The sequence below is a fragment of the Empidonax traillii genome, unplaced genomic scaffold, assembly GCF_003031625.1.
Source record: "Empidonax traillii isolate 1590-97213 ecotype Southwest subspecies unplaced genomic scaffold, ASM303162v1 scaffold218:size1087226, whole genome shotgun sequence".
Taxonomy (NCBI): Eukaryota; Metazoa; Chordata; class Aves; order Passeriformes; family Tyrannidae; genus Empidonax; species Empidonax traillii.
In genome coordinates, this window is record NW_020955411.1 from 881,759 (window position 1) to 953,655 (window position 71,897).

Here is a 71,897-nt window from a genome sequence, read left to right on the forward strand (position 1 = left end):
TTTCTTTCTGAGTGCAGCAGAGGCTGTGGCTGTGCAAAGCAGGAGAATAACCTTGTTACCTTCTCCTCTCAGAGTGTCTGGCTGATGAATGTAAAGAAGTTAAATATCAGCACCATTTTCTCTATTCTGTCCTTCATCTGATGTTTCTGCTTGTGTCTCAGACCTGAGGAAAGCTTTAAGTGTCCAAAAGCTCATCTGTCTTTTCCAGTTAGAGTAGTTGGAAAAATGATTCTCCTGCCTTACATATTAGGGATAAAGCAGCTGTCCTGGTTGGGCTCATTCCTCTCCCAGGAAAAATATTACGCCTCCATGCTCTTCTGATGATACAACTGTCTACGCTGCTCCAGGTTGTGTCTCACAGCTATTGCCTTGGCTGTGAACGCTGTGTTGGCAGGCAGCAGGGAGACCAGGGCATGGAAGGAAGCAGTGGGGAAAAGAGGCTGCGGCACAAGGCACACATTTTCTTTTCTAATTTGGGATTTGAGCTGTGTGTGGCACATGCAGGTGGGATTTGAATGCTTTTTGATAACTTTACAAAAGAACTCCACTGTTTCCAGATTTCACAACCTGGAAAGAGAAAGAAATTAGCCAAACTACTTGGCTCCAACCTCCAATGGCCAGTCCTTGTAATGATATCAAGCATGTTGCTTTAGAGGTGGGTTTGGAAGAGGATGGAGAAGTGCCATGAAACAGGGAAAGAAATCTATAGGGGAAAAGAGACAAATAGAGCAATTTTGTATACCAGCTGCTGCTAAGACTGACAAACATGGCTTAGCCATATTTTGCTCTCAGGTGGAGAGTACTCGGGTATTTTCCACACATGTTCATCTCTGCAGTTTAACTCAGAGGAGAGTGCTTTGTCTTGGCTAACATGTAGCCAGCAAACATCGAGCCTTACTGACCTCACTTGCACTGGCAGATGCTCTTTTGAAGGCTTCATGGATAAACTGACATGTATCTTACTAGAACATGTTGATACCTCTGCCCAGAGCACCACTCTCTAATGTATTAAGGTTGCCGTAAAATCTTTTAAAGAAGGACCCAGGCTTGGACTGGAGACGTTGAAAGTGTGAGGTCCCAGAGCACTCCTGCCCCTTTGCTCCTGTGAGATGCGTTGCTTCCCATGTGGGGAATTTTGAAAATGGAGGTCATATGGTTTCTTTCCTGATAAAACATGCTGGTCCCATGCGTCACTTTTTGGACTCTGGAGGTCTTTGCCAGCAGCAGAGCTTTTAGCGGATTAGAGACAAGGAGCCTGGGAAGGGATCTCGGTTCTCCTGGGATTTTCCACATACATTTTCCATACTTCCCATGGGAGTGCACTGAAGGCAGCACTTTCCTGTGCAGGCTGTCCTGACTTTGGGCAGCCCTGGCAGCTGACAGCTTTGTGCAAGTCCTTTGCACCCAATGGTAATCCACTGTGAAAGAGACGGTGTGATGGAGAATCCAGCTTTTGGCAGCCCTAACTCTGTGTTGAGCCTGCCTGCTTTTTTTTTTTTTTTTTTTTTTTTTTTTTTTTTTTTTTTTTTTTTTTTTTTTTTTTTTGGCAGCCCTGAAGGACTATTGGGAGTAGTGGAGCCTGCGGGGGAACTGATGAAAAAGAGGGGGACAGGGAGAGCAGTGGCTGTGAAGCCCTTGGCTCTGTCCTTCCCCACCACGGGGGCAGAGGGTCCCTGTGGAAAAGAGGTTCTGAAGAGTGTAGCTGCAGGAGTCCCCAATAGCCAGCCCCAGGTGCCTTGCCCTGGAGGAGCCTGGGGCATGGCTTGGACCTACTGTGTCCTTGTCTCTGCTGAGGGAAACACTTTGTCGCCAGCTGGCATATGTTTGGCATAAGAAGGCAGCAAGAGGTATGCCAGCTGAGGGAAGACCCACTCCATGAACGGCACTGAGGCAACTTTCCTTCCAACTTCAAACATGCTCAGCGGGAGACCTGACTCTTAAATTAGCAAGAATGTTTTTTTTTAATGACTTCTCTCTCAGTCCCTGAGTGGCTGCCAGCCCTGCAAGCAGCAGGGACCCAAGGCTGTCATTTGAAAGCCCTGACAATGGGAGACTGGCAACAGAAACACTCTGGATGAGCTGCTTGGAGAAGCCCTCAGAGCAATCCAATTCAGAGAGTGATATTAGCTAATTTCTGTCTCCCCTTGCCATTTATTATTAGGAACCTAGAAGCAGTCACCTCACCCCTTTGAATTATCTCCTGACTCTCCCTCTCTAGTCTCCATCTCCTGTCACCAGCATCCCAGGGAACCTCCAGGGCAGTGAAAGGAAAAGCTGTGCATGGCAGATCCACAGGCCTTGGCAAGAGAGCAGACACCAGGAGCTGGTAGAAGTTTGGTTCAGAGGATAATATTCCAAATGGTAGAGCTCCAGGAACACAGATGTGGGCAATACCTGCTATGAAAGCAAAATTCGCTCAGCAGGATGGTAGTTGCAGTTCACAAGGAGCCAACACCTCATTAATTTTCTGCTGTGTGTAAAATAAAGCTGTTAATGATATTTAGTCCTTCTTTTGCACCTTCCCTTTGAGGAGCTTGAAAGCATTTTGCAGACACTAATTAGTAACGGGTTGAGATTCCTTGGGAAAACACAGCAAAAACTTAATCTATACCTAGGGAAACTGAGGAAGAAGGACAGGGCACTGAGCATGGCTTCTGCAGGACCTGTTCTCCAGGTGCTCTGCTTGGGTAGCCACTCTGAAACCTAGCATAAGGTCTGCTGTGAAGGACAGTGGGATTTTGAACATAAGGAGAGAGATGGGAAGTAATTTATTTTACCTTTTTTCAGTCTTATCTAAGCTCAGTGAAGGAGACCTTTCATGCAAGTAAAAGGCTAGCTGTCCTCTATTCAGGTGAGAAGAGATTCTCTGGGAAGAATCTATTTTCTATTTAGAAAAGTATTTTTCAGTTAATGTTATTAAGGCCTGGTGAATGCATGGCAGGTTCTGTGTGAAATGAGTTTGGCAAGCTCATTTCACATCCTAGACTGTAGGTATAGGTGTCAGAAACCAGGAGCTGTCTCTTGACTGGCTGTGGTCACTGAAGAGTCCAACAGCCTTTGGGATCTTGGACCTTAAGGACTGGGGACCAGATCAACTGCAAGACAAGGCAGAGGAAGAGAAGTAGACAGTATTCTTTCTCAGCTTCTCTGGGGACAAATCACAGACTTTCTGGAGGTTTCAGCTGGACGCTTTTGTCTGGGGCTGCATGAAAAAGCCAAGAAGAGGCATTTCAAGGTTCGACAGGCTCAATCTGTAGGCAGTGCAGCCATACCATCCTTAGCTACCCATTTTTAGAAAGGTTGACTGACTAAGGGTTAATTGCTGCTGATAAGCCTCCCCCAGGCAGCTCTTACCCTAATGTAGCAACAGCATGGCTGCAGTATCCTCTGATCCATTAGAGCCTTATCTGGAGTTCTTTATTCATCTTTCTAAAATCCCTTTAATTCATGTCTTCCCAGAAGACGATCAACCATATTCTGACTTCATCCTACTTAGCTGTGTATATAATCACTTATAGTAATCCACAAAAACTGTCCTGATACCTTGCTGCATGGGTTATTAAAAAATACACTTTATTCTCTGTAGGAAGAACATTTTTATCTCTTTCTTCCTTTTTCTTTAGGCAGATTAATAATTTCCTGGTTTTATCACATCCCCCTTTGGATGCTGGAGTATTCCCCGTGCCTGGTATATACTGTACTGCTAAATTCAGCATCGCTTCCAATATTTTAATAGCACTTCATCACAAACGGTTGGGTTTTATTTGCTATGCATTCTGCTGTTAGTTCCTTCCTATTTTTTCCTTCTGGTATCACGCGGGTTTGATTTATTCCCTGTGGGTGGTCCTGTGATGTGACTTGGTGTATGCCTTGACAATACCTGGGAGCAGGAGCTGCTGAGTACAGTTGTGCTTGGTGCACGAGAGTGAGCAATCATCTGCCACTCACCTCGACCTACAAGGACACAGTGACTGGTATTTTACCTAGAAGCATCTGGACCCACAGAGCCCTGGATTAGGGCACCTTGGCTTTCTGATAGGGAGAGAGAAGGTCACAGCTAAACTAACCTTCCTCTGGGACTCATACATCCACTTCAGCCTCTGCAATCCTCCCTTGAAAGCAAGCAACGCTGCCCAAAAAACAGCCTCTCCTCACAACATCTGTCTACTTCTCACTTGTCCCATGCAAGGCTCAGGAGTTCGTCAAGCTGTGCTGACAGCTAGGAGGTTCAAAAGAGGAACCACCTGTTTTTCACACATCACGTAGCTAAGCAGTAGAAGTCCTTGCCACAGGGTGTTGTGTGGGCTTTAACTTTACTTACGTTCAAGAGGAAATTGGATAGGTTCATGGAGAAAGAGCTCTTTGAATGGGCCTAGTAGAGGGAAGAAGGCAGGTGGAGGGTTGCCAGGTTGATGTATTGCAGTGCCCTTAGCCGCTTACGGAGCATTAATTGTGGCTTATAGGCCCTGCAGGGACATTTTAAGTATCTGTTTTGTGGTCACACATGTTGCTTAGTTCACATGTTAATATTTCAGGTCTAAATGGAGATGGTTTTTACCCACTGCTTCCTTGGTGTGTTGCGCTGCCTAGGTAATATTAATGATATCTTTTGCATTCCTGGAATGGAATATGGTACACCGAGGCAAGACCTGACATATGATCATCCCTGGGAAGGGAAAGTTGCCCTTAGCATGAATGCCTAGGAGATCTGTTACAGATTTTCTCTTTGGGACAGATGGTGAACCACATTCCTCTGCCACACTCGCTCCTTCTGGAAAGAAATGATAATGCAACATGTCTCATGTAGAACCGTCAATGCTGATCTCAGTAGTAAACAAGGCTGAGCTTTTCTGGTGAGAATAAATACTGAATGCAAAATAGCACAGAAACAAGGCCAGTCTCCTCTGTCAATCCCTTAAAGAACAATTAGCACCCAAGTATTTACTCTCTGACTTAAGATAAATGTAGTTGTTTTATAACTTAGGCCTTTTTATGAAAATGCTGAAGTTATGGGCGATGTCAGGATGACTAGCTGAAAACCAGCCAACATTTTTTTTTTTTTTTGCCAAGGAGGGATACTTTGGTGATATTTGCAAGAGATGAAGTGACAGCCTCATCTGGCAGAAAGCATGCTGAATTCTCCTTTCCTCCAGAGGCATTAAGGTTCTTCTTTGGCCTCGGGAACTGACAGATGTCTGAACAATGCAGAGATGGAAATTAAAAGCAATTAAAATCCCTTCTACCAGACCACTGGAATTTTCATTTGAGAGCATCCCATCCCTCAGCCTAGTATCTGTCATTTTCTTCTTCCCAGCACTGAGAGTTGCAGAGAAGGTGGCAGCCACCGTGGTGGACATCCACAGTCTAGAAAAGAGCATGTGCCCAAGAGACATCTCCTCTTTCCCCTCCTAGTAAAGCAGCAGAGGTCCTACACTGGACTTGGAGGAGTTAAAATCCCTTCCAGAGAGATTTTATTCCTTCAAGTGTGACGGTGGGTATTTTCATTATTCATATCAATGGCTTTTTCTCTTCTGAATGCTTCTGAGCCTCAGTTCTTGGTAAAATCACATGGCAGTGAACTTTACAGGTTAAGTATTCATTGTCTAAAAATAGTCTTTCCTTTTATCAGTTCGAAATTCATCGCCTTTCACTCTAATTGCATGTCCTCTGTTCTGGTATTATTGAGCAGTCTCTGCGAGGGAATGATTTACTTCTGCCTGTCCAGAGGTTATTTTGTACCTATTTTTCCCATCCCTTGTATTCATCTTCTTTGTGTATTACCCTACTTCAGTCTCCCTATCTCTCCCCATTCAGAAGGCTCTACTGGCTTTTAATTGTTTTTGCTACGCTCTCTGTTTCTGCTGTGTCATTTTGCAGAGCTGCCGTAGGAAAAGCCAGAAGATGGGACTCACTTCTCTGTGTCCCAGGCTTCAATCCCCCAGAGTCAAATAGGGCTGCACTTGGGGGACACAGTGATAGAGCAGGAACAGGCCATTATCAGGCTTTTGTTCTTTATATCTCATTCTTTATGCACACAAATGCTATGTTGCTGGCAACACATAGCCCAGACAGAATTTGCCTTACGGACACCCTTTGGGTTGCCACATCTGGCAAGAAAAGGCACTTTCTGTGCCCCACTTGTGTCTGTCATTAGAATCCTGCATCATCATGGCTGTGGTCCCCCAACACATGGCAAGGCAACAGGCAACTCTCAAATTAAGTTGGCTTCAAAGTCATGTTGCTGTAAAGACTTTTTTTTTTTTTTCCCCTAATTGAGTTTCTCTTTATCTGGGCTTTTAAAATGCTTAGCTAATGCAACATTCAGCTTCCTTTACCGTAATCATGTGGTTTGAAAACCTACAGGGACAAGAAAAACTGAGATTCTCAGGAAACTTCATTCCACCAGGAAGTAAGGATTTCGGACTCCCTCTTTTCCTATCTGTTGAAGATTTATCGAAGAAAGGTGAAGACTGATAACACAGGCTCCACTGGCTTTCTAAGGTTTCCTCCAGGACTGGTGAACACAGACAGTCTTGTGTGATCTGAAGAGGTGGCAGAGGTGCTCTTGTAATAGAGCTGCATAAAGGAGGAGGAGAATGCTAAAGACTCCTTGCCTCTGTGATCACTTGTTAATTCTATTGCCCATACAGGTGCTGCTACACGTGAAATCACTCACCGGATTGACCACTTTTGTGTTTTAGCAGTTCTTTGAACCTGTTTTTGATCTTCAATAGCTACTTACATCTTCGTTTTGACTGCTTTGCTTTCAAATGGTGCCAGTCACCATAAGGAGCATAGATGGAGGCTTTTTGAAGGTCCAAATAAACCACCTCACTTTTCCTTTATCTGCTGTTTTGCTGACATGCACAAAGCATCCTAGAAGCTGTGTGAGACACAAATACTTTTGCTGGAGCAGTGTTGGTTTGTTCCTGTTATGTCACCGCTGTCGTCTAGATGTTTTATTCTTTAAGCTTTAATTGTCTTTTCAGTTAATTTGCCTAGTTCAGAGTAAGGCTCATTGGTCTGTAATTCCCAGGATTGGTCTGTAATTCCCAGGATCACCACTAATGCCAAGTTTAAAGATAGGTATGCTTTACTGCCCTCTAATCCACCTTCAATACAGTGGCTTATTTTAATGAAATATCATAAGCACTGGAAGACCTGGATTGAGGCTATGTGATCTCCGGATTCATTAGGTTGTTCTGGCACCTACTCTCTGAGCCTCTCAGTCCTTCGCAATCTCTTTTCCATTTTACTCAAAAAGGGTGATCTTGGTCTGGCCTCATCCTCTTATTCTTCTGTCTCCCAAATATATGCCGAGAGGGATGCTGAGGAGAGATCACCTTCTTTCCCTGCAGTGTCTTTTTGCTCACTCTAGCAGTCCCTTTCAGTCCCTTGTAGTTGACTCCTGGCAATGCTTCTGGCTGCTGACAGTGCCTTGAACAGAGATTTCCCAGACATTTTGATCCATGGACTGACAGCTGTGGTGCCCCGGCTGTGGTACAGACCAGTACCCACCAGATGTGAGGCCTCAGGTGGCCAGCGTGAACTCCTTGCTCCTCTTTACATCCTTAAGGAAAGCACAAAGGCTGTGGGGGGAAACTGCCTTCTTGCAGATCTCATTTCTTCAAGAAATGAGTCTCCTCTGCTATCACTTTTGTGGTTCTCTGCGAGGCTTTTGGGGCCAGTATTTCCCTTTGTCAGATCTCCCGGGGCAGCAGAACGGCTGCAGGCTGGTGCCAAGGCAGGACCTGCATTTCAGTGGAAGCAAAGAAGATAAACTGCTGTAAATCACTTTCTGGGTCTTCAGGATGCTGCAGTCTTGTTTCCTGCTTCCTTCAGTAGTGCTGAGTTCTCATGAAGTGAGGTGATGGGCCCCAGAGAAGAAAAGGCCTTCAGGATTTGAAGATTGCAAGGTTTGGTGCTGACTTGTGAAGGGCTGAAGGGCTTGCTGGGGGTCTAAGCCAGGGGAAAGGCTGGGCTGTGAATGCTCATGGGATAAGACAGAAGCCTTTCCTCCCCAAGGCTTCAGGTGGTCCATGGTACCTCCAAGCCCAGGTGCAGGAGACTGAAGAAGCTTTGCATGGGCCACGTCAGGATCTCGCAGTCTGTTGTTGTCCAGCTTCCGTCAGCACCACAAAGAGATGAGACACTTGCTGAGGGCCTTACAAATGACTTTAGAGGGGAATAAAGGCTGGAGCAGATCTCTTAGTAAAACCGGGTCTTTCATGAGGCATAAGGGGAGGCAGGTACATTGCTTTTTCTTTTACCTCCTCCCATGCTGAACTGTTCTTTTCAACTAGGATTGATTTATCTACATAAGAATGACATTTAAGGGCAATCTGTTCACATTTGGTACATAGCAATTTATAATCCATATCTGCACCTTGTTTAATGCTGCTGCTCTAAAGCAAGTCTCTTTATCATCAGCTGGAAGGCTCAGTAAGTGAAATGATACATCTTTGCTCATTAAAAACACAACTCCCTTTCTCTATGATGAGTATGTAGCATAAAACATTTTAGCATCCCATTTGTCTTTCATTTTCTCATGCTCGCTATCTGTCAAATGGGTCTTTTGCCTCTTAATATACTGATTTTGTGTGTATGCATCTGCCTTTCAACAGCCTTCTACATTCCTGTAGGCTGCTGTATCAGAAATCACAGATCCGATGGTGGTTTATAAACAGTGACTCAGATGATCCCTGGCTGAATTTTCTCCTAGCTTTTCCTGGTAATGTCACACCTAGGGACTTTAAGGTATGTGTCTGGGACCTGAGTGTCAGTGTGTGTCTGAGTATGACATCTAAACATAAACTCAGTCTTGCTGCCACAATGTAAGCTGTGGTGGCTAACGGCACCTATCACACCATGATCATCAGTAGTGTCAAACCTCTGTGTCCAGAACTGTCTGGAGATGGGGCAAATGTGGTTTAATACTATCATCTGATGTGTTCCACAGGAGGCAACCTTCTGATCCAGCTTGGATTGTCTAATGATCAGGGGTGGGATGGAGAAGGCACCAAATTTTCAGTGCTGAGCAGGGGTTTTCTGCCTCCATTTCCCGTAGGAGAGATGGAGTAAAGGCAGCCAGCACAGTCTGGAGGGAAATGCCACACCATGAGCCATGCATCTCTGCAGGCTGCATTGACAAAGGTAGGATTTAGTTGCTGAAATATGGATGCCTTGTGCTGTTTGAGACACCGTGGGACATCCAGGATGTTCCCACTGGACCCAGAGCCCCTGAGGAGCAGCCCAGGGAGGCTGTGAGTCCACAGAATCATCATACTAGAGTAGTGAATGGCTTAAATATGTGGGAAGCATCTTACCTTGAACTCTTATGCTGTGTTCAGGCTGATTTTGAGATGGCAAAATGATTATTAATATCAAATAGTAAGTGGTCACAGGCATTGATATAATGAAAGAAGGCATTCATAGAATCTCAGGGTATGAACGCAGACAGTGGTATCTGAATATCTTCACCCTGCTGCATCGTGTCAAACTGGTTTGGATGTGAGGAGGAAAAGATTCAAAAAAATACATATTAGAGAGTTCTCAAACTTAAAAAAGAGAGTACTTGTGAATGTGAATAGAAATGTCCATTTTTTGTAGGCACTGAACAAGCATCAGAATCTGCTTCTTTGCTCAACAGGATTCTAGTACAGATGGGGAGGAATAAAAGCCATAAAATAAAGTCGTGTGCTGATATCCTCAACAAAGTGCCAGATACCTCTTTTATACCCATCTACCTAATGCCTGCACACAGTCAGTATCCTGAGGACATGTACTGATGACACAGCTTCTGGAGAGACGAGTTATTGCACAGATACTTTATGGACTTTCTTTCTATGTGTGCATAGAAAATAATCTGGCAGCAACATGTAAGAAACCTGCCTGGGTAGCTAAGGGACAAATGAGGACAGTGTGTTTAATTTTAACAGTTGATGCTACATGCTGTCCTCATTTGTTCCTCAGCCAAGCTGCTAGCATGTTTTTCTCTTAATTTGATCTACTACTCCTAACCTACTTTATTTCTAGCACAACCTTTCACCACAACAGTTACCCATCTGCCAGCTGCACAGCCTTTCTTAATGCAGGGAATAAAATAAAACATCTCCTTCTGTGCTGGAGTTCCTGAAAGCCCTGGACCAAATCTGTGGATGATGCCTGAAGGGAAAGCAGCCCTAGTGCCACCTGGAAGAGGCTCTGAGCATCTTGCACCCTCTGGGAACAAGCCACTGAGGGCTGCTGCCATCTCATTCCCACTGTAGCCCTTCTCAATTTGGTTTTCAGCTAGAGGCAGCTGTATTGTAGCATCAGCATGTTCTCCCTTTTTAGATGGCCAGCTGACAGAGAGCATCAGGTACCAGACAGTCAGAGCAATCACATCAGGGTGGAAGCTGGCTTCAAATGCTGGATGTGGTCAGTTTGGGTAATTTGCATTTCCAAACTCTGAAAGACTTGCTTGCAAATGACATGCATCTGGCATGGAGCTTTGATACATCCTTCAAACTGTGAATAACACCTGATTAGAGATTAGCAAAGGTAGTATCTCTGGTTAATAAGGGTGATAAATGTGCTCTGGGCATGTACATGGCCATGTCTGACCTCAGCAATATTTAAAGCTTTTGAACAACTTGTGAAGGATGGACAAATTAGCAGAGGTAAATGGAAAAGGTCAAAAACGTGAAACGTGAGTTTTGCCCGCAGCAGATCATGACAGAGCAGTCTGATATCTTTCTTTGAGAAGGCAGCTGTTTTTCTAGACAAAAGATATGTGGGAGATCTATTTATGCTTCAAATAAAATTTTGATAGGATGCCACTGAGAAACCAGTGGAACTGAAGTATATGGGGATCAGTAGAGCTGACAATTAGAGCAAAAAACTGACTCAAGAGAAGATGACAACAAAGCATGTTTAAGAGTGTAATGACCAGGTTTAATGGTCTAGAAGTGTTTCTTAGGGATGAATCTTAGGCCTGATCTAATGTTTTTATGAAAAGAAGAATAGGGGTCCTCTGGTAGAATTTTATACTGACAGAAAGATAGCAGACATCAGCAGGACAGAAGAGGATCAGAATATCATGCAGCAGAAATTGGGTTACTCTCAAGACTAGAGCAGAGTAAGGTCTGCTACTACTAATTGCAGTGCCAGAAAGTCTGAGAAACTGCTTGTGAAAACCTCAGCTGTGAGCTGGGGGTCTACGTCTTTGAAAGAGTCACGAAGACAGAGATCCCGGGGGTGCTGCTGCATCACTTTGGCTGGCAAAAATGATGGTGGGTTTTTCATCAGTGTGTACATGTACCTGAAGGGCAGGTGCAAAGAAAGCAGAGCCAGGCTCATTTCAGTGGTGTTAAGTGGCAGGACAAGACGCAGTGGACACAAACTGAAACACAGGAGGTTTCTGAATGTCTGGAAACAATTTTTCACTGTGAGGGTGACCAAGAAGTGGCATAGGATGCCAGAGATATGGTGGAGTCTCCATTCTTGCAGATATTCAGAAGCTGTCTGGACACAGTCCAGGGACACTCTTCCAACCTCAACCTTTCTGTGACCCTGTCTGAAAATGATACAGCTAGAAGAAAGGCAAACATCAGTCCTCTCAAACAAGGTATTTCCTGCAAAGTGTGGGAATTACTACTGCTATCAGAAGGGCTGCTTACAAATAAAAATAGGCTGGAAAAAGGCTTTGTGAGCATCAGAAAGCAGTTCTGCAGTGGTTTCTCAGCAGATGCAATGGGGAGGAAAAGCTCCAGTGGGATTTAGAAGGATTTTGTCAACCTGTAAGAGGAATATGGGCATTTGCTTGCCAGAGGGCAAAGAGGATTGGGCTCAGACACTGCAATTGCAAACCTGTATTTTTAAACTGTCAAGGATGAATCCACCATTTAGGGTATTTCTCCAAATCTGAAGCTTCAGAGAGGGTCCCTTGGTAACAGCAGGCCAGTTTTATATATTCTTTCATTTTCTAGATCATAATTTTTAAGCCCTTGCTGAAAGTTCACCTATTCTTGTTGGCTTCCTAAATTAGGAAAAACTACAAGCAGACTTAAAATACAATCTTCTGTGCTTTTCTAGGTTGTTGTAAGTGTAGGTTTTGGGAAATCAGATGTGTCACTATAATTGGCCTGGGCTGCCTCCCTGATGCTCTCTGCTCCCCACTGGAGATTTGTGCAGTATTTCCTGTTATTGAGGGATTATCTTTAACAATAATATTCCAAATATATTTAATAGTGCTCTCTGGGAAAATTACTCCATTCAACAGTTTCCCATTTCTGGAATACCTGCGAAGAAATGTAGCACTTTGAGGGCATGAGCAGTGAGCGCAAGCCCCTCATTCTACACATTGCAGCATTCCCACTTTGAATTTTCCTTCTCAGTCATGGTGGCTCACAGCCTTTGTGGGTTGCTCTGCATCTACCTTGGCTCTCCTGGAGCTGTCACTAGTCTGCCGGGGGTGGAGGCTGGCGGGGAGAGAGGTGGACATGTGCAGGTCCTGTGTCACTTGGAGGTGACAAGAGCTGGGGGAGAGGAGGGTCAGATCTCTGTGAGCTGACTCCCAGATACAGGCTCTGTTGCCCTCTCTGTTTGCAGTGCTTCTGAAAATGCTTGGTGTTTGCCTTGCCGTGCAGAGCCTCCTGAGCACCAGCCAGCCTGCTGCAGTACTCAGAATATTAGGGAGACAAGGTTTTGAAGAGACAAGCTGATTCCAGGAAGGTTTGCACATATCCACCCCAACCTCTGCAATGAATCCTAGGCCAGCCGCTGCAGATTGCTAGAAGTTTACAAACACAGGAAGAAAAGAGATGAAATTCAGGTACCTTCATCCAGGCAAGGATGTGATAAGTGTGCCCTAGCACCCAGCCCCACAGTTGGGTGCTGGTCAGTGATACATCTTATTTTGGGCTAATGGAGGAGCTGTGGCACAGACTTAACTGCAAGCCAAACACTGACGTATCTGTCAGTGCAGAAGGATAATTCCTTTTTCCTTTTTTTCCTTTGGTACAGAGATGTGTGTTTTACTGACAGCTTCAGCTGTAAAAGAACAACAGAAAGATGTTTGTGCTAAAAGACCATAATCCGTGACATGCTGGGGATCTACACCACTCTGCTCTCTGCATCGTAGATAACGGTAATGTCACAGTGCATCTCCCCAGCCGAACAGAAACACCACCACAGCAGCAGCCCAGATGCCGCAGCTCAGAGTAATGATGCCATTGCACCCAGGACTATTACTCAGAGACATTCTCCTTTCTGTGAATATGCTGTGTGCATTCTGGCTTTCCCAGCTGTGGTACAGCTGGTGAGGCAGGCTTAGAGAGGCTGAGAGGCTGGTTTTTGGTTCAACCTTGTGTTCGCTAGGAACACACAGAAACTGAAAAATGAGAGAGGATCTGGCTTGCATTGGTCCTGACACTAATGACATTTAGGACTATGGTCAAAGTCCCACCTGGCCAGGCTCACATTGGGAGAGAGATGCAGCTGCCCTTTGTAGCCAGTGCCCAGAGCTTTCTCCAGCCTTGCCTTGCTCTGGGAACCCTGTCAAATCTGGGGGTTGAAGCAGAGGAGACTGAGAGCTGCCATCCTTTCCCGTGCACCACGAGAGTGAAGAGGGAACAATGCACAAGCCAGGCAGTCTTTGCTTTCTGGAAAAAGCTGGAGTTTTTGAGGTCTTTTGTTCCTGGGCTAACTTCTTTTTCCTGAGCAAGGACTGGCAGCCACATTTGTTGTGCCAGTCCCCCAGTCAGTAAAAAGAGGATAATGAGTCCAGTAGCATAAATACTTTATTCACCTCTTGTTTCCCCCCACTGTTTCCAATTTGCAGAGCTCACTCCTGCCTGTGTTGATGGCTGACTTGTTCAAAGTGCTATCCTAATGCCAGCAAGTGATGGTGACAGCTCATCCAGTATATCCATCCAGTAATTTGTAGATTCCTCTTCAGTGAACTTGCCCACTACCTGCATTATAAACTCCAGCCGGGGCTGAGATACTGTCCCAGCATAGGCAACAGGCTGCTATTATGTGCTGGATAAACTGAGCCCATACTGAGTTGAGCCTGGGTACGAGGGATGTCCCAAGCTTGGTGCCTCCCACGGACATTGTAGGTGTTTTAAGACTGGATTACCAGCAGCACCATGAGCAAAAACACAAAGATCACAGAGCCCAAAGGGGTCATGGCCCTCACAAATCTCTTATTGCTTTTCTCATAGCAGGTAATACAGGCTGACTGGAGTGAGAGAAATTTCCCCAGGGATAGGTGATACTTTCAGATTTCTTTCTGTTTCCCTTGGAAGAGTCCAGCACCAACCAGTGCCAAGAACTGGTCACACTGAGCCCGTCAGCAACTCTTTTCTCATTGAAGCAGGCTAAGCTGCTGCTTCTTAAGATTCAGGAGACTGTAGAGAATATTTCAAGACTCATTGCACCAAAGCCTCCCTCGCTTCAGAGCTTTGATACGCAAAATATGGAAACAAACCCAAGCTTCGCCTTTTCTAATTACTGCTCAGTGCTTGAGATGTGTCTCTCACATTTCTGGCTGCCATGGGAAGGTGGTGAAGTGGAAAGCTGATGTATATTAAAAGAGCGATGGTTTGGCTCCCTGTTGCTGCTGGCTCTGCTTCTCCGAGAGCCTGCAATACACCCTGAATTTCTGTAGATGCTGCTGCATGCCTGCAGTCTTCCCACAAAGCTTTCCACAGAGGGAAGCCCACAAGTGCAGAGCATCTGGAGGGAGCTGCACTTTCAGAGGGGCTCCTCTTTCCTCTCTGGGCTCCAGAAAGTGAAGATACAGATGTGGAGGCTGATCTCTGCTGTCTGACAATAAGTCTTGAGGAACTAGCTAATTAGGATGGATTGGGATGCGTGCCAAAAGGTCATTATGGAGTTAAAGATTTACTGAAAATCATTGCTGATCTGTGTTGTGTGTCCTGTGCCACTGGGTTCCTCAGCACTGTCCCCACACTAGAGGGTAGGGCCTGCTCTGGAAACATAGCTGTCCCTAATGTCATCCTTCCACCCTGGGGAATCAAAGGATTTGCAGGTATCATACTCCCCAGTGTGTCCCAGAGCATCTCACAAGTCTGAGTCTGGCCTTCCTCTGCACTGCATGTACCTACCCTCTTGGGTTATGGGAGCCCACTAGCTCCAAAATACAAGGTCTGGGAGCAGAGGGGATCCCTTTTGTACCCTTAGACTGCCATGGCCTCTGCAAAGTGATATTCAGAGCTACCAGTTGAAACTCATGGTACGAAAGCCCACACGCTCCCTGCTGCCCTGGGGATATTAGCTGAAACCAGGTTAGAGATTGATGTGACTGCTCTTGATTGAGGGCGGCTAGGCAGGAATCAGCTAGGTCCCAGGAACCTGGAGTAAATCCCAGCAGATGGGAAATACTCCTTTGTGACAGATGCAAGACCTTAGAAGCAAGGAAACTTCAAAAACGATTACCCTGAGATGTGATCTGTGCCAGGCACACACAGAATGACTGGAAAGACTCCTGCATCAGTGCCCTCAGTGCCGTGTGTCATGGGGCTCTTCAGCCCCATGGGACAGACACAGTGGGCTGGGAGAATTGAGGAGGGAGTGGGGTAGCAGGCTTGCAGCTGGGGAGAGTTAGGCTGCTGCACAGCTCTTCTCTCCTACAACCTGCAGCAAGCAATGCATGGGGTAATGGAGGTGGTGGAGCTGTGCCTCCTTTTTCTGTGCCCTCTGGAGTAAGTCCACCTTGTTCTATTTATGCAAGTCTCTAATTGGCAAACAGGAGAAATTTCTCATGGGAGAAATTACTTACTGTGGTTTAAGAAAGCAGACAAAGAAATATAGTAACAGTTTAAAGAAACAGCCCTGACTGAAAACCAGGCAGGCAGAGCTGGAATAGAGAACTGAGATATTCACGTCAAACCTGACCAGGATCTGCTGGGGCTGATCTACAGTATGTGATAGGCTTGGCATGAGTGTTTGGCATGTTTGTTTGTAGGTGTCGCTTCTTTTCAATGTTTATGTCCTGAAATGAAAAGTATGATATTTTGGGGAAGCTGGCAAGTCACTGATTGTCACTGTCCTGAAGTGGGGATAGAACTGTAGGCCCTGAGCTGAGGCTGGTGGTGCTCAGAATAATCAGAGGCAAGTGCAATGGGGATGCTGTTATAAAACTATGGCCATGTCCTAAAATTATAGCAGACAAAGGTGTTAGTATTCAGTGAAGTATCTGGCAAACGTTGGGATGGAGGGGTTAGTTACGGCCACGTGTCAAAGCAGCCAACCCTGGCTGCCTGAGAGGGAGTATCAGTATGTTGAAGGGAGTGCCAATAGTTACAAGGCTCAAGGAGTTGGCAGTGCCACCTACAAGCAGGGGATGGAAAAAATGCACCCCTCTGCCCTCACTTCTCCATGTAACTGTCTCAGTCCTTTCCTCCCTGCCAGTGGAATAAGTCATGGATAAGTCACAGTGTCCTGACAAGTACAGCAGGGACCATGGGGCTGTCAGACTGGGCTGCCCAAGGCAGAACTTGGCTTGTTTGATAAACTTGCCACTTGCTGTGGTTTGACCCCATCTGGTAACTAAAGACCACACAGTTGCTTGCTCACTCCCAGCCCCTCAGTGTGATGGGGGAAGAATTGGAAAAAAAAATTAAATTTGTGCATTGAGGTAAAACCTATTTAATAGGACAGAAAAGGAAGGGCATGAAATAATGATAAAGTAATTAGAATACATAAAACAAGTGATGCACAATGCAATTGCATCACCCACTGATCGATGGCAAGCCAGTACCCAAGCAGTGGCCCCCAGAGAGCTTTCCTCATAGTTTATATATTGAGCATGATGTCATAAGGTATGGAATATCCTTTTGGACATTTAAGGTCAGCTGCCCTGGCTTCTTGTGCCCCCCAACCTCGTTGATGGAGGAGTGGGGGTGAGATGCTGAAAAGTCCTTGGCTCTGTACAAACACTGCTTAGCAACACCTAAAACATTAATGTGTTAACAATATTATTCTCATCCCAAATCCAAAGCACAGCACTGTACCAGTAACTAGGAAGAAAATTACCTCTATCCCAGCTGAAACCAGAACACACTTCTGCCTCAAATAAAATCCTGGAGCATTTGTTTGTCCTGCCTGCCTCAGGCCTGTGAGAATGTGGGGCTCCCATGGAGACTGAAATGCAGAACCAACCAGCAGAGCAGAGCTGATGGCTGCTGTGGAGGAGGCACAACAGGGTGTTCATTCCCTGCATATGTTCATATCCCATGCAGGTGTGCAGGATCCAGACAAATGCCCGTCCAGCTCAGCATCTCAGCAGCTGGTTGTGTGTGCTTGGGATAAACGTCAGAAAAAGACAAGTGAGCAGTGCGGCCTCTCCAAAATATACCCTCATCTCCCAGAGATCTGCAGTTCAGGGATCAAAGCTGCTTGTTTAAGACATCAATAGGTTTGTCCTCCTTGACTTTGGTCCACTGCCTTTTGCATCCATGTTGATGTTGAGCATCCCCACCATCCCATGGCAAGGAGTCCCACAATTTAACAAAGCATTGCATGAAGAACTACCATTTCTCGTTTGCCTCAGACTAGCCACTTCCTACATTCATTTGATGGTCCCCAGCCTATTTTTGGTATAAGAAGAGACAGCAAATATCTCTGCCTTTGGCAAATGCACTGAAATCTGATTGGCTAAACCTAGACCCTGGCAAGTCTAAGGGCACGCTTAGACTACATTCAGCTTACAGGCTGTAGATTGCCCAACACTTTTAGGATTTTCACATTAGCTGGACTCAGATGTCACCCTACAGCTTATCTCTAGCAAGAAAAAGGAGACATCACTGGATACATCTGCTCTCATGAAATGCCAGAGTCGAGGCACAGGCTGCTCAAGAGGTCTTTGCTCTGCAGGCAGAGCTTGAAGCAGGTCAGGGTGAGATCACAGCTGTGATGAAGTCTTGGTATTGCAGCCCCCATGCCCCCAAAGGCTCCCTGTCTGACTGGCACCTGGCAGGCAGATAGGATCCCTGCCTGGATATGCCACTCGTAGGGCTTGAATACCTCATCTGTCAGACAGAGTATGAGGCAGAGATAAGCCCATTCTCACTGGCATCTGCATCAGGGGAGAGATAAGGCAGTCAGCTGATGGGATTCAGCCACTTTCTGAAGGGCTGCGGGTGGGTGGGAAGCATCCTTGTCCTGCTCACTGAGCAGCAGCAGCTCATCTCTCCCGGGGTCTCATGTCCTTTCAGCGTTAGCCCTGCACACAAAGAGAGGCTGCTTTGCACACCAGCAGGAGAGAGCCTGGGCTTTGAGCAGCACAATCGCCCCTTTCACTGCTCTCAGCTGCCTTGCTTCACTCTGCACTCCCATGCCTGGGGACTCACTCAGTCTTGGGAGCCTGGGCATGGGGAGCCCTTGGCCTGGAGATCTGCTGCCCTGGTTATTTGAAGCAGGTGCTTGGCTCCTTTTGGATAGGCAGTTCTTTCTCCCAAGAGCTGCAGCACTGAAATGGTGACACAGCTATAGTAGCAGCTGGGGGAGAAATCTTGGCCCCATGCGAGGACATAGTTTTCGGGTGTGTCATTACCTGTCCTCACCTGCACATCCCTGTGCTGGCATCCAGAGGGGCAACAGCTCCTCAGAAGCCCTGCTGAGCCCAATGCTTTGACCTGACTATCCCCCTGTCTGGGTGCCAAGATCTGGCACCCCTTTTTGGGAACAGTGGATCACCATTCCCTATCCCTTCAGGTGATCCAAGTGCTCTCCTTTGCCAGTCTGTGAGGTGACAGCTCAGCTGAGAATCATTGATACTCAGGACAATGGGCCATTCACCCTTTTTTTTCCTTTTCTCTGCCACATATTTCAGGGCCTCCAGTCATTCATTCTCTCCAGTCATTCATTTCCCTCCAACATTTTTTAGAGGTTTGCCGTTATTTTGGATAGTCCCCCAGAATAATACCCTTGCTTCAGAGAGGCACACTGGGGAGTGAGTGAGGAGCCCTTGGTCCAGCATCAGTCAGGCTGCTGGGCAGGCAGGTCTTGGTAGAGAAAAGCAGTAGAATATATATACATATTTTATATCTATATATCTATATATATCTATATTTTTTTCACAACACCTTAGGATCTCTAAATCAGAAATCTGCTTTGTCAAAGGCCAGTCCTACCTCCCAGAGTCTGCTCCTTTCAGTTTCTTTGTGCTTCTGAGCAATCTGCTCCTACACATGTTAAGAAGCACTTAGCAAGCAACTAAAAGCCTCAGAAAAGGAATAACCTAAGGATTTAATAAACTGCAAACGAAATTATATAAAAAAAATTTCCCAGGCAGTTGAGTTTTCAGTGATTAAGAAAATACAATTTCCTGTAATTAAATCTTAACAAGAAATGTTATTAAAAACACTCTGTCCCGGCTTTTGTAATAATTGCCCATTCCCCCAGAACAGTAAACAGAATTAGAGTCTGCAACACACACTGAAATCCATGTGTCATTTTGATCAAATTTACCTTAATAACTTTATCTGAAGAGAAAAGTTGAATCACAGTGTCTGAAATGGAAACCCCTGCCTGACAAATGTGACATGTGGCTGCTTCTGGGGCTGGGGCAGGGGCCAGCCAGGATGGTGATGCTGCCAGGGTGGTCCTGCCCTTCCATGGGCACCCTCCACAGCTGCTGCAGCACCCTGAACCCCAGGGATAAATGGGCTTGGTGCTTCCCTCCAGGTCATGGGGCATATACCCTCCTCATGGCTCTAACCCTCAGCACATCCATCCTGAACTTTCTTGGTGTCCCAGAACCCTGCAGTGGTGTCTCAAACCTCCCTTCTGGGAAGGCCTGCTCTGCAAGGGTGATTTGTTCCCTTCCGTGGTTTCAGCTCCTTCCCACGATGTGTCTTGCGCCTGGTGAAGCCCTCCTTTCACACATGATACCGCTGCCACCTGCATTTTAGAGATGGTATGGGGCTTCGTGCCCTATATGTCCCTGTCCCCTTCCTCTTGGGTCTGAGTGCCATGGGGTCTGGCTTTGCAGGTGCTGCAGCCTTGCCCATGCTGCTCGATTCCCCTTCCCTCTCTTTGCCCGTGGCTACAGCCTGCTGGACCATTTCTGCCCCTTTACATCAGTAGCTCCCTTCTTCCAGCCCTCAGCTATTCTCCTGCTTTCTGTCTCCCCAGGACTCTCCCAGCACTGTCTGGCCCTGGCTGCAGGCAGAAGAGAGGTTTTTATCCCTGCCTAGAGGCTCTCTCCAGCACGGCTGACAAGGCATCATGCATTTCCCCTGTGATCCCCTCCCAAATGCCAGGGCGGGGAATGCAAGTCGAGCGGAGCGCAGCGTTGGGAGCACTGGCACATCCTTCCCGAGCAGCAGAGACTAACCAGGGACTCTGGCAGCTGGCTGACAATTTCCAGCCTAACCTGAAATCAGTCTGACAGCAGCTGGGCAACCCACTCACCTGGGGGGTAATTTTTAAAGCCGGTAATTGGCTGTCATTGCTGTTGTGTCAGGCTATGCCACTCGCCCTCCAGCAAAGCCTGGGAAATAGATGAGGAACCTGCTTGCACAGAGGCGAAGGTTTCTCGTGTGTGCCAGGGCAGCCCCAGGTAGAGGAGGGGAAGTGGCTGCATGCAGTGGGCAGGGCTGTCCTGGATGCTCCTGCTCTGCATCTTGCAGTGCTGAGGAAAAATACAGCTCCTGCTATGACAAAGAGCTGTTTGCAGCCAATGTGAAAGGGACCTTGCGAGCAGCTTGCCACAGAGAACTGCTGCCAGATTTTTTTAGGAAGGGCAGAAAGAGCTGGAAAGTGATGATCTAGTACCAAACGGAGGGGTATGGGCTTGGATTCAGACTGGTCTTGCTTCAGGTACTGTTCCCAGCTACAGGAAGAGGCTAGTTTCTCTTGGAAATGTCCAGATGTGCTACAGGGCTGAAGAGCCAGCAGTGGCAGAGCACAGCACTGGATCCAATATCTGGAGGGACTTCTAACAGTTCAGTGGTTGCTTACATCACTAGGTGGAGGTGAGTGTAGAAACTGGGGAGGTTTGAGGGGAGCAGAGAAGCTTTTGAAATACTGTGCCATTTTTTGTCAAAAGGCAAACACCTGGCCACACCGTACAGTTTTGTTCAGTAGGACATCACATTTTTCCACCCATTTCCACTTCATGACGCCTTTGAGCTTTAAGAACTTGCCGTCTTTGTTCTCCTCTAGTGATCTAGCTTCCCAACTAGACGTACTCTAGCCCTTGTGCCTTATATGAAACCCTGTAAACACACACAGGCTCTCCTTGTTACATTGTAGGAGATGTTGGGCAACTCACTCAGACAGAACTCGGCTTCTCAAGGAGAATCTGAAGCCTGAACCCTGCAGTGGTCTCTACTTACAAGGGAGCATGGGTTCAAGCCAGAAAGACCAGTTGCGCTCTGTCTCCTGGTCCTGTCAGTAGGTACCTGGCTGTGAGAAGAAGACAGATCCTGCCAAGGTGTTGCTGGCCAGCCAGCATGGCAAATAGGCGGAACATAAGTGGTGGAATGCCTCTACCTTTCTGTTTATCTAGCTACTTACCTGCCTATTTTTCACTCCAACTTTCCTTCTTCAACAGTTACACCAAACCATCCATCTCTCTCTAACAGAGAAATGCCCCATTACACTGTTTGATGGTAGCATCTCCCTCTCTGAGTACTGTTTCTGTAGGGGCAATCATTACAGTATCACGGCATTACCTACGTACAAAAGAAAAGGCTCAGAAAAGGCTCTGCACCTGTGAAATATGGTTTTCTAGCTCTGGAAACCTCCAGACAAATATATAGCAGATGCCATCTCTCTAAACAAAGGCTTCTTGCAGAAACCAAGTTATTTGCTGTACAGGATCCAATGGTCCTGCTAGCCTGAAAAGACGCACGCTCCCACTGGACTGAGTCCTGCATTATTTCAGGGAGGTGGCAGGGCAGATTCCACAGTCCACATACTCCATCAATGCATTTTGCTGGCCAATTTCTTATCTGTCAGAGTCTAAAATGCCTGCTGCTGTCAGAGTGTTTGAACAAACTGCCAAATCCTCGCTCTGTGTCACACTGCTGGCATCTGTTGCTTGTTCTGGCAATAAACCAGTTTATACTGTCACGATCCAACCCAACGGTTCTCCTGAGTCAGTGCAGGATGGCTCAGGAAGGCAGTTTCCTTTTCATAAGGTTTTTATTAAAAACAACATTGGAGAGAGGAGTTTCAGTGCTGAGATGGTGGAAGCAGCTGGGGGATTGTTTTTTTTCTAGCACATCATGCAGCCGGTATTTTATGTGCAGCCTTCCTGCAGGGGATGGCCTTGATTCTTCTCTTTCTTCCCCGGGTGTAAATGAGGAGCCTTTTTAGTGGAGTTACCCTGCTGTGAAGCAGGTGTAAGCAAGAGGAAAATAAAGCTCATCTAAAAAGAATTGGCAGAGTTAAAGTCTTTGGAAGCATGTCGGAGATTGCTGCTTCAGTAGGTGCTTGAGGAATATTCTCTGTCAACTCAGACAGTGGGGCCATTGGCAATAGAAACCAAGTTTAAATAAAAACTTCCTCAGCTATTCAGTGGAAAGCAAGGCTATGGCAGGGCTAGGCTTGAAATACAGGGACAGTGCCTGTGGGAATCCAGTCACTTCTCAGGGAAGGGCTCTGTGCAACCAAGCAGCTCTGATGAGAAACTGGGGGATCCTGAGGCTGGTTTGAGCACCAAGTAGCATTTGAAAACAGGCAGCTCTGAACCTGCCAGCATAGGAGAAATTGTTTCAAAAGGATCAGGGTCATGAGTGAATTAGACACGCTGCTTTGAAACAGAGCTTCTTGCGGAATCCCAGCACCTTAAATATCTTGGGAGTTGAGTAGTTTCATGCTTGATATGTCTGTAGCAGAGTCTTTAGCTGTGAGCCCTCAGGAGTACAGAGGGATGCGGCAGACCCTTGTTTGGAAGTTGGGGTCGAAGGGACTGGGAAAAGTTTGTTCGGATCAAAATCAGTTTGGAGTTTTCTCCTATATTACCTGCTAGAATTACAGCTCAGGGGGATGAGGTAGTCCTGGTATTTCACCTTGTGCCTTTGTCTTTTGGAAGTCTGGCCTCTTGCCCTCTGGCAGGAGAAGTGACCGGAAGCCTATCTAGCTCCAGCCACTGGAATATGGGGGTTTATCTCTAGCAAAGGAAGGAGAAGGCATACAGCTGGGCCACAGGCAGTGTTCCACAAAACCTCTGGATGGGTTATGAAAGCTGAAAGGTTAACACTGAGACCTCAGGTAGCACTTGTGAGGAAGGCAGCTACTATACCATGTGCACACTGTGCCTTTGCTGGAGAAGCCTAGTGCTTGCCAGCTGCCCTGGGCTACAACCCCCAGCACCCCTGCCATTATTACACAGGTCAGGGACCATCTAAAATCTTGCCCGTCTAAAGAATCCACTCTTGCAGACCCAGCGCTGGCAGATGTAGTCAGACCAGAGCTGTGCTGATACAAAGCTCTAACATCAGAGATGTTTATGCATCCAGAGACTATCACACTGGTTTCAGCACTGAGGGTGTTTAACACCACTGCTGTGGTCCTGCCCAGCAGTGCACAGGCTTCCTGCCTCACCTCTTTACCCTGGCCCTGCAAATAACTCGTGCCTGAGCTCATTTGGCTTACCTCCAAACTTCAGCATCCGTTGCTCCTCCTTATTCTAAGCAACCTCTTGCCTCCACCTCCTCTAGGGAGGGAGCAGCATGACATGATTAAAAGCAGAGGGCTGTAAGGAAAGGTGGCTTTTTTGTAATAGTAGATACAAACAAGGAAACCTAAAGAGATTGTGTGCCTGGCTCAGTTTCATTAAGATTTTGAGCTTTTGGCTGATGACAGGTGTTGAGTTAAATCACCCAGGCCATGTTTTATAGTCATTAAAAAAAACCCGCAAAGATAAAAAAGTGAGAGATCATGAGCCATTTTCAGGATTTCTTCTCCCTTTGTGTCACTGCAAAATTTTAATTATCTTGCTCTGCACTTTGCACTGATCTTTGGATGTTAAGACTGAGACCTTAAGCGAGGGATCATGCTCTGATTTGGCATCACTGTTGCATAGTAATAAAGCTCCCTTGGCACTTTTTGCAAACACTGAATTCTTCTAAATGTTGCACTGGCTGTCGGGGCAGCAGAGCTCTCTGCTTTGGCTGTGGATCTTTTGAACACCATCCCTGGATCCCGCCCTGCCCTAGGAGACCATGCAATCAAAGTGACATTCTTCAAAGTCAACCTGCCCTGCAGATGTATGCATGCATTTAGCAACCTTCTTATCCATCTTCATTTTTGGTATCAACTCTTCCTTCCCTTTGAAAACACCTCAGGAATGATCCCTCTGTAGTCTTCATCATCTCTCAGTGACCCAGAGATCCATACAGTCAGAAGGAATGTGAAAATAATGTCGTTCTCGAAGTGCACCCAATGCAGTGAAGTTCTGTGAGGCTTTGAAGATGAGGAATTTCTCACTGGAGGATGTTAAGATGCCAAAGTTTATAGGGGTCCAAAAGACACTGGACCCAAAGGCAGCTCCCAATGAGTACCTGTGCTCCTCCTTGGCCCTGACACCCCTTACTTCTTGCAGATGGTTGGGCTGGGCTGATGCCCCCCTTGCACACAAAACTGCTGCGTGCACCCATGTCCTGTGAATCCATCCATCTGAGGGGCCAGTACGTTGCTATAGAGGGGTGAGGAGAGAAGGGCAGTACATGAATATATAAACTTGATGCAGGACAGTGTTACAGTGCTCGCTTTCTGGAAGCCACAGACAGACTTTAAAGCACAAATGTGCCTGTCTACTTCTATTAATTTGAATTTTGCCTGGCTGTTTTTTGAAGGGTTTGAAAGGGCTCTAAGTTTGGACTGTGTTATGCATGTACAATAATGCATTTCCTGCTCACAATATTTAAATGGTTATCTTCATTGTTATTTATTAAAACATCTCCAAGAATGTCTGGACATTCATGGCTCTGCATTTCAAATGATTCATTAAAACACCCACTTTCTCTGCCAGAAACTGCACTCTTGTATTATGTTCTGATCTCCACCACTGAGTGGGTGAGACGCCTATGTCGGGTGGGATAAAATCTTTATCCCACTGCACATCCTCAGGACAGAGGTGTCTGCACAGTGTCTTGCAGATGGAGGTGAGCATAGACTTTCAGCTCTCCCCTCTTGGCTACAGTGAGTCAGCCTTCCCCTACTGTTAACCCATGCTAGCAGGGGATGCTGAACTGCTCCTGTCTTGTCCCTGTCTCTTCAGCGTGGCTGAGGAATTTAAGTGTCACACCTTGATAAACTGGCTACCTGGCTTCTGGATCAGAGCTGGCTGGTGCTGGGATCAGAAGACAGGCGGGCAAAGCAGGCTGACACAATCTGCACTCATACCTGCAATAATCGTGATGGAAAGCTTATGTAAATGCGAAGACAGGATTTGCAAGCCCAGGGAAAGCACATTGTCTTCAGTCAGCAGTCCCCTCTGTTTGGCTCTTGTGAGATTGCATCTGGAGTACTGGGTCCAGTTTGGGACTCCCTGGGAAGAGATACCAACAATCTGGAAAGAGCCAAGAGGAGGGACACTGAGATGCTGAGGGCTGGGGCACCCAGTATGTGAGAAAGAGTCTGGAGATTTAGGGAGCTCTTTGCTGTCTTCAACTGTCAAAAGAGGTGTTGCAAATAGGATAGAGGCCAAGTTGTTCTCAGAGATGCATAGCAAAGGACAAGGGACACAGACAGCTTCCATGGAAATTTTGATCAGACATAAATGTAAATATAAATCTTCCCTGTGAGAGTGGTCATGCACTGGAAGAGGTGCCTGGAAAGTGTGGGATGTCTATCCTGGAGATACTCAAAGAAGGCTGGACTGGGTGACTTCAGAGGTCTCCACCCTGCATTCTTACCTGGTTACAGCTGTCTTGACTCTGCCATCTATTGGTGGCAACATTTCATGACCAGCTTTTCTCATAGCAGTCCTCTCGATCTCCAGACAGAGCTTGTTTCTCATGGTATACTTTTGCCTCCTGCCACCCTTAAGCAAAACAGAAAGAGTTAAGAAATACATTTCTTCCTTCCTAGTGCCCAGACTTGCTGGCAGCCTTCTCTGCCTAAGTTTTGGTCTTCCAGGTGCAGATTTCACCTTGCCCTGTTGCAGGTAAGTGGACCCAATGCAGTGAAGATCTGTGGGGCTTTGAAGATGAGGAATTTCTCACCGGAGTATGTTAAGCTGCCAAAGTTTGTATGGGTCCAAAAGACACTGGACCCAAAGGCAGCTCCCAATGAGTACCTGTGCTTCTCGTTGGCCCTGACACTCCTTCTTTCTGGCAGATGGTTGGGCTAGGCTAATGCCCACCTTGCAGATGCACAAAACTGCTGCATGCACAAAACTACTGTCCTGTGTCTCCATCCATCTGAGGGGCCAGATGTCCAGAGTGTCCTAGAAGGACTCCCTCACCACAGCTAGGTGTCCCAGAAGGAGCTTTGCAGATCTGGGAATCAGATCACAGAGTTTCCAAAAATCTCTGGAGGAACAATAGCGCCACTGGGTTTTGGGTTGTTCCCTGTAGCCTCCAATTCAAGAGCAAGCAGCATCAAATAAAGCTAGTGGGAGCTGGGCTTGAAAGAAGCATCTCTTCCCAAAAGAGATAATTACTCTGTCTGGCTCTTTGCTGCAGGATGTTATGCTGAAGTTTCCATTAAGTCCAAAAGAGGAAAACCCAGAACTAGTTACTGAGCATGACGAAACTGCCTCTGTTTTAGCAAGCCTCTGTGTTGAACCTGTTCACCTCTGTTGAAGGAAAGGGATTCAGAGCAAGTTTTGTATATGCTTGCCCTAGTCTGCCCTGGTCCCTGGTCCCTGGCCCCTGACAGGGATCCTGTGGGATACTGTACAAATGTTCTTGTGGAGGGGATGGCATTTTCCTCACCACAAACCTCACTGCATTGCAAAATGACAAATAAAAACCTGCTATCTTTTGTCAAACAATTAGCTTAGACAATGAGAAGCCTGGGCTTCTGTGTTTCTTGGGAGAGTGTGCCACTTGCACTTGCAGCTGTGCAGTCCCTGGCTCTTAACCTGGTCAGCTGAGATTTTTGAGGGATGTGACATTTGGCTAGAGCTGTGCAAATAAGCATTGCTTTAGTTTGCTACAGGAAAAGCAGCATAAAAAAAAAAAAAAAACACCACCAAACCAAAACCACAAAAAACCCCCCACAAAAAACCAAAACACAAAACAAGCCCACAACTGGGGGTCATTGGAAATTCAGTATTTTTCAGCTTCCTGCTGTAATGAAAAGCAGAAAAATCATCTTGTGTTGAGTAAATTACTCAGTTTGAAAGCAAACGTTCTGCTAAGGGATCTTAAAAAAAGGTCTAATGGGCTATTAGAAATCAGTAAAAATAAATGGCTATTTCAAGAAGCTAAACCAGCTAATTCAGAAAATGTTGAATTGGAGCCTTTGAACTTGTCAGTTTTCTTCCTCTCTGTTGAAATAATTCGCTGATTTTTGCAGTGATGCGTGACTTAGCTTGGTCAACCCAAAGAAGAATCTTTCAGTGGGAAAGAGTGACCCTGAAAATTGGCTCCTTCTCCTGCTCAGGACCACCCCTAAATATACTCCTGCTCCTGCCACGCTGATTTTCAATTGCTGCAGCTGCACTGCTGTCCTTGCCACTAATTGTCTCTCTGGCACATCCCTGAGACGCTGCTTCCCTGGTGAAGGTCTTCTAATAAATAAGCTGCTGCGGGGTTGTCTGCCTCATTTCAACCTTTTCCTCCTCAAGGGTCTTTATCAGTTTTTTTCTGAAGTGACTGGGTGGCTTTAGATATGCTTTCAGCTGAACAGTACACAGCACTTATCATTGTCCCTGCTTTTCTGCCTGGCATGGAAAGTGCAAAAAAAGCAAGAGTAGCAAGGGTTGCAAAGGCTTTGTGGAGACCTGTGTTGTTTAGGAGGGATGATGGTGTATATTTCATCAGGTTGGAGGTCCTAGGATCCTGTGGTGCTTATGCAGACCTCCAGGATAGCTCCACATAGATGGGTTCAGCTGCTTTAAGAGAGGACAATGTGGAAGCTGAGCAGTGCTGGGTGGATATGGAGCAGTGGGGTGCTGTGGATTTGGAGGTTCACTCAGCAGCGGAACATTTCAAGCACAGGTGAGAGTGCTTGGTACATCTGTGCCGTCGTGGGAGCTCAAGGCTTAACTCCTCATGCCAACCCAAACTCCCCGGTTGCACCCTATCCTTGAAGCTTGCCCACAGACAGTGCGGACACAGCCAGCTGCAGCCCACGATGAGGTGAGGCTCTTAGGAGGGCATGGTGGTGAGTAGACACTTATAAATGCCCCCTGTGTTCACGAGGATCCATGTGCTCACTAAACCACATTCCAGGCAAGCAGAGTCCCTTCTCTCAGTTGCTCTTCCTCTCAGCCCTGTCTTACTTCCCAGAGCTGAATGCAAAATTAACACATTTATCACGCACAGTCTGAAAAAAAAAAAAGAGAAAGACCAATTTAGAACAGGTTGTATTTGCAAACATTTGAGCCCAAAATAACACAGACAAGCACTTGCATGACAATTCCGTGGTTGCTTTTCTTCTGAAGCCCTTCACTGGGGTGGAACATGCCCCTTGCCTTGTTTTTAACCATCCTCTGCCAGGTGATGCAATACATTTCCACACTCAAATCTCCAGTTAATCCAGCAAAAGCTTTTTAGGGGGCAACAAATAGGATCTCAGCCAATGACCCATGGCCACCACTTGCTTGCTGTGGGCTGCTTCCCAGGGTGGTTTTCTCTACATGGTGTGGCTGGGGTGTCCTTGGTGCTCTGATCCTCAGGAGAAGACAGTTTTGTACACAGTGAACTCCCACTTCTGAACAGCTGGAAGAAGCTAAGGGTGGCTGCCATTCCAGGCTGGGAAACACACTTTCTCTTCTGTAGTAAAAGGCAGAACCTGATTTTACCTGTATTTCCCATCAACAGTCAGAAAATATGATGGCCCTGGAGGCAAACACCTCACCTCTGAGGACATACAGTGCAAGAGGAAAAAACTTGTCTTGCAATATGGCACTGCCAGTGCATCTAGCCATACCCTCCAGAGGTCCTGGTGCTGATGAGGAGCAACCTAAGCTGCCATGGCCCTCAGAGCTCCCAGCTGATGCTCTCAAAGGGGTCTGCTTACCCAGCGTATGTTGGGGTTGGTTTTGCCATGATGTGGGTCTGCCCTGTGAGGCTGAGGGCTGGTATGTGCAGTGGAAGAAACTCTCTGTATGGAAATCTTGGAGGTTCTGTGTGAGGAAAGGCAATACCTTAGGAGAGGCGAGATCTGTGAGGTGACTTGGACAGTCTGTTAGACCCCATTCCCTGCTGTCACTGACCCACACAGAGACATGACACTAGAAGTGTCACTCTCAGGGGGTTATTTGTACACACAGGAGTGGATGGAGCTGCAGAGACACATGGGAAAACCTGTTTATTTTTAACCTTTGCCAAGCCTTCAAAGTGAACTCCCTTCAGGATGCTTCTTTCTCAGTTCTCCCTTAATCCCACCCTCCCTCTTGTCACTGTTACAGGCTCACAAGGATGATGGATGAAAGGCCTTAAAAGCAGCTGGTTTCACATTTCATCACTGTCACATAACTTGCTCTCCTCTTTGCCTTAAACCACTCCTGCTGCCAGAAGTGCCCTTGGCATTCCAAGGTGTGTTCTTCCCTCACCAGCGCCCAGCAAGGGATGGCCTGCTGGAATCAGGTGCCTTGGTAGTTTTGCAGCACCCCTGGACGTCTCGAGAGGAAGGAGTCATCACAGCCTTCTGCTTCTGACAACTGGAAATGACAGCGTTGTCTTTCATCATGGGAAGAAGGGACGATATGAGCATGGCGGGGATGTCCACACAGAGGTGACAGAATGGCTCTGATGAAAGAAGGAAGGGAGCCGTGATGGGAAACCCTGGTGCCCAAGGGACCACCTTGGACCACCATTCCCTTGTGGGAATGCCTTTGGGGTTCTGTTCTGGTGCAGCTCAGTCTCCTACTGGCTGTATGCTGGGTATCTCTGCTCTGCTTGCAGGGAGGGGTGGCAGCTGTGCTTCAGGGGCAGTGGGCAGGGAGGCGACTTCTTTGGGGGATGGCACTGGGTGTCTAGGGTCCCTGGTGGCACCAAGGAGAGTTTCTGTCATGGGCAGAAATACCCTTGATGTGGGGGGGAGAGGAAAGCAAGTTCCTACATGGACTGCAGTGCTTGCACCCCTAATGACTATGAATAAGCACATCGCATCTCCCCTGTCACCTGGGCACGGCCAGATTTTACCCTACATCCCCCTATGCTGGCAGGCTCAATCCTTGAAATGGATCTGGACAGGGACTAGTTAGAACATATTTCCATTGTTGCTTCTCAAGTTTCCTCTGTTTGCAGTACAAACAGGCGAAAAACTGGGTTGCAACCCCTCTAGCAGGCAGCTGTGATTGAATGCCTAAGAAGGGGAGGGGAGGGGAAGGGAGCGAGAGGAGGAGCAGAAAAGAAATGATTGAATAAAAAAAAACCCCTAAAGTAAAATGAGAATCAGTGTGAAGCAAGAGAAGACGTTGTAAATCAAATCATGCAAAAAGAGGCAGAGTGCAAACGCTTCAGCCAGGTCTAAGCCACCACCAGTTATTTATTCAGATATTATTAGTGAGGAGAGACACTCACATCTGATGTATATCTCCCAGTCCCAGAGAAATATGAAAAGGCAGCTGGCTCTGCTCCTATCAGAACCACTCCAGATGTTTTCAGCTGGTGTCAGACGTGCTGCTTGGCATGACAAAGCAAAGGGGAAAAAAAACAGAGAGAAAGAAGGGAAAAGAAATGTCATCATCTTTTTTTTTTTTTTTTTAAACACAAAAGGGAAAAGAAATCATGGCTTTCCATATTAAATGTTTCCCCTGGCAGCTCGTGGTATAGTTGTCATTAATAGCTGAAATAGCAAGGGAGATAGCAGAACACAAGGCTCCTATTTACCACTGTTAATCAAGCACTAATTGGTAGTTTAGACATTCTAAAATTATTGTGGGGAACATTTCAAAAGTGTCAAGAGCCCAGATCCATTGCAGAAGTGTCTCCCAAATCTGATTTCCATGTCTGAGTCATGTAGATGCTTTTGAAAATTTTTACCTGAACAGTCACAGCTGAGACTGGAGCATAAATTTTGGTGCCAGGAGCTGCAGCACGGAGTAGTGGCTGTGCCCTGAAGATTTTGATGAACCTGTAGGTGCAGGAGGAGGCTCTCAAACCATGTTAGGTATCTGAGGGATTAAGTTATGTAGGGATTAAGGGTGGCACCTATATTGCTTTATTAGGTAACTCTGGAAACAACCCAGGCTGCGCTGTGTCCACAAGCTAGATGTGAGCATGCCGCCCCACCAGCCCTTGCAGCATCCCTCTCATGTGGTGCTTCCCGATGCCTGCTGGCACCTCCAGGCTCCTGCCAGGCTTCAGACATTCATTTTGTGCTCTGGTGATTAACCATCTCTGCTATGAGCCCGTGGGAACTCTCACTTGATGTGCAGGGAAGGTGCTGAGTGAGGTAGTGCCTTACCTGTGGAGATTTGCTTGTCTGCGGGAAAGGAGGCTGGGAGCTGTTGTAAGGCTGCACTTTCTGCCTTTGTCATGAGAAAGAAGGAGTAAGCTGGGAATGCAGCATGGAAGATAAACACAAGCACTATTGAGGAGAGGCAAACACGCATCGGATCTGGGATGCAGCCGGAGACAGTTACCATAGTTACTCCCCATTCCTGCAAGGAGGGAGGCTCAGGCAGCTGTCCACTGCTTTGGCACACAGAGCAGAGGTATCTCCCAGAGCCCACGGGTGCTGCTGGCAGTGGGAGTCAACTTGGGGGGGACATCAGTCTGCTTGTCCTGGGCTTAACCCCTTACCTGTTCTGACCTGGGCAAGGAAAATGTCCCTGCTACCCTTAAGCTAGCAGCCTTGAGGGTGGTGGGGCGCCGTCAGGCATGCAGGACCAGGGCAGGGGTTTGCTAAAGCATGAGTGAAGCTGCAAGAGTGCAAAGAGCATCTGGAGGTTGGTTGCAGACTTAGCTGGGCTGTTTATGGTGTAGATATGGGCCTGGGAGGCCGAGGGGAAAAGAGGGCCCTGGTTTGGGATAAGGTCAGGATTTGCAGGATAACTGACATATCCTAGTCCATTTGGGGAATTGAGCTCAGATTTCTTTAGGGCCACTGGAAGAGGTGCATGGAGGATGATTATGGTAGATTGATGATTGAGACGCATGGAGATGATTATGCAGCCCCAATTCAGGCTATGCTCTGGAAAATCAGTGGAATGATGCAGAGCACACTTTACCTGCAATCAGTATGAGCCTGAGCCCCTAAAAAACCAGCTAGAAACTTGAGCCATGCTACTAGATGGCTACAGAGAAAGAGCAGTAATTTTTTCTCCATCAAGAAAAGGCCTTCAGATCACATCAGCTGATGTGCAGTGACACCTCCTTGGCCCCTGGCTGGCTTTTCCTCTTAAAAAGAGTAAGGAGGGGGACATGTATGTGCAAGCAAGCGATAAGCAGCCTAGAAAATGAACCACAAGGCCCTGGAAGGTTCCTGTTCAGCTCCAGTGCACTGATGGGCACCCACAGCATGTCAGCTTGGGACTTGTCTCCTGATAAGCAGCCCTGGCGTCAGCCAGACCCACTTGTGCTGGTTACCAGCGGTACCACTGCTGCTTCCCTTGGGTGCAGGGCTCACCTCAGAGTGGGATGTGCTGGGTGCCTTGGTGCAACAGGGATGTGTTCAGCTCAAAGCCAGAAATTCTGCAGATACAGAGATTCAAAGCAGAGGTGGCAAGAGAGGCTGTCAGCTGGGCATGGTGCCAGGCTGACCTGTCCTCTGGGAAGAGGTCAGCATGGCACACAGGCTCCCAAGGCTCAGCACCTTCTGGAGGATGTAGCTGAGAGCCGGGTATCGGCTGGCTGGGACCGTAACCATGGCAGCAGCAGCTTCTGCATAGCAACATGGCTTGGGGACACACACACACACAAAAAAAAAAAAAAAAAAAAAAAAAAAAAAAAAAAAAAAAAAAAAAAAAAAAAAAAAAAAAAAAAAAAAAAAAAAAAAAGGAAAAATGTGAAAAAAAGGAAAAGAAAAAGAGAAAGAAAAAAAAGAAAACCAATTACGCTCTAATAATTATATGAGCTTGATGGCAGATCAGGTTTGCTGAACACCTTTCACCTAGGCAGGGCCCACCCATGGGCACCAGGTGAAGATGTGATTTCTACAGGGAGCCAAGCATGTGCTCTGGGAAATCATGTTGAGAGTGTTTGGCTGGTGCTGGGGAAGGGGCTCTGCCTGCCTCTGTGCTCCTGAAAGCTCTCATTACACTAACAGAGAGCATGGGGGGCAGAGCCATGGGCGCTGGCACCCTTGCTGTGCACTTAATAAAGTGCCTGAAACTCTTGTGCGTATTTTTATTAAAAAAGTGTCAGTGCCTCAGCAAAAGGTGGGAGGGAATGACTAAATTGCTGTTAAGCGACATGTTCAGACATGAAATCAAGTGGAGCACTACATTTTTAAATTAGTTTTTGACAGTCCTTTCCCCAGCATCTCATCAGGCTGCAGCTCCTGGGAAGATGTGTCCTCTCCCTCTCCTGCACCCATGGCAGCCCCCTCAGCGGGAATCTGCAGTGCCAGTTTCTCCCGTTGTGGAGATGGGATGACCACAGTGCCTGATAGACGTTATGCTCTTTTCCTGGTGAGAGCCAGGGAAAGCACATTGGGTACATCAACATGTATTGAGGCTCCTCTGGGCTTCACCAGCTCATGTGGGTCCACGGGCTGCTGTGTGAGTGGCCTTCACATCATCACGCAGCTCATGCCAGGGTGATGGGCTCTCTCTGGGACTGTTTCTCCCAGGGGCTGGCTGTGATGACCATGCCAGACTCCTGCTTGACCTGAGTAAGTGGCTCGGTGACTATCCCAAGTTTCTTGGCTCTCCAGTATGTGGCTGTTCCCACTGAACTCTCAGTCCATGCTTACAGTCCAGACCTACTCCAAGCTGCCCATCCCTTGTCCAATTCACATTTAGCTATTCCCTGCTCTCCTGTATGGCAGCAGAGGCTGGGATGAGGGATAAGGTGTTGCCAGGTGGGGATATATGTGAGTGAGGCTCTCAGTGATGCTGTGAGTAGAGTGAACTCTACTTGTGGAGAGGCAGACTTGTTCCTGTTGCTCACCACTGGAGGACATACCTCTACCACGCACCCCTCAGCAGATGAATGAGGGATTCAGCCCAAAATCTGTGAGCTCAGTTTGCTTCAGCTTATCTGGGATTTTCATGTAGGGGGTTTAGTGTGCAAAAAATGGCTTTGCAAGTCAAGAGTCAGAGTAGGAGCCTAGATAGTTAATGACTATCCCAGAGAAGACAGCAATGATAGAATGAGGAAGGGTGGAGGAATGAAGGAAAGTTCAGAGAGAAGCTGGGAACCTGTGCAGAGCACTGGATGTCTTAGGATCGCACTGTCCCTCCCTTCCCAGCCCTGACACTGCAGAGATTCTGCCAATGTCTGTGAAGGGTAGGAGCTGTGAGCGAGGGGGCTGTGTCGCTCTAACATATGCATGCAAGGTAATGTGCTGGTGGATACCAAGGAACAGCTGATGCAAATTCAGGGATAAGCTGATGCAAACTCAGGGATATGTGTGTACGTGCCCAGCTAGGAGTCAACATGCACATCCCTGGCTCTGGTATATCAGCATATGCATGGCTACAGTACCTCTCCTGCAGCGAGACAGTGGGGCAAGGGGCCCAAACAAGCTTCATGGCACACACAGCTTCACTCTTCAAGACAGACCAAGCAGTCTTTGAGCTTAAACTTCTTGAAAACATCATGAGATTTTCTCAGAGCTCTTGGGCTGCGTTTCTTGGTGCAGGGAGCTCATATATAAAACTTAAAAAACCCATCTGCAGTGCCTCCCTTGAAAGCTTCTTGGGTCAGAGATGTGAAGACAGTCCAGGGAGGGAAGGGAGGGGGCAGGCTGTCATCTCGGATGAGGAGGATGCTGTGAAGAAAGGAAGAGTTTCCTGTCTGATGCCCGCTTGTTTCTCCATCGCTTCTGTTATGGACTATTAAAAATTAACTGAATCATGTTCGTCATTAACATGCGTTGCCTTTGTTCTCCAAGCTCCTAGTGCCCATTTGTAGGGCTTTTGTTATGTATTTTTCAGCACTTTGTCTCTTTAATTGCTCGCTTCTCTCTGATGTGCTGGGCTGTGGTTTGCAAGTCAGTTGGAGGGAAGAGAGGGGCATTTTTATTGCTCCAGTCTGGACGTCAGTGAAAGGAAAGGCTCAGCAAGTCCCAGCCACAGCAGTCAAAGCAACCCCTTCAGTCTATGGTGCCTGTGCACCGGATGCTCCTTGCCTACTGGTAGGCAGACAGTTCTGGAGTCTTTAATTCTTTGTGGAGGAGAGAGACAGAGGCTTTTCTGAAGCTTAGGTTGCCTTTGCTCCTTTTCATCTCTTTCCTTCCACACACAGTTCTGTTGCTTTTTTCACTGTCTGCTCTCAAATGATGTAGCTGTTTTTGGCCCCCCGAAGTGCAGTGTGGGTCTCACTGCAGTGCTGTGGTGCTGGATGCCCTGGGCTCCACTGGTGGCTGCACTGCAGGGACTTGCATGGCTGTGGGGATATCTCCAGCCAGGACCAGGATGGAGGTATCCCCCCAGCCCTTTCCTGATATTAGTCCCTTCCTCTGAACCTAAGTGCTGCCTTCACTTGAGTTTTGCTGGGCCAAGAGGGCCCTCCTAACAGCTTGTATAGTCTGATTCCCTATGAAAAATGGATGCAGTGTAGTAATCCTGGCAGCTGGACTGGGAATGAGCAAATGTAGGAGGTGTGAGCAGCTGCCCTACTCTTGAGGCTGTGATGTAGGCATCACTCTTGCTAAAAGGAGGTAGGCATGCAAGACCATGGTGGTCACAGGTCCTAAGATGTCTCTTCCTGACAAATGCACTGGGGAGGTGGGGTGAAACTAGAGAGGGGGCTCCGTAGGAGGTACATAGGCTGCTCCTGCTGCCAGGAGAGATTTCACTTTTGCCAACCATGGAGGAAGACAGGAAAAGAGATTGTGGAATAGGGTACTATCACTGAGTCTCCTGGGGCAGCCCGTCACTTGAAGCTACCAGTCATCCTGGCAGTCAGCTGGAGAGCAGGAAGAGATGGGTCAGCTGTTACAATGCTCATGCGGAGTGAGTCAGACCTCTGCCCACAGCTCCCCAGTGGGATGCTGAGCAGAGCTGACAGGCAAAAGCAAAACATCTGCTTCAAACCCTTGTTCTTTTCAAGCTCAGCGAGTGACAAGGCAAGAGCTCACCTCTTGGAACAGAAGTGCCCAAGGGAGAAGTACTGGGAGCTGGGGTCTCTGGTTTGGGAGCAGGGGGCTATTTGGCACTGAATCGTCTCTTTTAGCAACTTGGGCAAGGAAGAAAGACTTAGTTTCCCTTCGGGTATGGACAATTAGGACTAAGATTGGAATTCACCTCTTTGATCAACAAAAAAAGCCTAGACAGCACGTTTCTGGACTTAATTCAAGGGTCACTGACTGCAGTTTGACAAACCATGCTATTAGGATGGGCAAAGATAATCAGAAGTTTCTGGTGTCCTGAACCTCTGTGAAATACCCTGATGGAGGAGGATCTTTGGTCTCAACTACCTTAGTCTTCTAATGTTTCTTATCAGAAAGGCTGTGGATCCTCAAAGCACTGATGTCCTGAGAGCACATCAGTCCTTGGGAAGGACTCAATTCCCTCTGAAGATGACGTAAATCTTTTCCTTGATTTCATCAGTCTGTGGGTCAGGGCTGGACTCATCACAATCTCTACATAGTGAAGTGAAGTGCCACTGTGATTAAAACAGTCAGCTGCAGGGGTGATGGCAGGAAGTTTTAGAAGGGGAAAGGCTGGTGTCAGCATTTTCTCTAAGAGCTCTAATGCCCAACATGTTGAAATTTAATAATTAAGGAGGTGCTTTCACTTTTTTTCTTTTTTTCTTTCTTTTTTTTTTTTTTTAATAGTCTAACAGCATGAACTAAGCCATTCAATAATTAATTGACAAAGTCGAACTACACATGCCAGCACCGAAGCTGAGGGTGTGGGCTCAGCCTTTGCAGACAAATGAAGTGAGAAGTAATTGCTTGATGAAGAAAAGGAAGATATTAACATAAGATTTGTCAGGTCCCTCATAGGAATTCATCATAGTGGGTCTGAGGCTTCGAATGGGATTTGTGCTGCTAATTAATCACTAATTAACACTCTAAATTGGCCCAGGCATGAGGGGAGGGAGGAAGCTGGGATGATTCGAGACTTCAACAAGAGCAAGTGGAAGAAGAGAGAGAAAAATCTTTCTTTGTAGGAGGTGATTCAGAGGGAATAAGGAGGAAACAAAAATGGACTGCTCATGCTGGTCAACATCTGCACATGTGTGTTTGTCATTGGGACGGCTCTAGCAACACTGACATCCACATGGATGATCCCAATGTGCCTGGATGGAGACTCAGTTCCAGTGAAGGGAGCCCTAGCTCTGCTCCTGGCTGACTCCAGTCTCCTTCCTTCTCATCATTCTTAGGAAGTCTCTGCTGTTGCAGATGTTAATCTGGTCTGGCTGGGTTCAACCTGACTCTGGTCCTCTACTGCCCGAGCCTTGCTCCAGGTACAGTCTGTAGAAAGAACCAGGTACCACAGTGAGGGTAAGCACCTCTCCTACACTGGATGAATGTGGCTCTGTAATACATTAAATAACAGATCCACCCAGCTGGCACCTACACGTAGCAGCTTTACCTACTATGAGATATGGCACCTCAAAGTTGCCTCAATAATTTAAGTCTGTCTCACCAGGTTATCTGTATCTCCATCCCTGTAAGTGTGTTACGTGACTTGGGTCTCTCCTACTTGTTACTGTGTGGATCAGCTCCACCCAGAGAGACACTGAAGGCTCAGTCAGTGTGCCCAAAGATGGCAGCTGGATATTAGCTAAACTTGGGGTGAACAGTTCCCCTACACATACTCTGATTTCCCAGCTATTAAAGGAGTGCTACCTTTCCTGTGATTTTTCCTTTTTCTTTTTAATGAGAAATATCAAAAGCATGATAAAGACACTAAAACTTTGAAAAATGTTCCTAAAAGGGCAACTTACCCCTTCCCAGCTCCAAGTTTATTCCCAGAACAACAGATTAGTAGCATCTAGGGCTGGAAAGGATCACTACTTTAATCAATAGATTAAAAAAGATCACAGTCATTAGTGCCAGACTTTGATTTTTACACTGCCACTATGCGGCTGCCTCCCCTTCTGTGCCATTTTATAGCAGGATACCTCTGTGTTACCCCAATCCAATTCATGCTCTGATCTTATCCAATTCATCTATTGCTTTGCTATCTCTTATCTCTCAGATGTTCCTGGATCCATGTCCTGCTGTGTTTCCATCACTCACAGGTCATACCAGGTGGGAAGCAGTCCCACAAGATGCTGGCAGCATTTGTGTGACAACTCCAAGGCAATGTAAGGCCAGTCTATATGCTGTCTGCATTTTACTTCAGGATCAGCATCTCCTAATTTTGGCTTGAGACTGACTAGGGATGAATGATTTGTCTCCCCAGATGCTACAGCAGAATTCAGCTCGGAGTTCTGAGCTAAGCCTCTCCACCTTGACGGTGGTGATGTGGGCAAAGTGCTGGCCAGGCTCGGAGTGCTTGAGCAGGTTGCCAGAGTCTTTCTAGATGGGACTGTTGGGAATGGGGTCATTTCTGATGAAGAAAAGGTGTTTCTCTGCTCTCCCCTTTCCATTGTCTTACAGCAGCTGAGCTACTTCTCTCTCCCCACCCAACATAGTTTTGATCTCTGGCTTGCAGCACTCTTAGGAAGGACAAAGTCACAGACATCAGGTGAAATGTGATGCTGTCAAGCTGCTGCTGCAGAAAGGGGCAGTGGCCAGAAGTGCCTCTGTGTCTCTTGTTTGCAAAAAAAAAAAAAAAAAAGGATGTAAAGAACAAACTTGTTTTCTTAGAAAGTCAGCTCTGAAGGTCCCCTGAACTTGCGTAATCTTTTTGCAGGCTGAATGTGACTAGATATGTGAGTGGATAGATTGGGATGCTGCAGCAGGATAGAAACGAAGGCGCTGACAAATTACAGTGTTTCTTTGGTGCAGTTTATTCCAGAGACCTTGCTGCAGCTTCTAGGGAAGGAGTTACCCTTGAGGGAATGCAGGAAGTTTTTTAAAGTCTCAGGAGATAAAACCTCTCATAAAAATGCTATTGGTGTCCAGTCAGAACCCCTCTAAAGAGTATCTCAGTATGCTTTGGGTTATCTGTGGATTGTATGCACAAACATAATCCTTCCTTGTGTTGCATGCACTAAAAAGGAAAATTTAGGTGCCAGCCATTCTTGTTGCTTTTGGAATTTTTGAGAGGTAGAAAAACACAGGCAACTTTGTTGAAGAGAGCCACAAATCCATTCTCTGGCTTCCTGATACAAGTCCCTGAATGAGTTCTCTCTAGTTCTGCTGTGGATGGATAGCATTTTCTGTCCCAGGCTTAAATTAATTGGCATTGAGGATCTTTACTGTTTTACTCTGAAACTCCCTGTTTCCAGATAGGAGAATGAAAAATCCCCAAATGAGGTCTCTAGATCCATGTTTGTATCTCTGGAGAATCAGTCTTCATGAGGTCCCCTTGGGCATTGCTGATCTAGTAGAAAGCCTCCACAAAACTTTGTTTTCTGCTAATGAACAAAGCTTCTTCCAGTCAGATTTTCTCTTGGTGTCTCAGGGGAAGTTGGGAATCTTAATAGGATTTGAGCATCACAGGTAAGCCTAGAGCAGCTATGTCATCTGATAAATAACTTCTTGTTAGTCTTCTGTCTTAGCTATAGAATGATTTCTGCATTGGCTTGTGTTTGCTCTTGTAGTGATGCAAGTTATACCCTGTTTCCCATGCATGAATAATCAGACCATTAAAGGGGAGTCCCTGTAAACACTGAAGCTTTTGTGACAATCCTCAGGAATCCATGAGGCCAAGACCTCACTTGTAGCTTGATGAGGACACTGAAGCCCTTCTTCCAGAAAGCACCAGAAGATCCTGGATAATTATCAGCTATCAGTGATATAACTTCAGCAAAAGTTTTCTCTCTCTGAAGCTGATCTGGGATGCACAAATTAGTACTGATCCAGAGGGGAACCTTGTGGCAGACTAAAAATACCTGTTACTGGTTTCCCAATGCTGCCTGTGTCTTCTGGGTTCTCCTGGTGCATTCCAGAGCCAACTAAGGATTCTGCTGAGGATGTGAGCATTGCCTCAGTGTGTACATATGGTTCAGAGGATAGTGCAAGCTTCCTTCTTCAGTGAGAGCAGCAGGTGGTTGCAACCCTGGAGAAAAAAACCAGCTCCAGCTACTTCCAGAATGGGATTTTTAAGACAGCAGAACCAAAGAATAGGGTCTGCTCTGTGGAAATTCTTTGGAATTGTGTCTTGCTACAGTAATGAGGGTAGGTGCAATCTGTGAAGAAATACCTGGATAAAATGTCTCTGCTTTTGGTGTGTGCTGGGTATACGGCAACTGGGGGGGGGGAAAGAGTATCATGACTGTGGACATTCCTGGCTCTTTGGGTGGGATTTCTGCTGTTTGCCACATGCTGTGTCCTGCAGCAAGATGTATGAGGGTGAAGGTCTCTGATGCCTGGAGGCAGAAGGTTTCTGATGAATACTAGAACCAAACAGGATTCAGCTAAACTGGGGCCCATTGCACTAGAAGAGAATCCAGATTAGGTGGTGGGATTCTACTGGCTGACAGGGATGCTGTTCCCATGTCTTTCATACCACAGAAACGCTTTCCCACTCTCACAGACAAGAGCCCCAAAACGTGTCTCAAAGTGCTCTAAGTACCTAACTTTTTCCATTTTAAATGGTAATCAAATTGGATTCCCACTTTCCTAGCAACATGGAAGCTGCAGATTCCTGGTTTTATTATTGCTTCCCTGTGCCAAGAACTCGGCATCAAACCAATTATTTTTACCGTCCTGTTTTCTGAATAAGGGATGCAGATGAAACAATACAGTGTACCTGGAAAACATCCACAATGTTAGTTTAGGCTTGTGGCTCCCTGGAAAGATCCAGTGAACTGCAAGCAAAAGCAATACATCAGAGCATTGCCAGAAAAAGCAATAAATTAGCTCTGTACAAGCGATAGTTTCCCAGCAATAGCCAACTCAAGCGGCTCTAATAGGTTTCTACTGACTTTCTGCTGAAAGAATGACACTCAGCTCGAACAACAGAGATGTATCTATGGGTAGGGGAGGTTTCCTTGTACCAGAGGCTGCTGTGAGCTCTATGAGGGACACTTCAACACTTCCAAACCGGAAAATCTACAAGGAAAATGACCCTGAAGCAGCCACTTCAGTGACATTGAAAAGAAACCTTACAACTTCATAAATCAAACTGTGGTGAGGAAATGAAGCAGAGGTTCTGCGGTCTGAAACTGGAGGGTATACCCAATGGGAAGAGCACCTTGGGCTCAGAGTCAGTTTTATCAAATTTTTAGGAGTAAACAATGTTGTCCTGGCTGTGTCTGACAGTCAGAGGATGGATGGCCTAGTACAGTCCAGGACAGGCAGATCTACAGCCGAGCAAATGGAACTGAACGTGCAATATATATCAGGAAACTCAGTCTCTCTTCCTCCTGGGGGTAATGCCAGCCATCTGCGATTTCACTGAATCCAAAATAATGGGAGAGACTTGCAGAGTGGGGAAATAATAAAATGTTTTATAAGTGAGAGCAAAAGGATCAACTGACAGGGTCTGATCTGCCATGGCTTGTGGCAAGGCTCTGGCGTTACTCCCCAGACTTCTCCTGCCATACCCATGGGAACACTGTGTGTGGCATTGGAGGGTCTGTCCTTTAGACACATGTAGTATCTGCTTTCCTTCTGTCAGCTGCCTAGAAAATTGCCTGCCATAAGTCACCTGTCCATGTGTCTCTGGTAGACTGGTGCCTTCTCCTTCCTTCCGGCATCAGGGATGGAGAAGAGGGTGGGGATGCTGCTGGTACCTCACAGAGCCATGGGGACGTGTCAGCAAGAGGTGGAGGAACATCCCACAGGGGCCACTACAGAACTGACACCGATGGGCAGAGATATCAGAGCAAGACAATCCAGGGAGAGCAGAAAGGTGTCATCTGGTGTTCCCTGGTCCTGTCCACAGCCCTGGCTGGTTCAGCCTGGGAGCCAGTGTGGGTAGGGCACAAAGGGCAGGAGCCACCCAAACCTCCTTGATCCATCCCCTCTTTTCCCTCAGCAAATCATGCCCTGTCCAAGAGGAGCCAAGGTGGAGCGGGACAGGGATGTGATTCAGGGAAGAGGTGACCCCACTCTCAGCCATCTGTGAAGTGTGCTGTCCTTGGCATCAGGGCTGTAACTCTCCCCCTTGTAAACCCTCGGCGGTTCCTACGTTCAAGCAGACATAAAAGGAAATCCAATGCGCATTTACAAACTCCCAGCCCATTACCGAATGGGTTCATAAAGCAGCGAACAAAGGCTAATCAATATGCTGAGTGCAGGGGAGAGGGAGCCTGAAAGCATTCGCTAATCGGGGGATGCTGTCGGCCTTATAAATAAGGAGGGTCTCTCTGAAGGGGAGTGGGCCCAGGGAGCAATTCGGCACCTTTCATCTCCAGTCGCCCCTAAATGTCTCTCTCCAGTAATGAGCTCGCAGCTCTCCTTCCTCCACAGCAAGGCGAAGAGCGAGAAGGAAGAGGCAGGCGGAGCAGCCACTAATGGTGACTTGCCACAGGGATCAATAGATAGGAAGCAAATTAACTAGGATCCCGTGGGAAGGGATTTGTTGATATGCGGGGTGAGAGGGACTGACATCAGATTGGACGGCTGTGCCGTTTTGGAAATACCAACCTGTAATGAACCCCTGAGGGAGCAGGAGGGAGGGGACCCTCCTGACTGTCTGGGATGCTGTCTTTTCTCACCTCATCCTTCCATTAGCATATACACTGCTTTGATTTTTCTCCCTAACAAGTTCTCTCCCTGCCTCTCTTGCTCTCTGAAGTGCTGTTCTCTCCAGCAAAACTTCTCCCATAGATGCCCCTAGAGAGAGGGTAAGGTCCTCAAAGCTCAGGGCTCCTTGTGGAGGGTGGGCTAGGGGGCTTTGTATTAGGACATACCTGAAGCCTTTTCTAAGAGTCTTGCAGCCTTCCTGCCCTGGAAATGTGGCATGTGCTTGAAAGAAAAGCCCTGGTCTACTTAGTTTGCTTCATGACCATCATGGCACTGTGCTGCGAGGTGGGGAGGTGGTGAGGGAGGGCTCAGCCAGCTGTTGCTCACTCAACCCTACCTTCTCTGGACCTCGGGAAGGAGGGATCGCTTCTCCAGGCAATGAAGCTGGGAAAGCATGCTCCTTTCCCTGCCAACCCTGGTGATTTGGTCAGTCTTTGGTTTCTATGTCAGCATTCCCAGAGATGGAGATGTCCTCAGGCCCCTCTGCCAGCAGCCAGCACAGGAGGCTGGAGAAGGAGATGCTCCCAGCCAGCTGGTCCACAGAGCAACCTTATGGATGTGGGGCCGTCATGAGGCTTGGGGTTATGGAGCAAGTGTCTTCAGCAGAAACTGGTGCAGCCTGTCCAGACTGTTAGAATCATAGAATCATTTAGGTTGGAAAAGACTTTTAAGATCATGAAGTCCAACCATTAACCCAGAACTGCCAAGTGCACCGCTAAACCCATGTCCTTAAGTACTCCAGCTACAAAATTAGACAGCCCTATTTGTAAAGGGCTTCTCCTGCCTTCATTCCTCACCTGCATATGGGGAGCCTGGCACAGCAGGCATTAGTCCTGGCGTTCTGCACCTCAGCTGGAGCCAGAAGAGCAGGCAGGAGGAAGGTAAGAATCGACTGCCTGCTGGACCAAGCCTGGCTGGGAAAGGGCAGGAGCTACAAGTTGTGGTACCTGCTGGAGGTGGCTCAAACAGGAAATTTGTGCAGAACTAGTGCTTTTAAGAACCAGAAGAGATTTCATTATCTTCATGCTCACATTAGGCAGCCCTGGCAGGAGGGTGGGTGGATAGGAAGGACAATAGCAGCAGAAAAGAGTGGGCTAAGAAAAGCAAGTCCTGAGAACACACAGAGAGCAGGACGACCCTGATGGAGTGTGAGTCATGTCTGCAGAGCAGATCCATATTTAGTACCTCTCCTTCATTGCAGATTTCAGGGCACAGCATAGCAAGGCATCAGTTGGCTGCTGAGACAGCCAGGGATGGATTTCCCAGGGCAGATAGCCAAGAGGATGGAGCTTCAGACTCCTGGAAACCACCACCATCATCTTTGCAAGGCAAATTTTGTTTCTGGACAATACTGAATGTTGCTCATGGAGGTGACCAAGGAGACCCTCATGGTCCTGAAGCTGACCAAAGCAGAATTTGAGAGAGGAGCCTGAGTCCACTGAGTTTTTGAGGGACACTCGAGTTCCCTTAGAAGGATGGGGAGCAGGTGAACTTGCACGGGCTGGAGATGCATCTCTGGCATGCGTGTCCCATGCTTCTTGCTCTCAACACAGGTGAGAAGGAAGCAGGACAGAGACCACCAGCTTCTGCGACAGGCAGCCCAGGCAGCCTTCTGGCAGCTGGTGATCTGAAGGAGTGGGGGTGATTTTCTGGCCTTGCTGGTCATGCTACTCTGGCAGGGAAAGTTCTTACTGTGCCGGCGGCCCCTCCTCAAGTGCCTGACAGCTTATGCCCCGAGGGGCTCATTTGGTGCAGATCCAGCAGCGAGTTCAAATCTCATTTAATTTTGCATGCACACATAAAAGAGAAAATCCTGTTGTTTCTACTACTAGCTGCTTGACTGCCTGCCCAAACAAACATGTAAGATAAAGTGACCCTGGGCATCTCTGCTAAGCCAGGGATGAGGCTCGATTGAGCAAATGAACTTGCAGACAGAGAACGGAAAAGTTCATAGATTTGCTCTGCCTTGGTTGTCCTCCCTCCAAACACTGCTGGCACCCAAAGGAGTGGGGTCTCCTAGGCTGCTTTCTTGCTATGGGGCTGGGAGGGCAGGACCAGCTTTCCAGTAGGGGGAGGAGCGAATGGAGTCCTCCTTGGGGAAACCAGAGCACTGAGTGATCAGCATCTCGCTTACAGGAACAAGAACAGCATCTCTTTGGGAGGCGTCCTTTGTCCTGCTGCTGGCACTACATCTAGCTTGCCTGCCCCACTTCTGTGCTTTCCTCTCTGCTCACGGTCAAAGACCCCAGTATCTCTGGGCAGGATTAGGAAGGTATGCTAGGGACTAGGCTGTTAACAACTTGAAAATAAACCTTCCATCCCTCCTTCTGTCTCCCCCTCATTGCTTTCTGCACCCTGCTTTCTCATACTTCCATCTCTCCTTCCTGATCTCCACCTGCCCTCCTCATCCTATCTCCCGTCTCTCCCTCCTGTTTGATCTCATCCTCACTCTGCAGTGGAGCTGTGCCTTTCAAGCAGGCTTTTGAAGGGACTTGCTGAAGGAGCCATTAGTTGGAAGCAAAGTGGAGGCTTGTGGTGTTGAAAACAAAAAGCCCGGTGGTAGAGAGCAGGGAGGGAAGAGCCAGTCAGTATAATACAGCTCTTCTCCACTACCAAGTTCAGCGAGACCCCCCTCTCCACACATCAGTCAGCCATGCTGTGACAGCCATTTGTGAAGAGTTCAAGCATTCCCATCTGCATTCCCTAATGAAGACAGCGACTCACAGAGCCCCGGCTGCATCCCAACCTCCTCCCTTCAGCCCTAGTATGTGAAGCAGGAGCATCTGCTGGGGTTTCTGCTCCTCTGGAGTAGAGCAGCTCTTGCCAGGAAGCAAGAGGAAAGTGTGTAAGCATGAGAAGGGACCTAAGAGAAAACTAAAGGTGATAGCAGAGGTTAGCAAGCTCCTGGCTCCTTCAGGCTGTTAGGAAACAGGTGAGAATGAGTGTACTGTCCCAACAAAAGCACACTGCCTTGTTGACACAGCAGGCCTGTGTGAGTCTCTCTCGCTCTTGCTCAGTGTTAGCAGTGAAGAAAAAAGGTCTGTGTATAAGAACAGAAAATAGGATTGGATTGGACACCTTACCTCTCTGTGCCAAAGCCCTTTGAGGTTAGAATGATATTCGGATTTGGAGACACCATCTGTTGGGACTGCTTGGCAGGATCTTCTGGATATTATTGTTTTTCCTCCTGTGTCAGTGAAGCCTGACTGCTTCCCCAGCACCATCCAAGCAATTTCCCTGCACAGAGCTCTGCCCTAGCAAAGAGCCAGTGTGTGTGCCTGCAGATCAGTTTGCGCTTTCTGTGGTATCCATGACCACAGAGTGCCTTTGCTTGGGCAGAGAGAGAGAGTGCCTGCAGGATGGCTGGAGTTCTGTATTCAGGGCCTTGGTACCACAGTTAGTAAAATACTGGGATGCCATAGATATAAGGCCATATAAACAAATGCTCAAGATTTCAAAAAGGCAGCATGGTATCACTCTTCACCCGTCTTCACCTGCTTCACCTGTCTTCACCCGCTTTGAGATCACTGAATGCAACATTTGATATAAATGCAAAATAATTATTATTTTGAAAAAAAAATTATTAATTTCCTCCCATTATACTCACACGCACCAAGGAGTACATTCCCACTGCCAAGCATTTGTGCATAAGCCCTGGAGAGTGGCTTGTCTGATGTGTTTATTCAGTGTAAATAAGTTAAATGCTGGGGAATGAATGATTCTACTAATTGAATTTATTCTTGTAAATTTAATATGCCAGTCTAGCCAAATGTGCCATCAGAAATGTGCATTATTTTTTTCGTCTGCATGGTCATCATTGAAATTCAGAGAACACATCTGAAATTCTAGTGCATGGCTGGAGGAAATGGTCTTTCCAGCAACTCATGGAAATACTGTGTGGAATTTCAATATTTGTATATCTAGACTGACTGGATCCAGTGACTGCAATTGTAATGCTGAAATATGCCCACTGTGAGAGAAAGTACAGTTTCTTTGCTTTTCTAACTTCTCACATATTGATTCCTTTGAGGCTTAGAGTCCCTCCTGTGCTTATTCTCTGCCCAGAGAGGATTTTAATGTACAGAGGAAGGGGACAAGGAAAACCTGTAGGTCTTTCTGTAACTGTGCTTTGCGTACATTGTAAGAATTATATTTGGGTGTAACTTGGCACCAGTGAGGTATCTTTTGCTCTAATTCACCTGTTTTATAGCTCTTATGGAGAACTGACAGCAATGAACGAGCTGTTTGTGAGGACACAATTGATTTGGAAGACCTGAGTGCAGGAGTTTCTTTTTATATCTGCATGTCAGGAGGGTCTGTTACATTTCTTTAAGCTCTTCATCCACATCTCACACCACAGAGGGCCACGTTTCTGCTGCAAACCCAATGTGATACTTTTGAGCCTGTTGCATGGCAGTTCAGTGAGATGGTTTGGAGGTGGAGAAAGCGCCTGCTAAACTGGCCATAGGAAGGAAAATAAAGCAAAGCAGAGAACATCATTATGCCACTGCCCACATGCTGAGTAGGGCATAAAGCTCAGCTTCTCCAAATCAAATGCCTTTTATATAACAGAGGAACAGAACAGCAAGGATGACCAAAGGTGGGGAATGGCTTGGATGTGAAAAATTAACTGGGCTAGGACTCTCCTGTCTGGAAGGGAGAGGTGAGAAGCTATGAAATTGTGAATACCATGGAGAAGGAGAACAAAGAGCAATTGTTCTGTTACAGCATCAAGACTGGAGAGGTCAGAAGGAACTGGTAGGTGGCCATTTCAGAAGACAGCAGAGGAAGTGACTCCATGGCAGGGGCATTGATGAGCTGTGAAACACCTGGGTAGTGGGCATCTGGAGCAGGCCAAATGTGAGTAGACAACTCTGTGGAGGAAAAATCCACCGTGAAGTATTAAAGGCAGGAATACTGCATGTGATTTAGGATGCCTGGAAGCCAAAGGTGGCTGGGAGAGTAATCTGGGGAAATCTCATGGCACGCTTGCCCTGCCCTCATCTACTGCTGGTTGGAGACAGGATATTCAGTGAGATTGGTCTCTGATATGACCATTATTGTACTTTCGTGTTTGTTGCTGAAAAAACACCCTGTGGTACTCAACTCAGCTCTAAGAGCACTAAACTTCAGAAAGTTATGTAACTATTCACTGATTTGTCTTCATGCCATTAGGTATCTTTAGGTCCCTACTATGGATTAAGCAGAACTCTGATGAGCCAAGAGGGAGAAATAATTGCGGTCCATATGCCTGAAATCATCCATCCCACTAAGGACTGCAATTCAGCTCATGAGTAGTAATCACATCAATTAACCTTTGTTCCATTTAACATTAGGAGGGCCATAGAATTACAGCTTTTGTAATTAACCTCCAAAATAGGCATGTATTCAAAACAAAGAGAAATCCCTATGTCTCCCAGGCCTGTGCAAAGGCAGGGAGAGGGAGAGATGAGTGTTACTGAACAAAAGGAAAGAGGGACTAATGCCCACTGAGCTTTGTTGTTGCCTTGCAAAGGGAAGAGCTGCTCTGAGCCCTCGGGACTCGTGAGCCTCCCAAATGGGTGGCAGTTCTGCACCAAGGGCCTTGAATCCAGTGCCAGGGAAAGGAGGGATACAGGATTAGGAGTGGGGGAAAGAGGAAGCTCCCAGGGCCTAAGTAAGGGGGAATAAAGGAAGCTCCCACCTCAGAGGGGCAGACTGTGTGGTATCTCAGCCCCTCTGGGATCAAGTGCCAAGCTGAAGACCCATGGGATGCTTAAGACCTGTTCTCTGCTGCTCTGCTCTGCTGTCAGAGGGTCAGACAGCAGCGCTGGCCTCAGGGAGGAAAAAACACGGAGCAGCCATTTAAAGGGAAAAATGGAGAAGATTCACTCAGCAGTAATGGGAAAGTAATTGAGCTAAACTGAAATGTAATTGGAAAATAATCACGGTGAGCAGCAGTTTAACAGATTTTATTGTTATCTGAACAGAAGGTGCTTTATGAGTTTGTGTTCCACCCCATCTTGGGGCTTGTGGTGTGTCTACGGTGTAGACAGAAGACTTTTTCTGCGGCTTAGGACTGAAGCCAGAAACAGACTCTTCTCCCTCATCCTCACTGCCACTCTTGTCTCCGTATGCAGTGCCAGGGCAGAGCAGGAGGAGGAACCTGGTTTCTCCAGCAGTGTGGGAGAAGGATGGTGATACCACCCACAGCAGAAGGTGACAGCTGCTGGCCAGGGGGTACAATGCTGGGAGACCCCACTTGCTTACTCCATGTTAGTCAAGAATATTTTCCGTCCATTCTTTCTATGTGCTGTTCTGCTCCAAAGCTGTTTATGCAAAGTGTTCAATAAATACCCCCTGAAATGTGGAGGAGATGAACAAGGTAATGTGAAGAATAATGAAATGTCCCTCAACCTCTGGGGAAGCAATATTGACCAGCCATGGAGAGAGCTCATAATGAGGCCCAGTCTACTTAAAGGGAACAATAATAGCCTTCCCTTCCGCAGCCCCCTCCTTGCCATCCCTGTAAATTGTGTTTGCTCAAGAAAATGATTTGTGCAGGAAAGGAGCCAGGCAGGGAGTGCAGTCTGGAGGGGGTGATGTGGAGGGAAGGGGAAAGGTTGCAGGGAGAATCCTGGCTCAGATGTGGCTCTGGGCAGTCAGTTACTTTTGCAGAGAGAGTCTGCTGTCTAAAATGCTCCTCTGAACCCTGCTGGCCCACGATCCCGGAGGAAAGAGACTTTGGGAGTGTGGGAGCCAGAGCTGGCAGTAGGGAGTGGATTCTGCGCTCATCAAGGGTAACCCTTGCCCTAGTAGTGGTTTTCCCTTGCCTCACCCATGTCTTGTTCTTTGTGCAGGTGGTGTGATCTCTGCACTAGTCCTACTCTGTCCTGACAGTCATCCCAGGCTCCTTAGCCCACCCCTGCTCCGCTGCACCCCTCTGGATGGATTCAGTGAATTCGCGTGCTGGATTCGCTGGCCACTCTCTTCTGGCTCCATTACCCACCGCAGTCTGCTGTGGAGAAGCCCCAAGCTGAGGCAGAGCATCGGGCAGAGGCTGTGTGTCTGGGCAAATGACCAGCCCCAACAGGGCTGTAACAGATAACCTGAGTGCCCAGTGACAGAGCTGCAGTTTCCCACCCAAGAGCAGCGGCTCTTGTTTTCTCGCCTATGACCTGGGGTTCCTGGCAGCCTTTACAGCACTACAGTGTCTCTTGTTTCAGCAGTTATGGAGATTTCTAGAGCACACCAGCTGCTCACCTGGTTTTAACTGTGCTATCTCTTCAACACAGCATCCCGTCTACATTAACCTTTACCGCCTTTTCCCTTCCATTGCTCATTTCCATTCCTTGCCCCCTTGTTATCTGGGGAGGCAACAGGTCTGTCACTTTGCCTTGCTGTTCCTCCTATTAATTTCTCTGCCTTTTACTGTCAGAGCTTCCTTTGCCCGCTCCCTCCTTGAGCCGCATGCCAGTTGGGACCAGCATCTCATTAGACTGCAATTCCCTTTGCCTTGGTCCGGTGTACAAAGTGCCAGAACATCTCAAATTGAGCTGGGACTGTTGTCTCACAGACAGCAAGGTCACTGCAATCCAAGGTGCTCCCAAGCCTCTGTGTATATGAGGCAGCCCACGTTCACACAGAACAAAAGGCAGCTCTGCAAACTTTAGAGTTATCTGAGTCCTCAAGCCGGTTCGTTCAAGCACCCACACACTGCATCATTTCTTTGGCAGGTGAAGGAGGAATAAGGGTTTGTTTTTATTATCACTGTTATTGTATAATTTATTTTCTCAGTAATGTCCAGAGGAGAGACTCTTTCCTGCCTGCGTGGCAGGTGAGAAAAGGGTGCACAGGAATGCACCAGGCAGTGGAGAGATGCGATGAGGCACGAACCTGATAAGGGTGACTGGATGATATAAGACTTGAGTGTGTGGTGGATCACACTTACTGGTGAGCTTCTTCCCTGCTGCGCTCTGATGTGGCCCATTGTATGGCCAAACCAGACTAGGTTATTCAACACTTCGTGGTGTCCTCCATGGTCCCCCCCCCCAGGCATTTGGGACAAGGGGTTTCTTCCTCTGAGCTGTGAACAGTCCCACACTGGCACCCACAGGGGATGTCTGTCTTTTCCCTCCAGTCAGGGGTTAGGCTTCACTGTGCCCTGGGGAAAAAGTCACCGGAAGCTTTTAGCCTAAAGCAAATTGGAGGAGCCCCCCTACTGTGTTCAATCTGTTGATTAAAGCAGCAGCTGATCTTATTGTCATTCCTAGCAGATCAGCCTGAGTTTTCCAAGGCTGCTGCTGAGCCCATTGTTAGCTTGGCTAGTTGCAGTGATCTGAATTTATCCTAAGGGTTTTTGTTTTTTCTTCTTATGGTTTTGAGTCTGCTCAGAAAATAAATTCTTTCTCATTTTGTGTTCATTGGGATTTCATGGCGTGGAACCTGCCAACCTGGCAAAACCCCCTTAGGTCGTGAGTTACTGAGGGATGCTGAAGAAAATCAAACTAAACCAGACTCTGTGAAATCCAAAAAAGCTAAGCTATGGCCAAAACAGACCAGATTCAAACAGACCCCATCAGTTCAGCCCCAGCTAAACCAAACCAGAGACCTACCTTGACTTGACCAGACCTAATTGAATTAATATTTCAGTTAAGGGGAATAGAAAGGCCCTTGGACACTGGAATAGAAAAGCATTTTCTTTCCTGCTTCCACTGACTCCAGGAGGAGCTCTGCTCAGCTTTCCCTGACAAGTGGGCTTTCTGTTCAGGTGCAGAGCTCCTGAAGGTGAGGCTGTTGCTTTGAGAATTTGTCACAATGCCTCAGCATTTCAGAGAGTACCTCTGTTCTATCCATAGTAAAAGTCAAATGAAAGCAGAGAATCATCCTTACCTTTGATATGCTGCCTTAGGAATCTTGAAACAACATGGGAAATGGTATCCATTGTTATCACAGCAGTGACTCTTCTATGGTTGACATCAGATTCTAACCTGGAGGTGACAGTACAGCTCTGATCTAAATGAAGGGGTTAGGAAGCTATGTGCCTATTCCAGTGCCTGTGCCATATGATCAAGGTCAGCAGCACCAACTCATAGCCTTTGCTGCTGTCCACTCAACAAGGTATCCACCTGCAATCCCAATCGGGAACAGTATATGTTAAATGGAATAGCTCTTTGGAGATTGGGTATTTACCAGACTGTCATTATCTATTTAAGTCCTTATGATTGCTTTCCCATAAAAACAAGGAAAGAAGCAAAAACCCAGCAGAAATAATTTTCTACAGTCTCAACAGTTAGGATAAAATCTTTGATTTTAGACCCTCTCTTCTTTCCCATGCTCCAGGTTGAGCTTCTTACTTTTCCCACCTAATTAGCATTCAGCCTGCAGGTTCCACAGCATCAGCTAAATATAAGCCATCCTTTTATTTTTTTCCTTTTGTTTGAGGGCTGTTGACAGAGCTTTTTGTTCACTTGAAAGGTAGAGGATTAGCCATGTGAGGTTCATTCCTCATGTCTGTCTCCTGTCATCTCATTAGCCAGGCACACATCCAAGGCAATGCATCGGGCAAGGTGTCAGACAGGACAATGTCACAGCCAGACTCAAGGGAGTGAGTGCCTGGGCTCTCACTTGGCCACAGTCTAGTGCTGAGGACAGAAGCTCAGCTCTTGTCAGTCCTGGCTTTTCTTCCCTGCCTCTTGGCTGTTACAGGGAAGTTGCCTTCCTTCAGTGTTCTTTGTGTTCTCCACATTGTGTTTCTGGAACAATCGTGCTTGGGAAGAAGAATGGCTGATGCCTATGAATAGAAAGGTTGCAGGAGGATTGATCCCAGTCATCAATCTTTTGGTTTAACCAGCTGGTACCTGTAAAATTCTATGAGATTTGCTAAGAAATGAGCCTCTAGCATACATGGGGCAGTGATATGTGTCCTCTCCATGTGCTTTCATGCTTCTACTAACAGAGCTGGCCCCTGTATCTGTCTTGTCTGCCAGTTTGTACTGTTTCAGGAGTGATGGCATTCCAGACTAAGGAAGGATGAATACGGCCTCTGATGTTAATTCCTCATCATTTGTTGCCCCCTGTGTCTTTTTTATACCCATTAGGAAGACAGGGTGACATTAAGGGAGCCACAGACTGCATTTCAAAGCCTAAGGTATCCCATCTTGGCTGAACTGTAGCTGACATTTCACCCACCCTGGGCTTTAATGTGCAGCAAAGACCCTCTGGGCATGATACACAACCGTTTTATAGAGCACTGAAACAGCATTCTCCAGCTGGGATAATAAAGGAGGGGATTTTTTTTTTTTCCAATGGCTCCTGTTGGAACACATTATGAAACCCTTTTTGAGAGGCTTTAAAAAGTGCCTTTAAAATTAATTCAAATGGAGTGAGACTTGGCAGAGTTTGAAGTGGAAGGAGAATGTGGGGGATGGAGAACCTCCAAAAAGGGAAACAGTCTGGGAGCATGGAGAAAGCTGTCTGCAGGATTAGATCTCTTTCCTCCTCCCAAATGATGAAGTGGGTGGCAAGACTCAGATTTCCCTCCCTGAAGTTGACACACAATTGGCCAGTTTATCACTGAGTCACCGGTTTGGTCTGGTTGGTCCCAGCACACACTCATCACCCTACAACTACAAACAGCTTGGTGTGGACACTCAGGGTACCAGGTGATTTGGCTATGGTGCAATCCTAGAAGAATGTCCCTTTGGACTTACGCCACCTCTGCAGCTAAAGGGTTTTCCCTTGCATCCATCCCACTCTACTTGCAAGGCTCCTACTTATTTCTTTGCTGCCTGTGGGAGGTGGAAACACTGCCACCCCTTATAACATGTTCTCCTCTCTAGAGCTGCCTCTGTGACTTCTCTCCTTCTCTACAGTTACACTTATCTACTGCCCATTCCCATCATTACCAGTGATTTCATAACAGAGAAGAAAGTTATAAAATGGAAAAAACCTCCCACTTCTCAACACACATTGTTTTGTAGGAATTTATAATCCCAGGAATTCCTAATCTGTCAGTTCAAGAGAAAAGACCTTTGTCTTGTTGAGCTGGTACCTCACCGTACCTGAGTCCTGCTTGCTTGATGCTTAATCAGTAGCACGCAGAAGACAGGGACTTCTGTCCCAGGTATTTGTCTGACTGGCAGCTAGGGCTGTTGGATGTCCAGAAATGTTGGTCAATGCTCCAAGTGTTAAGATTGGTAGAGTCAGGTCTCATGTGTTAGAAGTTTTCTGGGCCCTTGCAGTTCTGCTGGGGAGCCTGGTAAAAGAGAAAGCAGGTGCTTTCTAATAACGGCTTGTTTTCTGAGTCAGATTAAAGGAGTAAGGAATGAAATTTGAAGACAGGGATGAGTATGGCAGTCTTTATGGTAAGGTCTCTCCTACACGTTGAAGTCTTCTTCAGAGGAAAGAAATAAACATTAGCCTATAAAAATAGCTGAAACACAAGAGAGCTGGAGCTTACTTTGGCCTTGGGAGAGGGAGGGAGGAAGAAAATAGTGTTTGGGGACCTTCATGCTCTGCCAGTGAAGACTTCTGGTGCAGTACAGGTGTTGTGTCATCTCTGGAATTTCCAACAGCAGTATGATGGCACATCTGTGGTACTCAACAGAAAAAGAGATGCTAGAAACCCTGTGGCTTGATCACTAGCCTGATTCTACTATCTTTTCCTTAAATACAGCCTCATTGCTACACTAGAACCACTAGTTTCAAAACCTCAATTCCTCTGTGCCTGCTCCAAAGTTGATCCGTATGTTAACTGTGCAAGCTGGGGTTTTCAAAGCTGAAAATATGCCTTGGGCTGTTTTAATGTTTCATCTAAAGTGGGTCATTCATTTCCAAAGAGAAGATTAGGGAAAAAACAAACACCACTGCTTTGACCACACTGAACAAAATTCTGACAGATGGGTAGTTGGAAAGTGCAAGCTTATATGTTGGAGATGGGAATCAATGTTTGTAAAATTCCACTCAGCCTAACTAGAGCTGCCCCAGTGAAAAGCCATGCATCTTTGAAAATTCCCTGGCTCATCTATCTTCTGTAGAGACCAGCTGTATCTGGGCTGCTCTGTCCTCAGAAGCACCTGTGTATGCTGAGTGAGCTTGCTCGGCTTTCCTGTGGCTCCCACAGCCCAGTTTGACTTCCAACATCTACAGGGTGATTTTTTTGGTGCAGCTGTTACTCTGTGGTATCATGGTAGAGTTTTCAGCCCACGAAGCATCCTACAGCACTACTGATGAAGGCTGTCTCCCCATCTTCCTGTGCTCCAGAGGAGTATTCCCTGGGATGCTGGTGCATGAGGTAAGGCAGAAGGAGGCTCTCTCTCCAAGTGCTGCCCTAGCTGCTGCACATGGCAAATATTAGGAAGGACTAAATCAGGAAAATGCAAAAAGCAGGAAGATGATCTCATGCATCCCAAGGGACTGGATTGTTTTCTTCCTCTGTCACTGTGCTTCTTGCTGTCAGGGAAAGGTGGCATAAGGTAAGATGTTCATTGAGAGCAACTCATTCCTCCTTTCTTAAATAATGAGTCTGATTTGTGCTGTCCATTATTATAACCAGATGGATTAATGCTTCAAACACATAAAATCCCATGTAAACCCTGAAAAATCAGACTGTAAGATCTTTGCAAATCTAGCATCCCAAATTATGATAATTTTGTATGAATTTGGCTTTGTTTCTGTCCTTTAGTTCATCAGGTATGAAAATAATAAAGCCACCTGATTCAACAGGGGAAGTGCTGATGAATAATTCATTAATACCTGTGGCACTAAAACACTATCAGGAGCAGAACTCAGGCTTTGAGGCAGGTCTTGAGTCCTGCTGAAGGCTGTAAATGAGCAGGAGTGAGAGAGGCTGGGGAAAAACTGGGAGACTGGAGCAATGGGAGTCACCATGAGGAGAGTAAAATGACTATCTGTCACTGTGGTCCCTCAGTCTGGAAACCTCCCTGGTTCCTCTGAGGAGAGAAGACACGGGGGTACTTTTCTTGGGGTGCTTGGGGATAGGACTGGAAGGATGCTGAGGAACAACCATGCCCTGGTACTCAGCAACGGACCAGGTGGGATAAATGGGCCACCTGCATCACAGCATCCCATTGCGTAATTTCCTCCTAGAAAGGAGCTCTAGGCTGAAGGGGAGAGACAAATGGCCTTCCTGGAGGGAATGTGGTATTAAAAATGGAACTCCCCTGAGCCTTGGCTCCACTCTGTGTGCCAAGCTTCAAGGCAGGAGCACGTCAGCTGTCAGCTAACTCACCCACTGCCATGCTGCTCATCTCCGTCACTTTTGTTCGTTGTCCACCCCACAGCCAAGGTGTTAGACCAACAGCAGTCTGCTTGTGCCATCAGCCCGAATGCAACTAGCCTGCAAGGGAGGGAAAAGCATATGTTAAACATTAAATGGGATACAGCCATTAAGCACTTTTGTATTTCAGCTTGGGTGTAAAAACTTACGGAACTGCTAATGAATGGATGATGTGCCAAGTGGTAGTTTGTGTCAACAGCGTGGATTAAATGCTCGTGCACACAGTGTGAAGCATCTCCAGAGCTCCACTCCTCCGACTGGCTCCCTGCCACTGCTTCTGATCCCCACATAGACAGTTTTCTCAAGCCTAAAAACTCCATATCCTTTCCCTTAGTGCCTCAAGATGGTAAACTATTTGAGGGTTTAATTTCAAATGTTAGCACTGCAAAAGAGTAGGAGTTTTCTGAGAGGTGGCTCACATATCCAAAAAAAAGAAGAATGAGATTTTGTTATAGTAGGGTGGTTCTCCAGTTGCTGGGTAATTCAAAGCATCTGATATACTTCTTTGCATGGCACAGTTGTAGTACGAGCTCCCTCTACCCCACAGAAATCCATAACTTATCAAAGAGATCAAAGCGATCTAAGTCATGGAAATAATCTGTCTGGAGTACTGGTGGAAGTAATACACATCCCCAGGTGATCCAAGTGCCTGAAAACCAGGCCACTCCAACTTCTTCCATGGTATATCACCAGAGCACCAGGACATGGATTTGCAAGTGTCTCTTGACTGCCTTGGTTCTTGGTGGACAGCCTTGGTCAGGTCAAGCAGCGAGCTACTACTTTGCATCACATCAGAAGTCACCTGCTTAGGAGACAAGTACACTTTGCAATAACCTGAGCACTTTGAGCTAATATTTGACCAAGAGGTGCCACAGAAATGGTGTTTTCCACTGGAAAACTCCAATTTATTGAACCCCAGAGTGCGTAGCAGTAAGAGCTGACTTCAGCAAACGGGGAAAAAAATATATGTGCAAGAGTATACATTTGCAGAGAAGGAAAAGTTCCCAGACTGTCAAAACTATGATGAAATATTTGGGCTTTCAGTTTGCAGCAGCTTTCAATTCTTGAAATGTTAGTTAATTCATACATAGAAAAGGGAAAAAAAAAAAAAGCCTTGAAAGCTCTAAAGGTTGAAGAGGCTGCACAAATAGAGGTCTGTAGCCTTGGAGCTCTTAGAGAGGCACACTTGCCACACAAGAGACAGGCTGTCTGGCGGGAGAACAATATCTCCCACCTCAGTGGAGTGCTGAGGCAGGCTCTCAGCCCTGGAGTGGCAGCCAGGAGCTGGCCAAGGGCTTCTCCTGGGCACCCTTCATCCAAAGGGCCATTTGGCAGTAAAAGGACAGGCTATCACTGGACAAAGACACTGTGGCTCCCTCTCCCTTCTGTTTTCCCCTCCTGAACCACAGCTGGATCCAGCCCTCTTCGTCTCAGACTGAGGGGAGGAGAGAGGGGAAGACATGCCAGCAGGGAGGGCTGGGTGATAGCAGCCTGTTTGTAACCCTCGATAAATGCCAGGGTGCAGCCAGCGTGAAATGAAGAAATATTGCTTCTGATAAATATTTATTTTATATCAGAAATTAGCATACCAAATGTAATTAAAAACAACTTTATGTTCACGTTCCTCCCCCCCACCTCCAAGTCTGTCAAATTACAGCTTAGAATAACTAGTCATAAAGAATGTGGCCTAATTAGCAAGCATCCCAGCCTACTGCTGCTGTTTGATAATTACCCTACAATAAGCTTCTGAAATGAGAATTTCGTTCCCCCTCTCTGTCCTCCTTCACCCGAAACCAGCACCTTTCTCTTGGCGAATACCTGAGTGCCCATGTGCCAGAGCCAGCCTCAAAATCCCTCGCTTTACTGAGCTGGGGAATGTGAGTGACACCTGTCAGCAGAGGCACCCCTGTCCTGTGGGGCAATTTTTGGAAGGCAGGCACTGGGGTGTCACCTGTGCTCCTCAACTCCTTGTCCAGGCACCCGGGAGCCTGGCTGGGGTGAGAAGAGTGAGAGGATGGGGATGAAGGGAGACAGGAGAGAGGCAAAGGAAGGAGCAATTAGAAAGGTCTCAAGGCAAACAGGAGAGCGGTTAATCCCAATCTGGCTTGGGGCTGTTTAATTGCTTATCCCGGGGCTACTCAGGGAGTGTGGCGCGCAATCAGCCTACTGCCTCCGTTCACCGAGGCATGCGTGAAATAAAAATCAGTTTTAAAGAGGGTTTGTAAGTCTTAAATCCATCAGAAATGACCCATCAGCGGCAGGGAAACAAAAAAGAAAGAAAGAAAGAACCAGATGGCGCCTTGTGAGAGAAAGCCTTTCCCTTTTGTTGCTCGAGCAAAATCAAGGCTGCCTTTCCCATCCCTGCACAGGCTCCTAGTGAGCCTGGGGAGAGGGGCTGCTGGCTGCTAGGGACCTGAGGTCTGGGAATGTGAGTAGCACATTTTCTCCTCCAGAGATTTTTTACTCCCAGTGATCCCTGATGTTTGTGCTCATGTGCAGCCCTGTCTCACCCTCAACCCCTCCTTGCAGACCCACCACTTCCAGAAACAGGGATAGGGTGGGTGTGGGCCAGTCCCTGGGGCAGGTCCTTAGGAGACTTTGCTGGAGATGTCTGCCTCAGGCATTTCCAGTATGCTTGTCTCTGAGCCCCTTGCTCCCCTTTTTCCTAGGGAAGAGGACAAGGTGCTTTTAGAACCTGCTTTCTCTGACTTATTTTAGCCATTGACTTTAGTATGAGACAAACGATGTCATGGAAGAGCCTGTTTTCTTCACCTGACCAAGCAGAGACCCCAGGGTTACTTGCTCGGAGAAGGAAAACATCAGTGAAATGAATCCTATTCTGCGATCTTGTTTTCCCACAAATGGAGGCTAACCAAGACAAAGCAGAGGAGAGGGGCAGCTAGTATTAAAGAACAACAGAATTAACTATAATGGGAAGCATTTCCCAAGAGGCTTTTCAGAAGAGGCTTTTCATCAGCACACAAGAGAGGCATTGGCTTTGTCTGCCTTTGTCTGGGATGCTTTACCAAGAGGAATGAGGACACAGAGACAAAATTTTGGAGAGAGCCACAGCCAAAGGATCATACTGAGGCAGAGTTCCCTAGAAATTTTTAAGTGATCCTGAGGGATCCTCAGCTCCATTTGCACATTGGTGGTTTGTATAGCTTGGTTGAAATGGGGAGGTGTAATGGAACCAGAGGCTTTAGGAAGTAACCTTGTGAATATCTGGGAAAGCCCTAGGGACATCTGTTTAAGCCACCTACATCTCTAAGGGCAGAAGAATAGCATTGTCCTACTCATCCCTTCCATCCCACATGGGACGAGACACCTCAGATCCCAGCAGGGGTCACTGGCTGGTGGTGCATTTTGGGTACAGTGTCTGGCACACTGGGAGGGCCACTAAGTGGAAGCTGGGATGAGAGGCTTTGATGATTTTGTTGGGTCTGCAAATAGAAGGAGCTTTGGTAAGATGTGCCACAGTAGAGATTGTGACCCTCCTTGTTGCCTCCCAGTGCTGAGTCTTCTTTTGTGTGAAATTTGAATCTGGGTTTGGTGTCCCCAGAGACAGTACCCCAGCCAGACTCCATCCTTCTTGGGCCGTGCTGGGGTGCTATTGCATGTTTCCAGCCCATGGGGTCAGATCTGAGTCTGAGCCTTCAAGGGCTGTAGGTACCACAAGGAACATGAAAAACACCATACTGCTGCTGGGCTGAGACATGCTGGCAGCCAGAAAGAGGGTGGAGGGCAGGAAGAGAGGGAAAGAGACCTGGGCAGCTTAAAAAGGCCTTCCCAAGGCTCTGCAGTAGCCTCTGTCCCTGTGCTGGCAGTGCTCCCAACTTTAGGGAGACCTCCTCCTCTTCCTGAAGAGGGCAGAGAGGATCTCCCTGCTGACACTGCAAATGCAGCAGCCCCAGGCACTGGTTTCCTAATTGCTGTGCATGGCTGGGTCCTCTTGGGGATCCAGTAAGGAGGGCTATTGAAGATAGAGAAGGCTGGCATTTCATTTAAGTCATTAGAGAGCTCCCCAGGGAGCTGGAGGGAAGACAAAGTGAGAGGGATAGAGAGGCAGAGGGAGGGGGAGGCAGGAAAGGAGGAGACAAGGAGGGAGGGAAGGAAGGTGCAGGTGGAACAGGATGGAAATACGGTGAAGTATTTGGAAAGAAGAAAAAGAGAAAGGAAGAGGAGAGAAGAAGTAGCATGGGTAAGGGGAATGGGGTGTGTATGATGGAGGAAGAATGACCAGATGTCAGAGGATGAGAAAAAACCCCTGGTGCTTACCAAAGCAAGGAGCAGGAGCACTGCAAGCCTTTTCCCCAGGGTGTGCTGTGCTGAGGCCCTGTGGCCTCCTGCTTCTTCCACCCCTCTTCCCTCTCTTTCACCTTGCTGTTCACGTCACCTCCCCAGTTGTTCTTCTCCCTCCAGTTACCCCTCTGCAGCCATCTCCTGCCTCTGAGTTGGGAAGCATCAGGCAGATTTTTAATCCTGGATATTTTTATTTTAATTTCTGATAACGAGAGCAGCATAGAGTCTCCTTCACCAGCTCTTTATTTTCCTTTTTTTTTCTTTATTTTCCTTCCCCCCCTTTCTTCCTTCTTCTTTCCTGCTTTCTTTCCTTCTCTCTCTCTGTGTCTCTCCCTGCTTTTGGATTCCTAAGTCCTTTTCCTTTTCCTGCTTTCCCCTCCCCAATGGAGGGCACCACGAGGTCACTTGCAGAGAAGGGAAAGGAGCTGACCAGCACTGGTATTGAGCTCAGCATCTCAGGCTCTACTCAGGAACTTCTAACTGGAAATAGTTAGCTTGTTTTCTTTGGAAATATTATCCTAACTATAGCTGTTTCACTGCTGTCTTGCAGGGGAAACTGAGGTACAGACAGCTTCATGGGTTGGCTCAAAGGCAAGCTGTGAGTCTCTCGGAGTGTGAGGCATCATTCCTGGTTTGCAGGCAGCACATACTGGAAAATTCTTCCCTGCTGGCCATGAATCTCATGCATCTTAGCAGCTCAATAGCTCCACAAAGCCCAGGCAGCAGAGGGGACCACAATTTTGCTTGCCCTGAGGACGGGGAATGCCAACATTGGCAGCTGTGCCTGCTTGCCTTACAAACAATTACCTCCTTCCAGTCTAAGTTGCGCTGGGCTTTTTACACACCACACACGGTGTGTCTGACCTCACCTGCTCCAGCTCTGTCCCGCCCCAGTGCCAGCTGCACCCTTGTGCTCAGGGCACTGGGCACACTGGTTAAGAGCTGTACAACAAGGACATTTCTTCAAATGAGGAGGAATGGGAATAAGATTTAATTGCTGAAGCTCAGGATGTTTTCCAGAGCTTGCAACACAGACTTTCTCAAACATGGGATGCATCAAACCTAATTGCTCTCCAGGCTGGCCTGCTCCTTAATTAGAAAGTGTTTTAAAGCCCCATGTCAACTCGCTGCTGATAAAAATCGCTTTGCAGTATGAAATGAGAACCAGCTGCACCTTGCAGCACTGTCAGGACCGAGGCAGGAACACAAGATGACTGGTCCTCTTCCTGCAAAGAAACCCCACAGGGCTGCAGCATTGTGGGATTCAAGGGTGTCCTCTGCATCTGGCCAACTCACCTTCCTTCAGCCTTTTTCCAAACAGGACTGTCTCACAGGATATGTGTGCTTTCCTGGGAAAGGACATGTGTGGTTGTTGTGGGTTCAGTCTTGAGGCTGGACAACACGAGAGCAGCAAGGGGCAAGCAGGGGAGATGCTCCCAAGCTTTCCCTGGCATGGAGATACTGCTGCATCAGCCCTCCTGTCTGAGCTGGTGCAAGCTATATATTCTCTCCATCCATGGGAGAGAAAGGAAGCAAATAGTTTCCAGCACAGTTTCCTGCTTTTGAATGTGTCCCCCTCCTCTGCCTTTCCCCGGTCTGCCGTTGTCATTTCCCACTTGGCCGACTCCACAAACATCTTAATTTCATGCCTGCTTGTCAGGGCTGCTTTGTGAAACATCTGAATGACATTAGCACAGTTTAAGAGTGTGACAGACTGAGGAGCAGCAGCCTCCTGTGATCGCCTATTCCAGATGGTTAAGTGACAAATCTCACTTCTGATATCTTAACTAGAAAGGTGCAGGAGGAAAACGTCTCCAGGGAGCACCAACACTCCACCCTGCCAGCTCTGAGCCTTTGCTTGGCCCAGGCGGTGGTTAATCCATACGGAAGGAGACGTGCAGCAGATGCCGTGTTCTTCAGGGACCCTGGAAAGCTTCTCCCTCCCTCCGACTTGTTGCTGTCTCATATCAGTTACATTCACAGCCATAAACAGCTCGGCCAGACCCAGTGCTTGTTCCTGCAAGTGTCTTTTCACCCAGCGACCCTTCTCACTGGCGTGATACTCTATCACATTGCCTTCAAATGGTATTTGCAGTCTCATAGGCATGCTTCAAGCCTCAAGCCATTGCAGGATATTTTGGGGGAAGAAACTCTGCATTCAGAGCAGTAGCAAAAGACAAGCATTGCTGGGGGAAACACTGAAGCAAAAACTAGAAGTGTATGTGTGTATGGATAATGTAGTCCAGGCTGGTGAAGCCCCTTGCCCGGGGTGAGACTGGAAACTGCTTGCATGTTGACTGCCTTGCTGGATGCTGCTTCACTTTCCAGTGCAAGCCCTCCTGAGTCATTTCTAGTTCCTGGACTGCTCCTTCCTTCAGTGTAAGAGTCTCCTACTGCTGTTACCTCTGGGAATGATAGGAACACATTGTAGGGCTAGTGCTGGTAGTGTTAGCAACTCTGCTAGCAAGAAAGGCTACAAGTTTCTGGGTCAGCACAAGCGATCATGTGTGTCTGTGTGTGTTTGCTTATGAATTGCTATTCTACCTCCTGAAATCCAGCTGATCTCATCATTAAGCTCAGCAGCTGATTGGAAGGACAGGACATGAGGTGGCAAGGCAGGAAGGGAAACAAAACACTGTAAAACTGGGAAGGAGTACTTAATAATCATCAACAGCTAGAGTTTTGTGCCTCCTCTGCAGTACAGCACTGTTTCAACACTTCCTTTTGTCCATGTAATATAATGTAAACTTCCCATCCTGGCTCAGGATCTGGGTCCTGAAATGATGGTGTCCTTTCTCATGCTGTAGCAACAAATGTATTCCAGGTCCATAGGCCACAGAAAATTCAACAGACAAGGTAAATATTGGGAGACTATGTTCTCCTATGCTCCCAGTGCTGTTCCCATTGCTATAGTTACAGCATCTGTGTGTTTGCTTGGTAAATGCCCTTGCCTGCCCTAATCTCCCCTATTCCCAGCATCTATTCCCAAGCTCAGACACCTCAGGGGCAGAGGCTTACAGAGCCTTTGCTTCCATCTCACTTGGCTTACTTGTGTCAGCCACCTGGGCAGGGAGTTGAACAGCTTTAGTAGCGCTCAAAATGGGAAACGTGTCCATCCTTCCTACCCTGATGCAGTCTCCCATCCCTGAAGTGAGAGCTCCTTGCCTCCTGAAGTGAGAAGTTGAAGTTGTTAGCAATTGGGCTGGGAAGTGGTAATGAAAGACAACAGCTGATCAGAAAACAAAATCAGAGAGAAGGGGAGGAGAGGAACAAAATCTGGCTTTTACTGATCTTACATAAAGTAGCAGCACCCTGGTAGTTAAATAATTGTTTTTGTAAAATGCTTTGATTTCAATGTAATGCTTGAAGGTTTACTAGTAATGCCATATGAATAAATTTGGAGTTGGCGCAGATACTGGGTTTCTCTCTGTGAGATATTTGCTTTTGGTGGCAAGAGACTCACAATTGCAACTAAAGCTCTGGTCTAGGGTTGTACTCAGCTGCTGCAGTCCAGAGGCAAGTCTGACTTGCAGACTCCTGAGAAATGCTCATACGAGGCATGCATCAGCATCCTGGTCCCTGCCTGCCTCCCTCCTGTTGTGATGGAGCACATCTGTTACTTCAAAAATATCCCTTGAGCCTCTTTGAAATAGAAATACATGGGAATTATTATACGCTGTTGAAATCCTATCTTCTGCCCTCTGCAGATGGGAGGCAGAAATGGGGTTGGATCCAGCTAGGATTACTCTGGATGGTTGAAATGATTCCCAGTCTGGTCCCAGAAGAATGACAAGCAGAGAAATGAGTGCAGGGGGAACAGACGTCTAAAACCTTGCCAGTGGAGAAATATTTCAAGTTACACCCTCAAAGAAGAAAGGAAATGTTCAAGGGCCCAAGGAGGGTGACCTGGCCTGATTTAGTTCATCTATGCAGCTCCGAGTATGAGGAATGTTGTTGCCCGCCACCTCCACCTTCTGCCTCCCTCCCTAGGGATCCTGGAGGAAAGTGACAAGCAGAGCAAGTGGAACCTATGGGACTCTGCAAGTGAGCAGCAAAGTCCCCAGCCATGAGTAAACTGTGCCTTTCTCAGCACTTTTAATCTCCTTATTATGGTAATGGGCTGATAACTGATTGTGTAGTTAAAATGGAATTTGGCACCAGGGCTGCCGTTTCTCTGACTTCAGAGAGATTCTGCAGTAAACAACCTGGTAAAGGGCTATAAGAGCTGATGTTCTGCTTCAAACCTGTGCTAATGGGAATATGAAGAAGTGCAAGAGAATAAAGGGAAGCTGAATTTCTGTGGATAGAGGCATCAAATGGTCCTGGACGAATAAAGCATTTCTTAGCCTAGAAAGGGGGTGGTAAGAGAGGTCACCCTGTGGGTGGAGACGAAAAGGGAGGGGAAATGCAGGAGCTGTGCAAATAAAAGACTCTGGGGCCACTGGCTGCAGTGTACAGCATCTGCACACTCCTGTTGCTGTGGCTGCATACACAGCCTCAGCAGGCAACTGGCTGGGCTGTCACTGATGGTCCCATCATCCTCTTACCCCTGCAGCAGCAGCATATCATGTTCTCCTGATGTGGTTCCCCTCTGCTTGGCCCAGCTAGTTACCCAGTCTTTTAATCACATTTCAGCCTTTTCCTTCTGTTTTATTATTTCCTGGATTGTTTTGTCTCCTGTACTGCCCACTATGAGGTACTGAGTGACCCAGTATGTTGGCTAAGCATTTGCCCTCCATGGATTTCCTTTGGATTTTTCAAAAATTTGGGAACCGTTTATTGCTTTACGTGATCTGTCAGCTTTGCTCCTATCCTATCCTATCCTATCCTATCCTATCCTATCCTATCCTATCCTATCCTATCCTATCCTATCCTATCCTATCCTATCCTATCCTATCCTATCCTATCCTATCCTATCCTATCCTATCCTATCCTATCCTATCCTATCCTATCCCATCCCATCCCATCCCATCCCATCCCATCCCATCCCATCCCATCCCATCCCATCCCATCCTATCCTATCCTATCCTATCCTATCCTATCCTATCCTACCCTATCCTATATCCTATCCTATCCTATATCCTATCCTATCCTATATCCCATCCCATCCCATCCCATCTGACTGCATATTCCCCGCTCAGTGTAAGGCTTTCCCAGCAAAGCATAGCACAATGACTGATGTCTGTGGCCTGTGTTCTTTCCTTGTATTTTCACTCTTGTCAGTGGTTTGGCATCAAGCTGCATCTCTACAAAGCAGGAAAGGGATCTCTATCATGGTCCTAGCAATTAAGTTGCAGAGGATAAGAAAGATGAAGGTGATAGGACTATGAACCTATCTTTGTCTCCATCCATATAAGCTCATTTCTCTCACACTATAGAAATAGAAGGGGAAGAACCTCTCTCCACTTGCCCTTCTGAGATACGTGATGGCTGATGAGGCAAACTGCAAACCCCTCTGAACTGCTGAGTTCCCAGTACGTTTTCAGATCCTGAATTCTGAGGAATTGCAGGTTGATGGCCTGATAGCTGCAGGGAAAATCATTGAGCAGTCCTGCTGGATTTACCCCAGTGAAGATCCCTATTTATGCTCTATCAGCCACTTCAACTCCATTCTGCCTTTGAAAAATGGGAAGGAAAAGTAGCACCATTGTGAGGGTCTGCTTTTACTTCTTTTTTTTTTTTTCTTTTTTTTTTAAAAACTCATAGTCAAGTACATTTATGTGGGGAAAAAAGACCCACTGAATTTCAAGGTCTTGGGCAGCATCTATATCCTCCATTAAGCAGGCGGATGTGGGGAAATGAGGGAACGTGTATTGATTGATTTTACCAAGGTCCATTATGGGTCATGTGGATATTGAAATATCAATCTGGCTTTGACATTAGGCAGAGAGGAAGCTGGACTCCCAAGAGGATGGTGTAATGAGAAGGTACAGACTTGTTTTATTTGGTGGGTTCAGCAAGGGGGGATGAACAGCGTCCCCAGGTGCCACAACTGAAGCTGTGTTCAGATGCTGCAGGTGGTCCGGGAGTGCTCACCGTCAGCCTGCCAGCCCATCCTCTTCCTCCTGAGGACTATGGGTGGTGTAGTAGGTGTGCGGGAAATCTCAGATCCAATCATGAGCGTGTAGGGATGGGGTTTCCTGTGCTCCCCAGACACCGTCCACCCGTGTGCTAGCAGTGAGAATGATACTTAACACTGCTCCTTCGCAGGAGAGGCTCGGGGACTTAGTCTGTCCCTGAGTACTGGACGACTCAGGTACTTGATGGAAAAACAGTATTTATGGAGGAGTCTACCAAAACCTGAAGCCTGAAAGGTACTGCTTAGGGAAAGTACTGGCTGTCTGGTATGCTTATCTGGGACTGCCATATGAAGACTTTTATCTAGCTGCACCTGCATCCTCGGGACATAGCCTCAAGCTGCGCCAAGAGAGGTTCAGGTTAGACATTAGGAGGAATTTTTTCACAGAAAGGTTGATTAAACATTGGAATGGACTGCCTAGGGAGGTGGTGGAGTCACCATCTCTGGAGGTGTTTAAGAAAAGACTAGACATGGTACTTAGTGTCATGGTCTAGTTGACATGGTGTTGTTCAGTCATAGGCTGGACTTAGTGATCTCAGAGGTCTTTTCCAACCTAATTTATTCTGTGATTCTGTGTGATTCAGGTAACAAGAGATAAAGCTGCAGGCCTTCTGAAACTCCATGCTGGCTTTGCTCTGCAAGTACTGGGAAGCAAGCATTCTGAGGGGATTGTGCTGTGATGCCCAACAGGGTTTATGGGCTAATGGATATCTCACACTCACATTTATTCTCAGCATGAGTAGAAGAAGCAGAATTAACTGTGTAAATAAGAGGAAATTCACCTTCTTTAGGCAAAGTGATACTGCAAATCAAGCTGTGCTGATGCACACAGCACGTGCTAAGCTGTGTAACTCCTTGACACAAGAAATTAATGGTGAGAATAACTTAACCAAGCTTGATGACATATATAGCTAGGCAAACCAGCATGAATAGTAATACAATCTTGTGATCCATGGCATAAGATGGAGTTTCTTTTCTAGCTGTTAGGTCTAGGGGGCTTTCCCAGCTTTTTTTTTCAGCCTGCTGAACAAACTCATCTTTGCTGTATGCATGTTTCTGTTTTCACCCATTTTTTTATCAGGGGATTAGAGAGGTGACAAATGCTTATCATCTATGGGATGCTGCTTGGCTGATGTACCCAGAGTCAGAGACATGGGCTTGTATAAATGTAGCTCATAGGAGTCAATGAGGTTCTCTTTTCTTCCCAGAGCTATCAGTAAATCTTACAGTTCAAGCTCCTTAACTAGCCCAGCTGTTGTTTGGGAGAATTTGTGACCTTCTTCAGGCCTGACAGTCAAAAGCACGCTCTTCCTTTCTGCTGGGAGACTCTCCCTGTCCTTTTTTATCTGCATCCCAGCTCCCTCATCCCAAACTTTGAACTTGTCAGACACTGTCCATCACCTTGGAACAGACACTGTTTGCTGCCCGCTCGGCTGCCTCCTTCGTATCCCTGTCACTGCAGTTGCACACCAGATTCAAGGCAGTGTTCCCTGATGTGAGCTGGGCTCTTTTCCTTCCTCTTCACTTCACATTGTTTGTGTCCTTGTCACCTCTCTGATGCCACAATGTCTTTTCGCCTTGCCTTTGCCCTGGCCTCTCCATATTAGAAGCCATTCCAGAGGTCGCACTGGTCTCCTTCCCTTTACACAGTCCTAGGAGTGCCCGTTAGCATTAAACTTCCCCTCCTTGCAAGTCACAGGCAGTCCCACTCCTTTTTGGGCTTTAGCGTCTAATTTTAGCATCATTTTTTCTTACAGCTACTCTTCCCAGAGCATCAGGAGAGTACCTGCCCCATCAGAGATGTTATTCTCATGGCAGCAAGCAGGTATTTTGCCATCATGCAAGCCAGGCTTCTCAGAACAAAGCAACCTTTATTAGGCATTAGGGGTGCTGTGATTCAGGGACATTAGGCTGGTCTGGTATAGAAAAGCTACACTCACGTCTGCCAAGGGTCCCTTTCCAGCCCTGCATGGGGCAGCATGCTGACACTGCTCTATGGCTGCGCTTCCCAAGAAACTTCATACATGCACAGACCTGGACTAATGCTAAGTGCTACCTTTTTCCCTTCCTAGGTCGCAAGGCGTAGGGGATTCCTTCAGACTCTACCTGGGGATTACCCTAAGCTTTATCATTACCCAAAGTTTATTACTCTGGTTTTGTATTTCAGAAAGGTACTTAAGTGCTGGAAGAGCAGAGGTGCAGCAGAGCTCTCCCTCTAGCTCCTCTGGGAGAAAGATGTGCTTCCCTAAGCAGGCATTCCCGGGTCATGGCACACCTCTTTGAGTATGACTTTTCACAGAAATTGCCTCTGTCGTCTCTGAGCTGACTGACACCCTCTGTGAAGTGAGCTGCCTTTTGGTAGCACGGCACTCGTGGTATGACAGGGCTGTGTATTGAGGTTCTTCGTGAAGAAAGGCAGCCTATGAATTATTTAAGCACCTCTGTTTCTGATTAGCTTATGACTAATGTTCATTGCACTAACCCCTGAGACGCTGCACATTAAAACTGCTGCAGAAAAAAATAATGCATTTAATTGCTTTCTAGGTAGCAAGGTACACACAGAGCTTTTGTGGACTTCTGTGTGTTTGTTTTGCTTTTAGTTTTAAATACACATGCTAAAAGAGAGCTCAGAAAGTCTACTCAGGGATTGGGAGTCCACAATGGGCCTGAATAATTTTTCAAGGTCAACAGGGAACAGCGGGGAGTGAATACCACAGCAGACAGGGGAATAGGAAAGAAATCTTCTTTCTGATTTTACATTAAGGTTTTATAAGTCTTAAGACCAGGAGCAGGGAGTGGAGATTGCCTTGATATAGCCCATGGAATGAAGGGTGCACGAGCAACACCAACAAATTTCACATCATGTTGAAAAAACATAAAAAATAGTGTTGGTGGAGCTCAGAAACCAGAGGTTGACATTAGAGCATGTTAATAAATGCCTGGTGTGTACTGATCTCTCTGTGGTCTATTGCTGGGTTTGGAAGCTGTTTCCTGTTGGAGTGGACGTTTGACAGCCACAAGTGCCTACCTCTTACCAGAGAGTGCAAGCCTTATTAAAGAGCTCAACTAGTAACCCCCTTACACAGCAGCCCATAACCTGGCAATTCACATATTTAACTAGTAGTTTCATATAGGATTTGGACACTCAACACTACAGGTTCCCGAAGGATTCCTGTATACCTATTAGCAGTCCCCCTTGCCAGGTGGCAGGGCTCTCTTTGGGTCACTGGGGACCACAGATATCTTTTTGTCTGCTTCCCTTCTTGCTGTGGGTCAAATGAATTGAAAACTCTCAGCTTGTACTTCTTTATTCACATTCACTGGCTGTTAGCTATATGTCCCTCTGGATACCTGTGTGCTGGCTTACTAATCACCTGAGTTATATTTGCTAAATAAGGGTCTTGATCACAAAACCCAAGCAGTAAAAAAAAGAAAACTTCATTATTCATCATATTGTTCCACAATATGAGAGCCAGCTGCACCATGTTCCCAATGGTGTGAGTTTCCTGTGGACCTTTTCATCAGCTGAGCTCCCTTTAAGTAAGACAGCTAGAACAAAAGCCACTTGGAACAGAAGTTTGGGGTCCAGAAGGAATACCAGGTTCCCTGTTGGGAACCTCAAACCAACTCCTGCAGCCTCCTTCAAAACTTGCATCTGTTTCCCAAGCTTCTTTTTTTTCTGCATAAAGGTCTTGCTTGGGTTCCTTCTGTCTTAAGAAACAGTATTTCTTGGGCTTGTCAGGATTGTCTGAGACCTCACTTAGCATAAAGAAAAAGGAAAAAAAGATATATGTAAGAACAAAGACAAGAATCAAGGTCTCAATAACACAATGTGTCATTCATTGCACTAAAAGGCATTTTCAGTGGATGCTTCATCTGCCCTCTTCATCTGGAATAGATGAGATTTCTCTTGTCCTTAAAATGGCTCTTCTCCTGTAAGAGGATTCTGGAGTGAATGTTTCACATGGAGGTATTTGCACAGTGGACATCCAAAAGGTGAACAGAAGGCGACAGATTTTTCCCCTGGTTACAGAAGCAAATCACAAAGATGAGAGCTGTCACCCACCTCTTCTACTTGTGGCCTCGTAAAGTTTTATAGAGGAGTATCTTAGCTGCAGGAACTAAAGCAGAGTTTTCCAGAACAAACTCAACCAGTCTCTGATTCCCATTCAGATCTGGGAGCTTCCAGCTTCTCTTGGAAGCAAAGGCAGCCTCAAAACATCTCCCAAAATCTCCTCAATGGCTCTGTTCATTTGAGGGATCCCACTGTGCAGTAGCTGTGTTTGCCTGCTTGGTGCAGGTGCGAAATCTAGAGGAATATCTGATCCACAGCTGGTTTTCCTCCCACAGGCACAGAGAGGGTGCTGGAGCACAGGCTCTCCCATCCCTGCTACCTTTGCCTTTGAGGAAACCAGCTCAATCACAGCTCTGAATTCATGGGGATGTCTGTTGACAGTCCTACCTCACTCATCAAGGCATCTCCTTGCCATGTGGTGAGTGCTGGGCTTCCCACCAGTTTACAGAGACCATCTAATGCAATAGATGTGGGACCTGCTTATGCTTGTGCCTTCTTTAGCTTTAGAGGGTAACTAGGTCTTTCAAACCATTTGAATTCTCCAGGTCTCCCCATAGTCATAATTTCACCAGATCTTTTAAAATAAGAAGGATTTTGTCCAGCTGGTGTCAATGTGGGAAGCCTGCAGGGCATGTGCTAGTGATACTAAAACAAACAGCAGTGGCTTTCAGCATCACTGACATGGTCTGACATGAAGGGAAGCTTAGGTGCAGGATGGGCAAACTTGTAACTAAATCCTGAAATGCAGACTTCAGAGACGCCTTGACAATTTTTAACTCTGATTTTGTGACCATACCACAAAGCTTGTGAGACTGCTTTGTGCACCATACTTCCCATTGGGGCTGGTTTCCTTCATTACTTGCCTGATTTCTGCAAGTGCTGCCTCATAGTCCGCCCCAGGGGCAGCTGCACTGCGACACTAAGGGACCCCATTACCTGTGGGAGTCCCTTGAGAGGGAAGATGCCATAGCAAAGCCTTGATGGTGGCAAAAGAGAGGCGGTTGCTGGGGACCAGCTGCTCTCCCTCTCTGCTGCATGTCTGTTTCTGTATGCAGCCTGAGTGCAAATGCATTTTATTATATAAAAACGTCTTTAATCGAATGAAACTCCCAAAGCTGGTAGGACTCCAAAAGCAATGTCTGCTCCAGGCACTG